Genomic DNA, 52,955 nt, shown 5'->3' with positions numbered 1-52,955 from the left:
AATACTTTACCAATCGGAAATTTCACTCTGTCAATCTCGGTAACCGGCCCTGTGTCAAGAGCCTCTACAAGTATGCGAAACTACCAGGAATAACCAATCAAGGCTTTGTCAGTCTGAGGATAAAGATTCAAAACCAACCAACAATGAATAAAACAGCCTACAAATGTTCTAAAAATATTTTATGTGGGTGCATTGGGCGATCCAATTGAAAGTGATCGTAATAGATTTATTGACTATGAAGAGCTGGCCAAACAATGAAGCTTCACTCATATAAAAATCATCCTAAAATAGGGTACAACCTTGGCTAAATTTTTCGAGGCAAACTAATCTGATTAACAAACTTTTCAAATCAGAACGACAGAGACGTTTTCAACGTTCTCCTTGTTTCTCTTTTTTGTTCATGTTTGGAGAGAGGGCGACGTGTAAATTATGAGATGCTGATATGTTGCATCAGTGAAACGTCTGTTCACGTTTGAATACCTTTAATGAGACTAGATTCAATGAATAACGCATCTGTTTGCAATGCTTTAGAAAAAACTTTTTTCACTGACGTGTGCGCAACAAGAGATATTCATGGATACCAAATATTGACCCAAATAAAAAAAGAGTTATGAAAGTATAGACGTTAAAGAAATTAAATTTCTTTTGTTGAAAGTTTTTTTGAAGTTTAGTAATTTTTTTCATCGTCAAGTCGTTCAAGATTTGCCAAATCTGTGTCTTTAAAGTGAAGAAAATAAAAAAGACGAAAGGAAGTCTAAAACTATTATTTCTTTTACCCGTTTTAGGGTAAAAGAAATTTATTGAGAAATTTATAAAAAAAATTTATAGAGAAGGTGTACAGAAATAAAGTATCAATGCATGGCAAAGTTAGAAATTTCTATGGGATCTAGTGTCCCTTTGAAAACAATGTGCAGACGTTGCATCACCCAAAGGCGTGACGTCATCTATTTGTCCAAATTGATGACTAATCAAAATTCGATTAATCATAAGTTAATCAAACTACTTATTTTAAAAAATAAAATAAAAATACAGATGTTATGTATTGCATACTAGTAGACAATAGACATATAGTTTTTGAATCTATCATGGTTTAAATAATTTTGATAGAAAGGCTTTCGTATATCAATTCAATAGAACTAGAGTGCAGGCGTCAACTAACTTCCGTTTCATTTGATGGTAATATAATTAGCTTTACACAAGTTGGTTTTATATACCATAAGTTTTTATATGTTTTTCTAAACGTAGTCAAATTCAAGAAAAAAAGTTTAGCGACATTTTCCAGCAGTTGACTTTATTGTAAGCCCTTATCGGTCATGCTCTTTTAAACAAGGTGGCATTATAAACATTTAATCTATGTACATCATGTAAGCATTAGTGTTACGTGATATTATAGCAAAGTTTTCAAACTAATTTTGATAACCATGAAAGTCAACACTCATGCCGTTGCCTTTCATGGGACGTCAGTACTTGAGGTTCGCATCATGTCAAAATTTTCAGTCATTTCCTCCTTCAAGAGCTAATTCAAGCAAATTTAAACAAATGCAAACGTAGAGAATTGCTTCAAAACAGGGGTGGTTAACTTTTCAAATCTACGGGTCACGTCCCATATTTGCAATAAACCAAATGATATATAAAAATAATAATAATTATAAAATCATCAGCTGTTAAAACCATTATTAATTTAGAAGCGTACATTGAATATTTGATCTCAATGTGCGTTTGAATCTTGTTAATCTTTTTGGTAAGTATTACCAATGGTATTACTGACAGATTTTTAGAGAGCCACTGGCGATATTGCTGAAAAATTACAAAAAAAAAAAAACATTTTAGGTTTTCGATTGAATTGCTGTTCATCAGCAGAACTCACATGTAAGTTAATGGGCAATAAATAGTGAAAGGATTTTATTCGTACAATCTGACAACAAAAGGTCGTTGACTCGGTTTGCAGAAGAAAAACCGTCACGATTGCAATGCGTTGAAACATTTTGCAGTCTCTTTAAAGAGTTTTGTATCCCACCAATTTATCAGTTTGTGTGTGGGGCTAAGGTTCACGTGCGTGGGTGGTATACGACTCTTCCTAATAAATGGCTTTTGGTAAGATTTTGAAACAGGATAAAGTTAGAGTTTACAAGGGACGTCAAAAGTATTTAGGTCTTTTAAAACGAAGTTTTCTTCTTTTTAGCTGATGAAAGATGTTTCAAAAAAATTTATGCACTTAATTTTCGTTTAATCAACAGAGGTGGATTTTTGGAAAGAGCTTATATGTCAGCATACGAAACTTCTTAAAGTAGTTGCTCCTTTTTCACCACTTTCAGCATAGTCTAAGTTGTATGCTTTCAAAGTTAAAGCAAATATTTACACATTTGATGTAATAGTTAACTTATTTAAAAAGTCGGTTAGTTTCTGCACTTAGGTAAATTTTAAAACTGGCTATTTCGCAATAGCCGATCATATAGAAGAGTAAAGGTTTACTTGTCGCAAATTAGCTAAGTTTATGGTAACTCACTTTCTTCAGTTCTGAAAGAGGATCCGCTTTTTAAGTGGTCTTGAACGGTGGTTCCTTATCCTTCATTTTTTGCAAAGTTTTGATTTAGTTTGATAACACGATACGGATAGAAGACAAAAAAACACTTTAAAAAGTGAGAAACAGCAAACCAGAAATATGAGTTTTAATCGCGAAAAAAAAAGTTTTTATATTTTATGACAACATTGGCTACTTTGTTGATTCGTCTGTCTAACAACTACTTTGATTGTAAAACCGATCAGGCATATCTGTTCCACAAACAATATGCCTTAATTTATCTAACGTCTGCTTGTAAACATATGAAAGCCAGCTTGAATTCTTGATTTATTTTATCGTAGGTCGAATAGTGAAGCAACTTGAAATAGTAAGGAGGGAAAAAGAGTTAAGTTGCTGTATATTAGTGTAGTGCTGATATTTTGCGGCAGGCGTGGCAATAAACCACATTAAAAAACTTTTTTTTTCCATCATTGATTTTTAGAAATGATTGAAGGAAAATATGGTGGAAAGAAAGAGATGCAGGGGAAGAAGTAGATGAATTTGTGGAGATGATGTAAAACAGTGGGCTGACTTGTCAAGCATCGGAAAAACAAAAAGAATAACGGAAGCACGTAACGTGTAAAAGCAGTTTACAGCCAACCTTCGACTCGGAGACGACACATGAGTATGATGATGATGATTTTTAGAAAGAATCAACCTCAAACAAAATTTTCTGCAAGCGCAGCAGCCTTTTTCAACGTACCATACAGCAGTTGCCGCGTACATGATCCACGGATATTATTGCAGATACATCTCATGGAACAAAGTTTCTCGTAGTGCCAGACTCTTCGCTTAGTGAATCCACGACTGCGATTGGTGAATTTACTCTCAACGAGAAAGCAAACAGTAAAATGTTAAAATGTAGTAAAACATGACAATAACATGTTTTCCCCTTTTTTCTGCAAGGTCTGTTTTCACCACTTCGGCTATAGGTCTAAATAAATTTTTTAAATTCCTTGTTTGTGTTTTTTTTTGTGTGATTTATGTGTTATCTTATAAACGGTTTATGTGCGATTTACGATTTATGTGCGAATCTTTTAAACCGGAACTACTGTGCATCCTTGTAAACTGTAAAGGTTGTCTCTTTTTTGAAAATTGAATGAGGCTGTTAGAAAATTTAAAATTGAATGATAGTTTAGCTTAATTTGCACCAGTAGCCAATAACATCTCATATTATTATCTCTTTTTGTTGATAGATCTGTTCGCAAATAGAATACTTTTTGAATTTTAAATAACTCAACACTATAGAAAGTGTTTGTTATTGAAAAGTGAAAGCCATAAGAAACAAACCATGGCTTGGCATATTATTGAAAAGTTATTGGAACAAGTTGCAGAGCATTCTACATTGGTTGGAAAATTCTGGGTGACCTTCTTCTTTGTCTTGAGATTCTTAATGGTGGTTTCAATCGCCGACACTGTGTTTGGAGATGAGCAAGGAGCATTTGTATGCAATACACTGACGCCTGGTTGCCAAAATGTTTGTTTTAATGATTTCAGTCCAATTTCGTTGATTAGACTGTGGGCCTTGCAGGTGAGTAAAATTTTCGATCCAAAAACACACAAGTAATGTTTTCAAGAATCAAGAAAATTGCTTTTTTCTCTGGTAAAGAGTTTGTTAATTTCTTTCCACGGTTTCTTTTTAATTTGATAATGTTTGTTTAAAAATTGAAAATCAACAACAATAAACTTCTAATTTACTTTTGAAAAGTAATTTTGTTTACAATTGTCCATTGCCATAGCTCAGTAGGATGAGAGTCTAACCTTGTGAATGAAAGAATCTGCAGGATCAAGCAATACCCAAACAGGAAAATTCATCATTTTTACATTGATTCAACGTTTGCAGACGTTAATTAATTCACAGTCAACAACATTTCAACAAACGGAAACTTCACTATGTTGATCTCAATATGGTCTGCATCACTGGTTAATAAAAGTCTCTAGAAATATGCAAAATGCCAGTAGCTTTTCTTAGCCGGGAAAGGAAGATTCCAACAATCAGTGAATCAACTTAACCAATGATCCCTTTAAATATTAAGATAAAATTCTGCTTTTAATTTATAGCTTAACATAAATCAAAAGTCCTGTGGCGTTATATAAGTGTAAACACTTAAAAATTTATAACAAAATAAGCATTCGTTTTGTTTTTTCAGATTCTTTGTGTGTCATTGCCCAGTGTCATTTTCATCGTCTACACTGCGCATAAGTTAACAAAAATTAGCCAAGCAAAAAAGCTTAGACAGGATGAACTAGATAAAAAAAAGAAGCAACTCGAACAAGCCAAGAAACTAAAAGAAGAAGCAAGAAAAAAATCCGCGTTAGAGCGAAAAAAGCGGGCACAAGAAGGGGGCCCACCAGGTCGGAACAATTTTTTTTTATAAAATTGTAACAGAAAATACAATGGGAGTATGCAAAAAGCGGAAATTCTTTTGTTGTATACAAACATATATGTTCGGTGGATAAAGGTTTGAATTCGGATGAGAAGCCAAAAAAGCAATGTCACTATCCAACTTTAGGCTTGTTATCATGTGTTTTTACCATGTCACAGTCACATTCTTTCGATAGGTTATGAACTTACGTCCTTTCAAGAATTGGGCAATAGGCAGGCTCCCCAAAGGCACTTGACCAAACAACTGACACTCCAAGGAAATAAAATAAACTTGAATCATGTCAAAACAGTGGGAAGTTTCCGAAACAAAATGGCAGTTACTATTTAAATTTTAACGTTTGCTCACTGATAAATTTCCACATTTAATTTCGGCAATATTCTACCGGGGAAAATCAAATTAAAAAGTATTTCCAATGGAGTTTTTATCATAAAACCTAATTTACTTAATGCTGAAAAACTTTAAATTCTCAATTGATGTGTCAGCACTTTTAAGTTGCTTTTTGAGATAAACACATCTTCGATTGTTTTATCCAGGCTTATCCCGGTGAGTGAAGCTTTAGATCACGTAGAAGGCAAGAAAGTCAATCTTTCTGTCCACCTTCAGACTTGCCGTTTAGTGTCTTGCCAAAAACACAGACGCGTTCTCTTGAGCTTTCGTTCTCTTGAGCTTTGACGAACCGAGGTTCTTTCGAGCGTCGTACAAGGGCTCTCACCACTCGGCCATGCGGTCGCGGTATCTTTGATAAATAAATGAAAAAATCTAATTCATGCACAGTTACTGAAGGGTTTTACCTTTAATTTTTAATTAACATTTACATTAATATTATTAATATTTTCACAGAGTACAATGATGTGGAGGATGGCGCAGTTACTGAAGTCAAGGTACGTAGATTGACAAATGACAATAAATCGGTCTATTCACAATTGATAAGCATAAAGGTGTACAAATTAACATTACAACTATTTTTAAAAGCCTTAATGTCTCTTGATCACTATTTGTATGAGGTCAAGATATGTTTACACAGTTCAAACAAACTTCATTATTTTACTTTCATTAAAAAAAGCTTTGTTTTTACGGGATGTTTTCTTTGGAGTTGATTGAGAAGTAGACGCAATTACATGCAAAGTCTATCTATTTCATGGGACTGGCATTGTTTATACGACCAAAAAAGCATTGATTGCAAGCACTAAGGCAGGGGTGGGAAATCTGTTGCCCACGGGTCGCACATGCGGCCTCCGAGATTATTTGAGCTGGGTTAAAGTTTAATTTTATTACTATAACATGAATTCTTTTAACACTAAACCACCACTTCTTAAAAACTGAAACAATTAAATGTTTAATGACCTTTTGCTAACTCAACTTTATGATATGATCGATAAACTTACCTAAATTTTTCCATGTTATGTTCAAGAATTGTGCCAGACTGCCAGTGACGTTGCAACTGCGTTTGCATAAATAGTCGTTTGACGTATGAGTGAGGCGAGGGTTGATTGTAAAATATCTCAATGACGCCTGAAAAAGAAAGACTTGTCATGAAAGTACAGGAAAACACTGGATAATTTTTTTTAAGTACTAGCCTGACAGTGATCAACCTGCATGACTTGTTTGTGTTTTAAACGCACAGCACGTTGGAAAAATATACCAAAACATTTCAGTCATGCGATAGGAAGATTCCTTCATGCTTGTCTGAAATCATTATTAAAGCTGTTGTGACAGAAAAAGATTAATGCTCTGAAAATGATTAAAAATTAACATTTTAAAATGGAGATTGCAAAACCTCCTGCTTGGAAAGAGTGGCTTAAACAAAAGGTGTTGCCAGATGTTAAAATATCCACTGAACTTGTTGTTCTTGGGTAGCTCAATAGTGAACCAATGCTTGTCAAATTTATTAAAACGTTTACGAAACTACACAACCCAATATAAAGCGACCTTTTATAAACACATAATATTGGATTCGAAAAGAGTATGTTGGATCTGTCTATTAATAAAACAAAATGTTTTGTTTAAACCAAATTAAAATAAACAACTTTTCATCGTGTAATTGTAAAGTACAAAATCTTGTGTTCCCGACGATATTATTCCATAATTCTTTCGCCCCACGGTACCACATAGATTCCCAGCGTTCATAGGGGTGGTCCAAGGAGTAATTTTGGGCTCGGGCCCGGGATACTTTTGAGGTTCCCGTAACCTTTCCAAAACGTCCTGGAACAAAGAAACCGCTGCTTATTTTTTGGATGCAGTGGGTTTTCTTGACGTGTCTTGATTTAAGACCCGAGGATCTCATTGTTAATAGGCCTAAATTATCCTCTCAACGGCCATGGGTTCCCCACTCCTGCACAGAGGTACTTGCCATTTACCTGCAGTATTTTTCATGTATTATTTTACTTTTAAAATGACAAAGGTATGCTCTAGTAGGCCTACCTTCAAATCAATTTAAATCGAAGTGAAATCAAAATATTATGAACTTACGGATTAAGGGGTCTTTATATAGTACCATATGGTGTGTTGGCAGGGCCGTTGACAGAATTTCTCGGGCCCGGTACCAGTTTATTTTCGGGCCCCCTTCATCGAAAATGTTATGAATATAAAGGTTGTGTACAAACTTTTATTGATGTTAAGTAACAATTAAACACTGTTTAACAAATCTTGTTTTATCTATTGTTTAACAAAAACGGTTGTTTAACAAATCTTGCGTAATCTTAAAATTTCCCGAACCGCAAAACTTACTATCTCTACCTAGCGGTTGCTTTTTTAAACTTTTATTTGTCACATGGCGCTAGAGTATTACTTCCTGATTCCACTGATGTTTCACTAGTCATTCTAGGCTCACCAGAAGAGAATGTTAGTTTTACAGCAAAGTTAGTGCAGACGGTCAGAAAGTTTTCACTTTGATTTGGGAGAGGTTTTCGGGCCTAGGTCAAACATTTGCTGATTGCTGCAATCTGAAAAGCGGTTTTGGTCTAATTTTAGAGCAGAAATAGGGATAGCAATCTTCTTATCTGTGCCCATTTCAGTTTTTGACTTTAAACAAGTATTAGCCTGTTTGTTTTGAAATTCGTGTTTCGGGTTATTTCACTAAATATTCGTGGTTAAGGAAACCACTATACTACTAGACTAAATTCTCGTTCTACTGTTTGGTGGCAGAAGTGGCCATTTTACCATCAGAGAGCTGAAGTGGGCCCAGTACCCAGAAGGGGGCCCGGTACTTTACCATCTGACGGCTGAAGTGGCTGTTTTAACCTTTGATGGCAATTCCTTTAGATCTGATTTATTAAGATCTTGATAATGTTTGAAGTCGTGGGAAATCTTTTAAATCCAGGCCCCTTAATTATTCCGGGCCCAGGTTCAAAAGTACCACCTAGACACCCATTTCAACGCCCCTGTGTGTTGGGAAAGCGTTACAACCATCACATTGAGTTAGATTTTGAAGACCAATGCCAGAATTGACGTTATATGGTGGAAGAATGTGAAGAAAAACAAGACAACGGCATCGTGTAATATTTGAACAGGCTCCTTTGTTAATTTCATGCCAGTAGCTTAACTTTTCATTAGTATGGTACGTTACTTTCCAGACAGCAAAATCTGTCATTTTTACTTTGATTCAACGTCTACAGACGTCTGCAGATGTTGAATCAATGTGAAAATGATGAATTTTGCTACTCCTAGTCCATATGTCCATATAGTGACTACGATCACACATTTTATTCCTCTGCTGATAATTTTGTACGTAACGTTAAGGAGAGCAAGGCCGAAGCAAAGAAAGAAGATGACGACAAAGTCGTGGCGACCAAACTAGACTCAGACACACCATCCAGGCTCATGATTGCTTACGTTGCACAGGTGAGACGGTAAATAAGCTCACATTTTTGTTAAACAAAGGCTTGAAGTTTGTTCTGGACAAACTGCGCTAACAATTTCACTTCATTTCGTCAGGTTACGAGAGAAAAGCAAACACGGTTGGGTTATGCACATAGCTGAATGCAGAATGTTGTAAATCTGCAAGCAAGTTTTTCGCTGATCTATTCAATCATCTTGTTCTTTCGTTTGGCTGCAATTTACTGCGTAGGCTACGCTTCATTTTATCAACGTTTGGTGAAAAAAATCTTTTGGAGAAACTGTCAAAAGTGACTATTTATTTTTTGAATGAAATGCGTAATTCTGTCTCTGCTTTAACGCAGTGGTATGTGGCTGGCAAAACTTTGTAACCCAGGCAGATGCATTGTTATTATAACAAGGTATATCATAGATTCAATACACTGTTACACGAAAAACTTGTCTCACAAATGAAAACATGTTGACACGAAATATATCCCCACTGCCTTTTTGTAGGCTCTTTGGTAGGCTACAACTAAAATAAAAATAGTGAAAACAACCTTTTTTCCAAACAACATTTACTTCAAAAACAAAAAAATTTGACCCGGTTTTGTTTAGTTCCAACATTTAACCTTTAAAAAAAACGAAACGCACGAAATCTTGGAACACAGAAAGCGCTGTAGTGCTATTAAATATACGCGACTTTGTGCGGTGTCCTTAGGAAGTGATTTGGGGTTGCTGGGGGGCGTGTTGAAACAAACTATTTTGCTTAAGCTTTTATGTTCTATTAGACCTTTGTTATGTTGTGGCAATGTTTCTTAACCTATGAGTTCTCAAGTCACGTGCTAATCTTTTTTTCAAAAACCGCTTTTGTCCACAACGATTGAGGTACAACTATAAATTTACTGTCAAGATAATTGCATTATATGAATATCCGGAGTATCACTTCAAATCTATTTTCTTGCAGGTATTATTCAGACTAGCCATGGAAATTATATTTATGTATGTACAATATCACATCTATGTCTATAAATTTTGGGTCCCTGAACTTTTCAAATGTGCAAGATGGCCTTGCCCCAATGCAGTGGATTGCTTTGTGTCCAGGCCTAAAGAAAAGACAGTCATGCTCTGGGTAATGTTCGGTAAGTACAAAGACTAAAATATGCTTTCCAAGGTTTATAAAAAAAAGTTTGGGTTTTTGTAGCATGAGGTTCACCTCCATTATGTCTTACCTCGATTCCCTGAGTACTACGTGACCTTCAAGTAGGTGAAAAAATGTGACCTACTCAATTTTACTCGCGCTGACGAGAGGTTGATGTTATGTCATCGTAGCGCCAGAAAAGTTAAAAAAATACATCTTTTACCGTGGTATAAGTTTTGTGTTTTCTATAGTCGGAGATTGCCGTTATCAGTTGGAGATGAACGTTTAGACTTTTGTGATAGCAGGTTAGCAGCTTAGTCGTTGCAAAAAAAATTTAACGGAACAGAAAATACAGATTTTTACTATTTGACCATTAAAACAGTGAACGGGTGGACACTATTATTTCAAAATCTCCAAAAAAATACCACGCGTTGTTTCAATATTTTACTGCAATGCAGCAATTGTCTTTAAAATCCTAACTTTTCGATTACCACGAAACGAATCCACAAATACTGAGAGCCGCTTGCTTTGAGAAACGAATCCACAAACACTGAGAGCCGCTTGCTTTGAGAAATCCACTGAGTTTATCTTTAGAAAAATATTGAAGCAAAACGCAGCAAATATGACATCAAAGTGGAAGAATGAAATACTTTCATTTGTCAACTCCTTTTGCGTCTAAATCAACAAAATGTTTTTAAATCAATGTAGATGCGCATGTCAAGTCTAAGTAACTTTTTCTTCCCACGCAACTGTACAAACATTTACCACTCGTATTTAAACTTTCAAAAACTTAGAATTATTGTTACACATAAATTTAAACCATAGGATTCATTAAACAAATACGGTACTAAAAATTGCTATGGTGATTTGCCTTGTAAAGGAATATCTTCAATCTCTAATCTAAGTTAATAAGTAACAAAAACCGAGTTGGTTGGTTGCTTGGTTTTGGATCTTTACTCTTGTACTAAGAAAGCCTCTGGTAGGTTATTTCTGGCAGTTTCGTATACTTTTAGACGCTTTAAACCGCTGGCGCAGGTTCGGATACCTAGATTAACAGAGTGAAGTTTCCGTTTGTTTTTGAAGTGTTGTTGTCCGTGAATTATTCCATCCACAAGGTGCCGCTGAATGGAGAACAGTCCTTGAAATGCGTTGCATAAAGCGCACACCTCGAGAGCCAATCTCAGAACCGCTTGATCTTGCGGTTTCTTCGAGCACAAAGTCGAGCGTTTAACCATAGCAGATCTATCGGTATAGACTACTGACCTATCGGTATGGACTATTGACCTATCGGGGTTGACTACTGAGCTATCGCAGCGGACCACTGAGGTATCGGGGCGGAATATTAAATTATCTGGGCGGACTACTGAGCTATCGGAGCAGTCCAGATGATGTTTGTGTCTTTACCTATGATGTTGTTGTTAACCACAGGCACCGGCTTGATCATGATTGTTCTCAATGTCATTGAGCTCTACCACTTGGGAATGAAGAAGATCTGGGACGCGTGGAAGGCAAGAGGACAAGACATCACTAAGGAGTACAAGCTGACAAACAACATGCCTTCATTCGGAGGTCACGGAGGAGGAAGACATTACGGAGGCAGGTATCAAAGAGGATATCCACAAGCGGTTGGGATCAGAGTGGGATACGCAAGAAGTAGCTTGTCAGGAGAAGGAGGAAATGATATTGACGGAGACAGATTTATTTAAGTATGTATACGACGGAGCACTGGAATTAACGTTATAAGAAAAAATATTTTTTTTTCATATTAGATGTACGTATTCTGACGTCCGTTTATACTTCTTTGAATTAAATTTATGACTATACAACTACGTTTAGCTTTTCAACATTTCGTTACTGTGCATATCATCAACTGGTTAACTTGATAATAATTTGTCAAAGTGTCTTTTTATGCCAATTTTTACAGCACACCTGCAAGTCATATAAACTGAAGATAACCGCTTTCCGCCACCTAGCGGGCAACGTATATCTTGTTTGCTTCATCAAAATATTTTTGAAAAAAAATGTTGAGGGTTTCGAAAGCGTTGAAACCAAAATCAATCCGTTTTTCACGAGCTTCCCATGTTGCTTCAATGCTTCATTTTTTTTTATAATATCACTGATACAAAAAACACCATACAGAAATACGAAAATGTCTAAAAAAATTAAATTATGTATACGTTTTATAATACATACATAAGTTAGTTCATCCTAGTGGGAGAGCTGCGTACATCAGTTGTAGTTTAAATCTTTTCCATCAGTTCGCATACATCAGTTCTAAACTATTTTTTCAAACAAAGCGTTCAAAACGCCGTTTATACAATACGCCTTGTGATAAAGCTGCAATTTTAGTGAAACTTTATTTGAATCTTCTTTAATTTTACTCACTCAAAAAAGTAATTTGTAATTTAAAAAAAAATCTTGATAGTCTGTCCAATAAAACTGTGCAATTGTGCATAGATGTTGTATGAACGTTTCTTTAACAACAAAGTATCAACAAATACTAATATCATGGTAAATTTAGCCTGCACAATATTTTGGAAAAATAATATAAAAGTAGGCCTACATAATTCATAACAGGACACATTAATTATTGTTGTTCTTACATCTGTTTTATGTTTTGTTGATCATGTAAGTATCGTGTTTATCAGACTCTCTGGAGTAGCCTAACAGATATCTGTGTTTTATCGTGCGTTTTTAGATTCATCTTAAATTGTTCTGCACACAGTCTAGGCAACTTAAGCACGGATTTGAACAAATTCAGCGAGTTTTTGAACAAAGTTTATGCTAACACCCAGTAGTGTCTGCATTGACCTGTAACTACTATAATTAATTGGCTGTAATTTTTTGCACTGTAAATTATGTGGCGTTTGAATAATTTATAGCATTTCGACTTGTTTGATTACAACAGTTTGTAGATTTCGTTTTCGAGCTGCAAAATATTCTTGACCGTCGCAAGCCTACGTATGCTCAATGCAAAGATGTATTTGATATCACTCCACTGGCCGGTACCTGCACAGGTTGACATTTATTGACCAAGAGTGTAGCCGTTAAGAGACAACTTTGTCAAAATAAATTTTAGTCATTTTTTAATTTTTTAACGTAAATGCCTTCAGATATCCTCTAAAGATATTGTAGATTTTTAGCCTACTTTTGTTGCAACATCTCAGCCTGAAAATCAGTCTTTTTTAGACAATGCAAAAAAGACTGATTTTCACGCTGGCATCCTCAGCGACTTACAAACAGTAGTTGCAAGATTGAATTGTTAAACAACCTAAGTTTTTCTGTGTTGCATTTAGGGTAATATTTCTAAAAAACAATAATGGTTTCTGCATTCAAACTTCTATTTGAATAAGCTTGACTGAACATGATCTAGCATTCCAGCTGATTGAAGTCGATTGAAAATAAATTCGTTTGTATTAGTTTTTGCAGTTTTTCAATTTGCAATGCTGGTAGTACATCTTGTTTTAATTTAACTTAAACAGTGAAATATAAGTTAAAATCGTTTGCTCTGAAATACGATTCGTAAACTATCGAAAAAGTACACCATATTGCTTTACAGCAAAGCTTAAACATTAAAAAGACACCATCCAAGATAGAAAATTCTGTTATTTTTACGTCTGCAGACGTTGAATCAACGTCAAAACGACGGAATTTGCTGTCTGCAAAAGTGCGTTATGATCTTGCACTTGGGTTTGAACAATACAGTTGCTTGCATGCACCTGCCAATGTAGGCTGTTCAATCCTCAAGCGTTTCTAGTGTTAATTTGGTTAACTATTGTACATTACGTCCTTTTGCTTTTTTTAAAAAGTAATTTTGCACATTGAATTGTCACGATCAAAATCTTAAACGTTCTACGTTGATTCGATTTACTTTGCAATTAAATTGCCTGATGCTTTTGTGTGTCACCTGGGAGGAGGGGTTACCAGGAGGTAACCCTTCTTGGATTGTCTTAGATTAGCTGTTTTTAAATAATGGAATAAAGTCAATCAACAATCAAAATTTTTGTTTTTTGTCGAAAATGCAGATTGGTTTCTTTTTCCTGCAAAAAAATTACAGCGTTTTGCTTTTAGCAGAAATTGCATCATTCATCAGTTACTTTGAGGTTGTTTAAATATCAAGTGACGGTATTTTTGTCATTTTCTTCATCTTCCCAACACAATGTCCTTCGCAAACCACTAAAAGAGTCATGTGATGTATAAAGAGCCCCCGCCAAGCATCAGTCACCGCTTTGGTTACTTAGTCAGTGCTTCCACTTTTACAAAGCTAGATTATCACTTACATTACCACATTTGTCCTCAGATTACCACATTTTTTACTGTGATTTTCTTCCCGAATTTAACCGTATTTCGACTTACTTTTACATTAACAAAGTGGCTATTTTTACCCACTTGTTGCCATGGTTACAATCAGGTGTTGCCAGAGTTAGGATTAAAGTTAGGAAGGGTTAAACTTAGGAACAAGGTTAGGGTTTTGATCTTTATCCAGAACTAAAAAAAAATTCCGGAGGTGGTATACAAGTCCCCCCCCCCCCCCCTTGGTAACTCATGACAAAGACAGGACTCGACCAAACATATAGGGTGAAACTACTTTACCTTTGCTTTACTGTTCACACACTTCAATCTACATGTTTTGGTCAATTCCTTTTTGTCATGAGTTACCAGAGGGGGGGGGAGGGACTTGTATACCAGCTCCAAAATTCCAAAATGCAAGTTTTTGTTTTCAACAGCTTTAAACTTTTCTCAAATTACGACAGAATTCCTTATCTGGCAATGCTACTATTTGGCTATATTTACACTATATAGTGTAAAATAAGGTCTAAAACAACTAGCCTATTCAGTTTATTAACAGTACCGGTTATTAACAGTTATAAAAACGTCCGAAATAAGCAAGCAAAGTACTGTGCTTGACACCGCAGCTAGAATCTGAAAGACATCTTGACTATGAATATGATCGCATGGTCACCCTATGTTCAAAGTCAAAAGTCAGGACGCATTCCAAATCCAAAAACAGTGGAACATGCTAGTCACATGCTATTATAAGTAGTTTTTTGCATATTTGTTCGATTTCGGAAGACAACAGTTCAAATGCTCTTATTTATTGAAAGTATTTTATGACAAATGTTCAAAATTTATAATTTCTACATTTTGGCAACATTTCCACACAAAATTTCCATATTACCACTAAATTACCACAAATTTTTCATTACCACATTTTTACCACAAGCATGATAAAAATTCCACAATTGTGGTAATTACCACAAAAGTGGAAGCGCTGTACTTAGTACACAATAACACATTGATGTAAAATTAACGCGAACCATTTTCCTTCTTGATAAACGATCAGCAAACAAAATACTGCAGCTTTCTTGATTACCTAAAACCCGTTCTGACGTCACGCAGAATGCAAAGGGTAGACGAATTGATGAAAAACTATCAACTGTGTTGTAAAAGTAGCCTTTGTGGTATCGCAATCATATGATTTGATCCCCATTGTAAATTACAACTACAACACAAAACCTGTTGGAGCGTGGCCTACGATATAGGCCACGGTTGGAGGTACCCTTGCGAAGTGAGGAGTAATCGCGAATCAGAGACTTCGGTTTATTTTGGCATATCATTGAGTATCTTGAAATGACACAGCTCTGTGCTTTGAAGCGGTGTCAAACTGACGCCCTCTCGAACGACGTGAAGCGATCTCACCACTCCAACGACGCATTAACTTTCATATCACATCATACAATTATTGTTTATTTTTTTGACCACGTGTCTAGGATCACGTGACCTGGATTCAGTCTTCCTGAATCTAATCACGATATTTCATGACAGCTTGAAGATAAACTTGAAGATTAGCTTCCGTCGACTTGATCTAAATTTTTAACCACCAAAATTTATATCAATAAGATAACCACAGTTTCGTTTGATTATTTTATTGATAACGTCACACGATAGTATCATAGAAGAATTCAATACCCACAAACAGTACAATCTAGTTGCGAACAGTCAAGTATAACCACGCTGTATCAATCGACATTGTGAAACCATAAAGCAAGATAAGATGTAGAGCAGCAGATACGCTGTAGTTTGACTGCACACTTTGTTTAAAACGGCGCAAAAAGTCAAAACGAGTGCAGCTGTAGACATGTTTTCAATTTGACTGATGTGAAACTTACATAACTAAGCCTAGAAGCGAATAAGTCATCTTTTTTAAAAATAAATAACGAGTGTCTTAATTCTCTCTGACGACCACAGTAACGAGTAGAAGCAGCATACAAATGCAAGAAATAAAATCGTATTTGTACACGAGATGGTTGCTGAGCTGTCTTGCCTAATGCTCTTTTTTGAAACGATATGAGTCCAAAGTTGTCGTGACCACTAAAAAGTTTGAATACACAAAGATTTAAATAGCCCACGTAAAAAACCAACTGATTTGTTCATTTTCGATGCTCAAATCAATGCGAAATCTAAAAGCAGAGTCATCTTTGATGGCTCAATCAATTTTCATTTCACTGCGCACTAACTGCAAAAGTAGACCATTAATGCTTTGATAAGATGCAGCACAGCGAAGTCGATTCTAAAAGTCGACTTTTCTGCTGTTTCGTTGAAAATGCGAAAACACATTTTCGGTAGTCGGTATGCTACAACAATAACAAACGGCTTACGAAAAAAATCAAGTCGTGTTTAAACTATGCTGTATATACAGACGTACTATATTAATGGCGTACTTGAAGAATAAAACACAGAAAAATAAAACATCAACTACAAAATGCACGATCAATGTTTTCACAGGTTCTTACAAATGCCTAGCGTCAGCTTAATTTTTTTAGAGCACTTCCCTAAAAAAAGGCTGAAAGACCTTAGAATATAGAATAATTTCGAAGGAAGACCAGCAGGTAAATACCACGGCTTTTCTTCAAAGTTTCAATATTGTAGTTTTGATTGAAAATTACATGGAAGAAATAAACTCTTTCAAAAGCTAACAAGCTGCAAATAATTAGTCTTCCTGCGCTTGCCCGTGTATCTTCAGTTGACCTAAAAATGTTTGCGATAATCCATTAGCAATGTAACTATAATACGCTTTTTATGTCAATTTCTTTGGAAGATTTTTATCATAATTAGACTCGTTCTAACGTTACGTTTTCTCGTAGAGAAAATTAAAAAAATTAATTGGTACAACACCCCATACAACAACTTAACCGTTTTTGACATTGACTACGTCTGCAGACGTTGAGTTAATGTAATGATGTAAATGTAATACATGTAAAAAAAATGTTAAAAGTAAATAATGGTTTAGTTGCTGTCTGGGATGCAATAGAAGAAGTTAGCATACGTTAGTCACCTGCTCTTGAGTTTGTTGGTAGGCCTTCCATATCCATTCGGTCGCAGCAGCTGTCATTGCGTTGCTGTTGCTTTCCTTCAAAGCAGGATCTGCGGTCTTGTCGTCTGAAGTGGCTGTGAAAGAACATGGTTGAGAATTTTAGAATCAAGATTTTTTGAGAACACACACGCGTTTAGGCATAAAGATACAAAGAGTAGTTGCAACTATTACAGAACGTACAAAAAATATTATTGTTGTTACCAGGGTATGGTTTTAGCCAGAACTGAATATAGAAGTCCAATTAATATAAAAAGGGACTGATTTTCTTACCAGAAGGTTTAAAAATTTGGCATTGATGCATATTTCTGTGTCAAATTTGAAACGTTGTACCGAAACGAATCCAGACAAGCAATTTATTGAATCAAAACTAAATTGAGCAAGCCAGACTCACCAGGCATCGGAGAACTGGCTACAAGGTTGTTAGGCATCAGTAGTCTCACAGCAGCATTATTAAAGTTCATCATCTGGTTGCCCTGGAGACGGGCATCGGCGGCAGCTTTTGCTCCCATCAGGCCGGATGCGAGTGCCGCATATTGCTGGAAAAGAAAAGAAAATTTAATTGTTACTTTTGAAAACAAAACAGTCCACGTGGCCATCACGTGATACGTGAGACCATCACGCTAACAAGAGTGTCAGCGTCCCAGGCAGCAAGCTTGATATTTTTACATTGTTTTGGCATCTGCTACGTTAAAGAAACGTAAAAATGGCACATTATCTAGATAGGTTGATCTAAATCTTACAGCTAAACAGATAAATAAAAACATAAGAAATTTGTTGTGCTTTCACCTGATAGATTGCGGTTTGGTCAGGAACCGCAGGAATTTGAGAAGACAATCGTGGTCTCAGAGGAGGATTTGCGATGTTAGCCACTGATGTGTTTTGCATCCATGGGGATATAAGAGGATTATCCATCGAGATGCGGCGACCTCTTCTTGATCCTCCAGCACCCCAAACGTGGGTTCCCATGTGAACCTAAAGATTTAAAATATTACAAAAAGTCTTAACAAACTTTACATGTTTAGTGAGCAATATAGTGGTCATTCTAACCAAACAATAGTTGCATTTTCTTACACTAAATAGGAAATACTCAAAGACATACATTGAAGACAATATTTAAGGTAAATTTACCTTCAGATTTCCTTTGGTGGTGAATGCTCTTCCACAGACACTGCAAGCGAAGGGCTTCTCTCCTGTATGCGTTCGGTTGTGTATCTTGAAACAAAAGGTTAAAGTTATAGAAAATTCCAGAAGGATTATGATCTTCTACGACAACAGAACCGTAAGATGACAGTCTATTCAAAATAGCGTTGAAGCTATGTAAAAATACGACATATAGTTGTTACGTAATTGTAAACACTTCAGTTAATAGGTAGTGGCAATTTTACTTCCTTGGGGACTTTTTATTGAAAAAAAAACAAACAAAAAAAACAGCAGACTACAATACCAAGGCTGGCTGCTTTCTAGTGGCCTCCCAGTGTAGTATAAAACAACTGTTTACTCTAAAGTAGACGAAACCCAGATCCGGCTTTTACTGTAGACTGGCAGTAAATCTTAAATAAAGCAGAAGTTAACTAGTAGCAGCAACTTACTTGTAGCGAACTAGCTGATGAGAACTGCTTCTGGCAAATGTGGCACCAGTGCCGAGGATAGCTTCTTTTCGCAGGAGGAGCGGATTGTGATGCCTCTAGGGAGCGCTAGAGTGAAAACAAAACCGATCAGTCTTAAATTAATAAATTTTGTTTATTAAATAAGCGTCTGGATGTCTGAACAACATACGGTAGTTGGTGCTTGAAGGAAGGAAAAAAGTTGGAAGTTGGAAGCAGAAATTGTATATTTTTATATGGCTGAACAACGTCCGTTATTTACCTTTCCTGGATAAGCTTCGTTCGTCAAGGATGGTGAGTTGGAAGGACTGCTTGGATTAGAGTTACCTGAAACAAACAACACTGCAATTCATTGAATATCATGAGTCAATTAAAATGATTTATTTATCTATTACAAAAACGTTCAAAACTAAATGTCATTTTCTAAAAGAATCCCTTCACACTATGCCTCTATACACGATTCAACATGTTTCGTCAACAGATTACGAATTGTTTCTCGGCAGCCGATTTGTAGCAAGAATTGACAGCGATAGACAAGTGTTTCGCCTATGAGGCTGGGCTCATCAGTATCGCACCGCATTCTTGCCACAAGGGTATTCGACCGCCGCTTTACCAGTCAGTTTAACTCTTATCTTTGTTGGAAGAAAAGAGCCAACAAAACCAGCAGGCGCCAGGGGAGGACATTGTGAAGAAAGGAGCGTTCTTCCCGGCTATCAGCACAAGGCTGAGCAGTGATCACTCACTAGTGCAGCGAGCAGTTTCTTCACAAGATTACGAATTACGTAAATTCCAACGAAGAATACCTTGGGTTGGGCTGAAAACCGGCTCCAGCATGTCGTCATCCACATCGGTGATGTCATGAGTCAAAAGGTGCTGTTTGAGGTTTCCCTTGGTTGTGAAACGTCGGTCACAAACACGGCAAACGAAGGGCCGCTCTTTGGTGTGGCTCCGAAGATGGATCTGCATAAAAATGTCCAAGGTGATGACAAACGACGAAATCTTTTTGTTGGTCATTTTATTTTTGATGAAAAAAATCTTTTTTTTTATTTCAGCAAATTTGAAGCTGAAACCAAATGCTCATTCCAATGGCGAAGCCTACATTATCCCATAACTCAACAATGACAGTTGACAAGAAAGTATTCGCAACACCAACCTCCAGTGCACTTTGACACGTGAACGGTTTGGTGCAAATCTCGCATGCTGTCGTCATTTTTCTCGCACGCGCTTCTTCTTTCACTGACGTCATGTGAGCATTGAGCGAAGACAATCCATCTGGCCGCAAGATGGGGCTAAAAAGCAAAATAATGGTAAATGCAACGCCGTTTGATTTTTGCGAACATACAGTAAGTTTGATGAATCAGTCAATGATGAAAGAGTTTTTTAAATCCCAACACTTTGAAACGCTAAAATGTGGCATCTGTCAACCTAGATTATGTTTTCTTACCCATTGGAGGCTAAGCTTGCGAGCGCGCTCAGTGATGAACTTGTGGTGGATGCAGGGGAAGATACATCCATGGAGGTCACCAGAAAAGAGGACACGGGACTGTTTCTTTTTGTTCCAACGGTGGAGGAGCTTGAGTTGGACCCTGGTCGGCTCAAATCTAATGCCGCGTTGTCTGATCGTTTTTCCACTTCGTCTTCTTTTTCAAATGCTGATCTCTCCCGAGATACGGCTTGAAAGTTCAGTAAATAGGGATTCTTTTCAGCTGTCATATTTTGTTGTGAATAAACAGGGTTATTTTTTTCTGAGAGCCTGGTCGATTCTTCCACAGTTTCCTCCATTTCTTGGGGTGATTTACTCTTCCCAGGTGTGCTTTCCTCAAACACGTCGTCATTTTCTGCGGATCGTGGATCAGTTTTAACTTCAGCATCTTGAAAATCTTTATCAAAAGTCGACAAGTTTGGTTGAAAACCGCCTCCCATCATACTCAGAATTCTGTAGTCAACTCTTGAACCATTGCTAGTCATTATTTGAGCAGCTGAAAATAAAAGTCGTTTAAATTGAATTTTGCTGTCACATTATTTCGGAAAATTAGCCTTTCACGTAATAAATATTTTCAATGTGGTTTTGTGATCAAATGTTACGACTTAAACGTATTCATTCCGATGCGGATAGATTTACACTCACCATCACCGAATAACAGAATAGTTTAAACAACTAACCTTGCTGCTGTCGGCTTTGCATCAAAATATGCATTCGCATATGTTGTTGCATTGATTCTTGGTTTGGGAAATGGTACAAGCACACTGGGCATTGCAGTGAAGCTCCCCGGGTGGAGCTGTTATTTTCAGGGGGATTGTTCCTTAGTTGCTGCCTGTGCACACTGCTGTAGTGCGTCCGCAAGTTTCCTCTAGTTGTAAAGGCACGTGAGCAAAGATCGCACTTGTATGGTCGTTCTCCTGCAATTTTGTAATGCACATAAAAATTAAAATCGATTTTAAAGAAACAATCCTTGATTTCCAATAAATTAAATTTCATGAACTTTTAACCTCTTCTGACACATGAAGAATGCTCTGTGATTGCCCAGTTAGCCGGAAATATAACAATTAACCTTTCTTCACATCGCAAGTACAGAAAATAATTTACACTTTTCTACAATAGTTATTAACAATTTCATCAGTTAAATATTACTTGTAAATGCCAGACATACGACGCCATTTTGTTGGAGTTGGTAAAATGGTGAGAAATTTTTCTTAAAAGAAATCATCAGTTACATAACACCACAAGAATTTATGTCCAAACAATGTTATCAAAAGAAAAAAAGATGCTTAAATTCCGGGTTTGCTTACCTGTATGGGTTCTGTAGTGAAGTTTCAGGGCACTTTGACAGCTCAAAATGCGATGACATATGTGGCATTCATTCTTGTCCAAGTCCTTGCTTCTATCAATTTGCTCAACAAGCTGCTGAAGCTTGGTGGTCTCAGAAGACGAAGTGATTGGCTTCCCATTGGCACCGACATTCCTCATAGCGGAGAACTCTTCCCAAGACTTTCGGGATGTTGGTAACATTGATGAGGAGGAGATCACATTTGGCAAAGAACTTTTAATTGTATTAGTTTGTTCTTCATTCAAAGCACGATTTGAAAAAGATCCACCAGACGCGGGAGTTGGAGCTTTCTTGTCGTCTTCAGAGACTTCTTTACGCCTCGAGCCATTAGTATCATCTTCCACGAACGATTGATTTGAGCGGTCGTCTGCCAACACAGCTTCGTTAGTGTTATCGTCGTCTTGATGGGATGGATTTATTTTTCGCGGTCCGTCTACTGATTGAAACGGAATCGGAAGCTCCGCTTGAGTTCGGTGTGAGCTCGGAAGACTGGGTCGGCCATCCATAGCATCAGTTCCGGTGGGCTTGCTATCTTCCTCATCCGGCAAGATGGACATCCCGTACGGAATTCCGGAACTTGTTGGTACGTTGTCAAGGTCTTCCGGTACGGGATAAGCGTTCATTTCAATGTTAGGGTATTTATCTTTGTGGCGCACGAAATGCACCTTGAGGTTTCCCTTTGTGGAAAAGCGATTGCCACAAATATTGCATTTGAATGGTCGTTCACCCGTATGTGACCGAAGATGGATTTGAAGCGCGCTGTCGCTACCAAAAATCTTTTGACAAAATCGGCATGCGTGTTTCATGAAACCATCAGTTGCATTTCCCTCCAAACTATTCTGTGGCAAGCTGGAAAACAAATCGACCCCGTTCGGTCGACTGCCTGATGGTTTTTGAAGCTTTGTTAACGACGAAAGTGGATTATAAGGTTCATGACTGTTTTCCCCTTCGCTAGTAACTTTTCCTGTTCCATTGCTATTTTCCGATGGGCCAGATTCAAGTTTTCGCTCTCTCATGCCATTTAACATCTCAAACGTTTGTGGGAATTCTGATGAACTTCCTGCACTCAACTGAAGTCCCATAGCGGCTGCCATAGATGGTAAAATTCCACCTTCTGATGGTCTGAGACTTCCAGAGCCAGCAACGGATGAGGAAAGTAAATGGGGCATATTTTGAAGCTGAAATCCATTAAGTCCTTGGGATTGGAACATACCTGAGAGAACTTTCTGTGCTTGAGGATTTGAAGCTAGCAATGTCAACTGAACATGCAAATAATTTAACATTTGTACTTGGTAGGCCTGCTGTTGTTGAAGCATTCGCATTTGGTCTCTAATATCGCTTAACTCTTTGTTTTTCTCAGGCGCAACTTTTGCGAGTTTTGCATTGAAGATGAACTGCTGAGAGCTGCATATTCCATTCATCATGCTTCCTTCGTTCCTGTTTTCCTTTTCATCGTCTGGTGATGTTTGCATCCCTTGAGCCTCGTTTGGATCAGAGGACTCCACTTCGTTCTTAACAAATCTGGGGTCAAAATTCTCTTTCACAGACACACAATCTGAAAGTCATAGAAAGAAGATTTACCAAGAAAGCGTTTACGTTTTGTGAAATGTATACTTAATTTTAAGCTTGTAATAATACAGGAGAAAGATGTTAATTTCTTGTATGCGTCATGTGGAAAAAAATCATATTTATCTTTTATGATTTATGCTCGGATTAGCAAATTTGCGGTCTAATGCCTATGCCAGGTTTTCTAGTAAACGATATTACTTCTTTAAACAAAAAAATATTGTGATTTGCTTGATGTTTATGGACCCAAAGCATCACCACAATGAAAATATTCAGACCTATTGTCATAAACCCAGACACGAGGCATTCAGAAAAACCGAAGAATAACCTTTTAACTTAGAGTTAAAATATTGACAAATAATTACTACTCTTACCGGGGTCATCCTTTCCTTGCTCGTCTTCAAGCAACAAATCTTCACGTTTATTTGAAACCGGGCTTTTGACGTCATCACAAGGTGACGTCATGTTGACAGAACTGACGTCATGTTCTTGAGCAGCTGCATCAGCATCCTTGATTTCGTCTTCTGAAAATTGTAAAAAAATATTTCGTTTGACTTTTCCTTATAGTGCTGCGTGCATGCTGACTGGTACACATAACTCTACTGGGAACTTCATCAAAGAAACTGCGTTCGTTTCCAAGTTGAAAGTTCAAAATGTCTGAAAGCTTTATTAACCATGGATTTCACAGTGTATGGTAAAAGCATGTACACCAACAACACAAGGTTTTGCTCTGAACACAAATAACTTGCCTCCGCTGCCAGTTGATTGATGACTTTCTTGACTGCTCGCTTCAAACTTTCCACAGCTCAGCTTTTCGGCTTCGTTGTCCATCGGTTCCTCTGCAACAAGTCAAAACTTGAGTGATTTGAAATCATCTACACTTGAGGTTTTGTCGCTTTTCAAGCAATCGAGAATGAAGCTCCAAAGCCACAAGATAGAAAATGAAAAAAAAAATGGGAAAGAGAAAAGAGATGGCTTGAAAGATTGCAACTGTTCTGATTCAGAACAGCAGATTTTGAGAATTTATTTATGTTCTAATTTCATGCGTAGATGTTTGTTTGAAAAATTAACGACTTTTTGTTGAATATTTTAGAGAGCTAGTAAGAAGACGCCTCTGCGGCTAGAGCGTAGCGTACGCACACCCGTTGCAGCTCTAACTCGCATGTCATGTATAAAAATGGACTGTAAGAACATGTCTAAACCTAAACAATGGAAGACTGGAACAAAACATTTATAACGGTTTGCGGAAAAATATATCAAGCTTCATCGTTTCAACGCAGTCAAATGCTTGATAAACGTATTAAAAAAGGAAACTTTTAGAAATTTGTTTCGTTATTGTGTTTGCAAAATACAAAGCAAGTCGTAAACTTTTAAAGTGATTATGGCACATAAAAGTTTAATGACGGACAATGTAATGAATTTGAAATGTAATAGAGAATCTGAAATCACTTTCTGAAAGAAAAAACTAATTCTATCACCACCCCGTATATGTCCAGCAGTATGGAGGGTCTTCTTTCTATCCCTGCGGCAATTTAAGAGTATCCATTAGTTATGACATTTTTACGGACTGCATTTCGTTCTTGTATTAGAAGTCTCATAATTAATTCACAAAAACATGACTTCTATTACATAAAATAAAAGCAATATGCAATTATTATAAATTATAAGAGAAAGAAAATCTATTTTAGAAAGTGCTGTTCCAACGTATTAGACTCACTACTCATATTACATCAACAAATCTGCTACTAAAGTAATAACAAGAGCAAATCAAAGCCGCGCGCCATTTTCAATTTCATAAATACGCTGCCGCCATATTAGCAACATTAAAACACGAACGATTACACGTACGTAACAGCTCAGGCTAGAAAGATTACAGGTTCGGTTTAGAGATGTATTTCCAGTCAAGTGACGCTATAACGATGCTGAACTACGTGCTTTATTGAATTAACGCCTCACGACAGTGCAAAGTGCCTGTCATAGCAAGTTGAAGAAAAAGACAAGTTGTGTGGTTGCACATGCAAGACCATAGCAACTACTGTATGCCGCAAAATTGTCACAAAGATTATGGACAACTGGTATGCAAACGAAAATCTTCTGATTGTAAATTTTATAAATGTTCTTTTATTGGTTGTTGGTGAAAATCCCCCTCCGGAAAAAATCCACCCAGGCAAATATCCCCCGTAAAAGTATCCCCCACAAAGTAGTTTCAATTTCTTTGAGGGAAAATATTTAGCCCGTCAGTTTTTTTGCTTATAGTTTATCGTCAGCTATTTTAGGCAATATTTATTAGAGCGTCTTTTTTTTGCGTGAGGGGGTATTTTCTTGAGGACTTTTACCGGGGAAATATTTATCTATATTCGTTTTTGTTTGATGGTTATGAAATATACAATGAATTGTATTTAGTTGTCAATGATAAAGGGACTGAATTTGCTGTTTGGTTCAAACAAGCTCCAATTAGTTTGACAATTTTAAAAGATTTGGTCTTCAAAACTTGTCTTCAACAAGACAGAAAAATTGCAGTTATGGGTATTCAAACTTCTGGGGTTCAATATAGCAACCGATGGTGATCATTGCAGAACAAAATAATTGCTTACGTAACCGAGCAAGTGAGTAGTGACCATTTCTACAAGAATAGGAAAATACAATGCCTCTATATTGTCAAAAAATTTTACGATAACTTTTAAAATCGTTAATTAGCAATTGTTAAAATTTACTCTTTGTCTTCGCGATGGCCAGTTCAGTGTTCAACTAGCTAAAAAAAGTCAAAAAATACCATTTTGTTCATCTCTTTACATGTGACGACCGATGACAAAAAGTACAAAACGGTGGTTATGTGTCGGATGATTAGCAAATTTGAGGAGCCATCCATCATATAGTGTTGGCTATTTCGTCATTCATTACCTACAGCCAAATGCACTCTCCCATGAACGGGTGATTACATCTGCTGGTCAACAGGTAACTCAATAGCAGTGCCGAAAGAGCACTGCACATTGCCTGTAGGTTTAACTCATCAAATTTAAACATAATTACACATAGATTAGCCTTCGCTTATTTTGCTTTAATTCATTTAAGTTTTTAATCTTTTTTTGGGGAGGAAAAACTTTCCTTTCATGTGAGCAGTAATCTCAAAAGGAATTTCAGTTGCGAAACCTCATTTGCGTGAAATATTGGATTACATCTGCGACACATATGCGACGGGGAAACGTGTCTAGAAGCATTCAATTACATCCGACGCCATAAATTAAAACGTTGACATATTTTCCCCTGAATGCCTTTTCTAAAACAGAAATTCACCTTGTATATCGTGATGTTCCCAACCGGATAATTTAATAACGATCACCACAGTGAATGTAGGAAGAAATGCATAAATATTATTTATTTCGGCTTGTTTTCGAGGTCAGGAAAAAATCAAATTGCTCCAACTAATAATTGAATTGTCATTATCATAATTATAAAATAACTTTCAAGTTACATAAAATTATTATTTGCGCCACTCCAACATAGGCGTTTTCGCGTGATGTTATGTAATTTTCCAAATATGCTATAATATTACAAGACAAAACAATGGTCTTAGCCAGCAATTAACCAGGATGTGATTACCATTTCACAAATAAGTCGATATGTTGTGAATTTTGTAAACTTTACAAAAGATCCATTAATATTTGTGAAATGAAAATCAACAGTGAATGTCAACTTTTGCCCTTTTGATTCCCCTGCCAAGTAATAACTCGGTTTACTAAATTTGACGTGGTTCAATGGTTGATTACTATGTTTTACTACTAAAATAGACCTAGTGATTCTAGGCGTAAAACATAGCAAAAAGGGCAAAACATCAGAAATAAATTCGCCATTGTGCAACGCATAATTTTGATTTCTGAATTGAGTTGTTCTCGCACTAAAAATTTTTGGTTTAAATGCATAGTTATAATTATAATGTTGGCCGGATGGGTGACATTAAATGAAACAAACAAGATAATATGTTTACATTTTTCCTGAAGACATTTTTTAAACACAACATCATTGTAAATTGACCACAACATGTGATGCAAATTCAGCTATCTGTCAATTGTCCTTGTACAGATGAATTTTTTTTGCTGGATTGCAATTTGAAAATGGTGCTCAACCATCAATAGGCTGCTGGTGACTCGATTTTGATATCGCAGCTACTTTTTAAAAGCAAAAAGATGACAAACAATTTTTGAATTATTTTTCTGCAAAGGATCAGCTTTAGTTTAATGTGTATAATGGCTTCCTGGTGATTTAACTCCTGGATAAATAACAATTATCAAACAAAACAGCAATTTGAAAGACACGTTTTATTACAAGCAGAATTTCATCTGGCTATCATGTGAAGTTACATTTTAATTAACATTCTAAATAATTGGTTTGTGTTAATTGAAAAGAATAGATATTTAGCTAGCATTATTTTTCTTGTCACTGCAAAATACAGCCTCGTTTATTCCACATCGTTTTGTTATTACGTTTTGTTGAAACTCAAAACTAAATATTTGTCACCAAACAAAAGTCATATATTGCGAGGCGTAAAGTTACACTTGTGAAACCGTCTGACACCGCTTGGCTAATATTTGTGCCATAATATCTATACAGCCAAAACGGCGAGATTTTTTTTCAGATGATGCAAATAAAGACAAACCGTGCACTGGAAACAAAACGACAATTGTTCACCGTTTAATCATTGTAATCAACTATTACTCTAACGACCGCTCCAGTTAGCATTTTTGGAAATATTGTAGGGTTTTTTTCACAGCTAAAGAGATGTATGCTTATTTCAAGATGTCATGCTATTAAAAGCCAAACAAAAAGTTATACCAACAGTTGCAGTACGATTAGATTACAATATACCAACTTGTTTGTCAATAAATGCCGCTGAGTGGCGCCACTAACAATTTGGAACCATGACATCACTAAGTACGGTAGGCCCCCCAAAAAGTACGGTGGGCCCACAAACTTTGCTTTTTAACAAACAAGATTCCGGAGTTTGGAAAGGTTCAGAACCACTGGCTTTTAGATGTAATTTTATTGTCTAAACATTTTTAAGTTTACGGCAGACACCATACCAACGATTGCATACTGCAAATTTCATGTCTGTTTTTCTGACATTGTCTCGCTTTTTGTCATGACATCTTTTGAAATGTCTTTTTTTTAAAGATTTTTTTACACCTACCGAACTAGAGGGCAATGTCTAATTGTCTATTGAAAATTGTTGTACCATGTTAACACGCCCAGATAAAAAAAAATATCATGATCTTTAGATTCGAAACCATGCAGAATTACCTTTTATTCACCTGTTTGTTGTTCATACCATGCCAATGGTATAATTTGATGCATAGGTCGTATAGATTTACATTGGGATTTCTGCTTGGCTGCATGTGAATTTTTGATGAACAAATGAAAGAGATGAAACCCCAACCGTATTTAGTAATTATGTAGTTGCGAGTGTAGACTTCTTGATGCTATCTTTACAATCTGACAGTTTCCATTGTTAAGAAGATTGTTTTTAAGCGTCAGAACTTGGTTCAAAGGTCAGTTAGGAATACACTGCAATATCATTTTTCATGAAAAAATTCATCAAAAAAGTTTTTTTTAACAAAGTCTGATGAAGAGAGGTTCTATTCACATAAAACTAACGTAATGTCTGACTGTTTTTTATAGCCGTTTAAAAATTATCTTGGTTTTCCCATAGCTTCGTATTTTGCCTTATTCGTCATAAATATGTAGTCACTTCAGTCATAATTAATAGACCGTGGCAGGAGACGCATTATCGTTTTGCTTGCAAAACAGCGCGCAAACGACTGTGACGTATCCTCAGGTGTTTTTTCGTATATGATTTCGTAATAATCTGATTGTCCAATTTCTGTCAAACAAGATCCTTACACTCAACAAATGTTAAGTCCGAAAAAAATCGTAAAGCAATCCTTTCGGCAAACATTGAACATCCACTGACCAAGGCCTTTGAAAGCCGCCCAGCAGAATCGTATAAATATGCAGAGCAAATTGTTCTATCAAAAAAGATGTTAACAACAAAAACAAATTTATGGATGAAAGATATGCTTTTGTAGGATCATAACCAGGGGATTTGTGCAGTTATGCGTAGCAAGCCACACAAGACGTAAGCAGAATTTTTTTTGGCTTCTTGTATAACTTTAAACCAGCGTTGATCTTACGTCAGCAGACGTTGAGGGATCATTACTTTTTAAGTCTTCCATTTTTCAAGATCATCTCTAAAACCGATAAGATCAACGGACATATTATAATTCCGCAAGCTTGTTGGGGCTTTGCAGAAACCAATAGCTTGATAGATGGGAATGACAGTTTAAACGAGAAGCCTTGTAACCCATAATTTGAAAGAAAGATAAAAACCGTAATACTTTCAATAAGTGCCAATAACATACTTCACAAGAAAACAACCTGCAAAATCTTTTTGAAATAGTGCTCTTCTGATCATTACGTAACTTTAACATGGGCCATCATTGCGCCAATTTTGGAAAGCACTTTATTAAAATGGATGATAATATTGCTGAGCAAAAATCCTCAACAACAATTATGATCAAAATAAAAAAGGACGATTGCTTTCAAACGTCGATATTTTGAACTATGATGCAGCAGCCTTCTGTCCTGGTTGTTCAAATTTCAGATATGTTCATTGTTATAGCCACTAAAAGTTGCACAACAAATCAACTAAAGAATCCCTTTCAAAAACAAGAAATTTTTCTTCCCCATATAGGCCTAAGTTGACGAAAAAGCCATTGAATATCTTAATTTAGTATTGTTGTCCAAGATTCTAACACGCAGCACAAGAAGTTTAGAAAAGTTTTCTTCGTTAATACTGAACTGTTGTAACTACAAAGCACTCCACATTCAGTCAAAGGTCTGCGCTGAACAAGTTGAAAATACATAGTTTTTGTGGTTAAAATGAGGTTATTTCAAGGCCCTTTGATATAGACAATAATTACCGAAGATTGATTATGCTTTTGCCGAACATTTTGAACTTAAATGCTTAGCATGTGAAAATCAGTCAACTGTAACGGTTAGGTCATGACCACGCATTTTGAAACAATTTCACTGGAAACCAGCAAAAGAGGTTCTCCACTAAACGCTTATGTGAAATTTTCCCATGTTGTTTTGGACGTCATCGATTTACAAATTGATTTGATGCAAGCATCAAATCCCAATCGATCCAAGAACCTCAAAGGGATGCAGTGATGCAGAGAGAAATTTGTCGTATTTTGAGGTTAAGAAAGTTATGAAGATGGGCTAAACCTTAAGATGTGTTGCGACCAATACTTTAGTCCCATAAATGGAAATCTCGAAAGCTCTAAGATATTCATTGATATCATCATCTCCCTGCAAGTCTACCTGATTGCACACCCCTGGAAAGATTAGGCCTACTCTATGTCAAACTCGCACGTTGAAAAAGTTTGTACAAAACGTCAAAGAAACGGATAAACATAATATTTTGATATTTTTTGAGATCATGAAGACTACATCTACCACTACTAGGAATTAGCAAAAAAGTTACAATCTTTGCCTGTCTGTTAAAAGTGTCGATGATGTATTGGAGTTAGACTAATGCCTTTGAAGTACCAGGCTATTGCTTACATTTAAATTATTTCAGTTTCAAAATTTGACGTTAAAGAGTATCTGTCTTGTGGGATATGTAAACAAGAGCTCTCTACAAGAAATATCAAAGCAAGCGTCAATTAAACAGAGATCACAGAAAGCGCAGGTGTGATGCTTGAAGCAAAATATTGAATAATGAGTTGATTTCAAAGTCAAAGAATTGATTTTTGTATTTGAACAATCGCATATGAGTCTTGTTGAAAAAGTAACTCGGTTCTTATGAACAACCAAACAACGCTGTCTTCATGCTACGGTGCGGCTAGTTAAATCTTTGAAGTTAGACGGAAACAGTGAAAATCTGTGACAAAACAACCTCTCAAACATCTTGTCGATCATCTATTTCCCACTTAAATTAATGTTTTTTGTTCTTTATGATCGACAAAGCCTCTTCTTGGAAAGTAAGAGGCATTAGGTGAAATATTTGCCCAGCTGATTTTTGACGTTAAAAATTGACTGTAGCATTCTTCAATAATTGGCACTAATTTCCTTTGAAAATAATATAAGCACTGGTAACTGGTGGTAAGTATTTATACAAGTGTCGCACAAGGAGCTGTCGACAAAATACAATATATTTGGATTATAGCGAAAATTTGAAGTGGAGAAATGTCGTTTGTTTTCAAGACAAATCTGTGTTCGAAAAAAATCGATCTTTAAACATTTCGTTACGTGTTTCCACGTGAAATTTTGTAAAAAAAATGTTGGCATTTGAACGATATTTCTTAGATATGATAAAAAATCAAGATTTGCAAAAAAAAATGTTTTTAGCTGCAGCTTAAAGAAATGCTTTGCGGAAACTCGAATAATATAATAATCATCCAATTAGCAAGAGCACTTCACTTTCCCAAGTATCATCAAAAGGCGAAAAAAGCAAACCTAAAGAAATAATAAAAAGCTTATTGGCATAATGAAAGTGCTTGGGGCATAAAGGCGAAGTACCTGCTTGGCAAATTGTTTCCATGTCTTAGCATAAGTTTGTTAACAATGAAAAATACCGAGAACAATCACTTGTTTAAAGTCATAGAATTTTGCTACTTCGACGTAAAATCACGATATTTGAACAACAATAACACTTCAGACTTTTCAGTTATTGTGCAAATAATGTTTCAGCTGGTAAATTCTCTCTTGTCAATTAACGGATAACTTGTGGACAGACTTCAAGGACTTTTAATGCTTTGAAAATTGGCAACACGAAAGTGGACGTAAAAATCATTTTCGATGCTGAGTAAACAATCCTTAGATTTTAAAAGAAGAAATCAATGTTATTTTGCATTAGTGTATAGAAAGCCCATAAACTTACAAAAGATTATTGATTGGTATCTTTCTAAATCAAAGGAAGGTAATTAAACCCTCAAATTTTTCACATGTAACTAAAGACTGCTTTTATCGCAGTGCAGAATACGATGATGAGGAATTACAGCTCTAATAAGTGTGGTAAATATGTGCGCTGCTTCATGTCTATATTTCATCATTTGCATTAATTACTCAAAGAGATTTTGGTCCACAAAATATGGAGTTAAAAGATTAGTACGCATATTTCTTTTGAGACTTTAAAATTACAAGCAAGCAAGGTCTAATATATTTTCTGGCTCCTTTAATGAAAAAGACCTCTTAGTGCATCACAGAAAAAATCATCAGTTCAATACTAAAGCTAAACAGAGAAAACAAGCGCTTAGTCATAGCCAACTAATTAGAAAACTTAACTGAACTTTCAACAAACTTAGCAAACCAAGTAGAGATATACAGCAAACGGCTTCAAAAAAGCGAACTTTCATCATAATCGAAAATATTATTGTGACAGATTGCTAACACCATTACGTTTATCAGTCGTTTGATTATATGAAGGTGTTTTATCTCAATAAAGTGGCATTAAAACACCTCTCGAACAAGATAATTTTCATTCCATTGCGCCTTTTAAGTCGGGAAACAAACAAATTAAACTGATTTGGATACATACGGAGAGGAAAGGCAGAGATAGCGAATGCCAGGAAAATTGATGTTATCATATCTTGCCTTTCTTTTATATAAATTACTGATTAAATTCGGGGCAGGAGTTTTTTCCGTCTTTCGTCGAGAAAACTATCGACTTGGCCTCATTTTTTTATCAGTAACATGTTACATCTTGTTTAAGCCCACCCAGTGCCCTTAATGGGAAGATAGGCCGTTTGTTTTGTCATAAACGTCATAGAAATATGGCGCACTATGGATCAGTGGTCTGTGCATTGTTATCGTTCGCTTGTTTATGACGTCAGTTGCGATAAGACAGTCAAAAAATGTTTAAAAATAGTTTGCTTTGAAAGAATGGTATTTTGTACTTTACAGCAGGATTACATCAACACGAGCAACTTTCACCGAAAAATCCTAACCAGCCTGAAAAACTGTGACAAGAAATATTCTATTCGCACCATTATGTTTAAAACATCAAGTGGGAAAAAATGCATCTTGAGAAAAAACAGTCCAGTTTCAACTGAGATATCATTTTGATCGATTACCAGTTTAAAGGTAACCCTGATGTTCAGGGTCGATTTTTGTCAATCTTATTTCGCTTGCGATAAGACAAAGACATAAAGAAACAACAGACGATGATAGCGAACATAACTTTGTCACGTGACAATTGATGATTGTGCTAGCATATTGAAAGCAGCATTTCTGATGTAACAAATTCCAGGGTTAGAGGCCCTATTTGATGGTCACCAGATTTTTTTTTCATTCGATCAAACGTTGGTAAACTGATGCACTTTGTATTTCAAAATGCAGATGTTTTATTGAATGTGGAAATGAGTTTGTGTTTGGTTTTTCACTTCCACAAAATGGGTTTTTATCGCAACCTGTCAAGGCACCTTATCAGTTTTTCTTTGCTAAACGTGCATAATTCAACAAGACACAATGTATGTAAATCTGATCAAAACTAATGTTAAAAACTGTTAACTATTTAATCACAAGTGTTTTTCGTGTTTTTCTGAGAATTGCAACCTAGGATATCCGGCTATTACAAGATGTTAAAAAAGCCATAACTACCCTTCATGTCTAACGTTTCGTCACTCAGAACGATCGACTTCATCACCTGCTATCTACCGTATGCAAATTTATAGCCTTTAGTACAGGGGCGGGCAACCTTTTAACACAATGGCCAGTTAGGAAAATGTAATGCTTACAGGAGGGCCGCACATCAAATAAACACTAATTCATATTTTCAGCAATGGAGTTTATCTTATTGAAATTTTGTACAAGAATGTCATGCTTCTGCAGTGAATTCAATTCAAGCTGGATTTCTACAGGCGCAAAACTTATTTCACAGACTGTACAGGGGAGTGAAAAGACGGTCATATCACTTCTTAAGCTTCGAAGTTATGTAATCGAGATGAAAATGGCCTTAATTTAAATAGCCTTATTTGGAGAAAAATAACTGGAAGAAGATAAAGGGCCGCATAAAAAATGGAAAAGGGCCGCATGCGGCCAGCACGTTGCCCACCCCTGCTTTAGTATATTGTGGGAATATAGCCCGCAGACAAACGTAAAACATGAATTTAAATCGGTGTTGGATATGTAAAACACTTTGGAAGGAAGCCGAATATTTGATGTCGTAATCAGGAACTCAACTAATTCAACAATTTGGCAGCAAGGCTGCTAAAAATACAATAAGATAAAGAAAACGCGTGATAATAGGCATCGCTATAAAGAGCTCGGTTTGTTGGTATTTCTTTAATATGCACTGAGATTGTTTTCTGTTTTCGTCACGGTATGGTGGAGCAAGATTAACAATTTGTTAAAACAAGTAAAACTCAATGAAGCGTATCACATTCCGTGTCATGATAATGGCCATTAAAGTTTTCTTTTCATAGCCAATTTCAACGTTTTTGTTTTTCACAGAATACATAAAGAAGCAATGCAATACCAATAACAGCTTTTCGAAATGCTTTACCTTGTTCAACGAGGCAAACTTTAGGAAAAGATTACTAAACTCTAATGCGTTTAATTTTATGCCTTAAACCAACGGGATAAGCGTACAGTTCCATAGAAAAGTATTATTGATGGTAGTAATTGGCTCGGTTAGTGTATGAACGCTTACAACAAAACTAATAATACAGTTGGAGCCAATTTATTCTGTTGTTGTTTTATGGAATTTGGACAACCACTGTAGTCTGTAGAAATACGAAACAACCAGTTTGTTTGTGAAGTTTTAACCACATTCATCTGGAGAAGCTGGATTCCATTTTGGAATTTTTACATTATCTCATCGCTTTCAAGCTGCCTTTATTTGCATTGCTTTAATGTTTTGCTGCAAAAATTGAGTAGACGCAGAGAGTTGGATTTCGTTTATTGGGCATATGATTTACGAGTTTGAATTTATGGATGAGGTTTCAAGAGCATGAAACCAAGCATTGTGACGATATTTATGGTGACATTTTGTTTTCAAAGAAAATTTGCAAAGTTTGTTTGATAAATTCTTATTATCAAATTGTTTTAGTATTTCAAAAATCAAAAGTAGTTATTTTTAAGCCAGCTTGCAACACTGGAGAATCCTGATAAAGTATTTCTAACCTGGTTTGTTGATGGAGTATTGCAAGTGGGTTCGCTTTTTTTTAATTTCTTGCACGAACTCGAGTTGTTGCTACATCAGAGACAGTCGATTGTGAAAATGTAAAATATGCACCCAAAACTTAATCAAATGAAATCATCTGCTTGGCAGGAATGTGGGATAAAATGTGATTTGAAAAAGGTAAAATCTCTACAAATCGAAAGCACCAGAGACAAGAGAAGCAGAGGAAAAACTAAACATTAATAGATCTTTGCATCCTAACTTTTTCGTAGGTTGCCCTAATTTCCTCAGAATGAAAGCAGCTTTATTGTATTGAGCTCTGTTTGTGGTATATACAGGTTTCATGACTTTTCGCCCCATATTCTTAGTTTAATTGCAATTGATGATGCATTTCTACCTTAAAGTTTTCTTTAATAGAAATATCGATCAGACGATTAAAAAGATATGAGCAAGCAGTAAGGATCATTATCACTTTGTTTGACTGTTGATATCAGCAACAACGTTTGTCGAGGCAACTCAAGATTATTGCAAGACATCACAACTTAATAAAAGTTCCATCAGCTATGTATTTGTTCACAGAAAAATAACAATGCACGATAGCAAACAAAAAACAATCCATAAAAATCATGATAAGCGTTAGTTGAACTCTATTGTTACCCGATCATCCTGATGGAGACAGTAAAAGCGCTCAATTTGCAGGTTTTTGTCTTCTTTCAAAAGTGTAAGAAGTAACTGTTGGTTTTCGCGTGTATTTTACACTTTATTTACTTGAATCATTACTCTTAAAAAGATAACTGCTCCCATTGCGCGTCATGGCAAGACGGAAAAACATCAAAATATCTGATTTGTCTCTATTTTTGTGCAAAGTATGATGTAGCGACATCAAGCGGACAAAAGTTGTATTTCAAATGAAAAGGTGAATTTTGATGGTTCCACAATAACCCTGATGGTATCACTTTTCAACGAAAAATGAGATTTCTTTAAAAATGTAGCCAAGTTCCAATGCGCATCTCTCCGTTAATCTTACCTCAATAACGAACTACGATAACGGTAATAGCTTAATTCAATTACGATTTTCAGATAAAAGTCAGAAAACACAGGTGAATCATAAAAGAATATGCTTCAGCCTTTAAAAAATTCCAACTCACACAAATCATGATTACAATGACGCACTTCCATTCGCCACACTGTCATGCCTGATTGGATGCAATTGAAATTTCGATAAACAAACGCTTTGGTGCAGTCGGTTTGTTGTTAATGATATATTACTTCTTCCATGACTCTCTCAGCTTCTTTGATTATGTCACATAAAAACATCTCGAACTAGACACTTGACAGATCGTATGACCACAGACCGTGACAAGTTCATAACCACAGGATTAGGGATGCTGAAAAAGTTGCTTACTCAAATTGCTTACCCCAGATATGTTTCGCAAATGAGCGCAAACTGAGCATGATAAAGGTTCATAAAAATTTTAATTTTGTAACATTGGAAACACGCACTGTTTGCAAAAAGAATTCATCGTGAAGCAGTTGGTGCGGCCAAGTTTTCTAAGCTTTCTATTTAACTTTAGGCCTATATCAAAAAAGAAATAAGATCTGTCTAATTCGTTGTTTAACGTACGATATAAAACAGAAAAAATACGAGAGCACTTAGAAAGTATAAAAATTCAAAATCTAAAAAGTTATGACAATGATAAACTTTGTTTCTAGTACTAGTTGCAACGTTCATCTGACAAAATTGAAAGTAAAAGTAACAACAAACAAGATGGTTTATTGCTTCACTGACGTTTCGCGCATCATGACAATGCACATCCTCAGAACGAATAACATACAAAATAAAATTTCACAAGGTTATATACTGGTATACTTCAATCGCACTGCAGTATATAACCTAGTGAAATTTTATTTTGTATGTTATTCGTTCTGAGGATGCGCATTGTCATGATGCGCGAAACGTCAGTGAAGCAATAAACCATCTTGTTTGTTGTTACTTTTACTTTCAATGTCATCAGATGAACGTTGCAACTAGTGCTAGAAACGATAATTGTCCTGATGAACACCCAAACTTTTCAGTATTCAATGTTAAACTTACCAGAACTTCACATAAGCTTAGAAACTTTTTCTTGGCTGCTGCTTATTGTCGAATACTTCTAAATTTGTTAAATAAAACCAAAAAAATCTACAGGTTTACAAAAAGAAGAAAATATGAAATTTCCTTATGCATCTTCGCGTTTAACAAAAAAATCATCGTATGCTTACACCTTTTCAAACCTTGCCAATAACTTCTCAAATCACATTCGATGCGTCATAATCAAAGAGTCGTGCATATATAATAAAGCACATATATCATAATTTTCATAACAGCAGTCACTGCTGGAGACTTGATGCAGTGCTACACGAACGAAAATCGCTGTTCTACCAGCTGGCCTCAAATCTTTTCATGCAACTGCACATCCATCTATGCATAAGCCAGTATAAACCAAATGATAAACATGATCTTTGTCGGATATTATACGATTTCCTAGCATTATAAAGTAAGCACGTGTTGTTGGTCCACAATCTGCTATCCATGTAGAAATTATATACGACATTTCCTAAAGCTCAACGCATTAATGGCTGACTTGATGACGTGCAGTATGAGATGTGAATTGCTTGCAAACGACAATTAGTGATAAGTATAATTATTTTTCGTTTGTCTATTCTGCGGTAGCTACCATTTAGAACTTGTACGTGTCTCTCCACTGCTGTGTTTAATTATTGAAATTTTCAATTAAATTTCATTGAACATTTAACCTAAATCGATGCTGCAGTCACTAGTGTTCGATCTCGTTTATATTGTTTCAGCAAAAGAAAGGAGAATCTGATGAAATTTCCACTATTTCTACACAGAAAGAATCACAGTGGTTCAACGACTCACCGGGCGAAGTCCAAGCACTTTATACACAGTTAATCGCCTACCTTGAGAAGATAACAAAACTTCGCAGTTAATGAACACACATCTGGCACAAACAACTTTTGTTATCACTTCAAAAGTCATCTGCAGTCCCCAATTATCACTACAGCTTTTGATACGTCATTGACATAGATATTTATGCATGTGATTTATAATCCAATTTAGAGGAGGCAGTATAATTAAGTCAAGAATCTTGAAACGAATTTTGGAATCTCCAAGCAATAAAACAACAGTGATAAAGCTCTCACATAAACGTTTGGTGTTTATCTTTGAAGAAATCTCGCATAAATACTCTAAGTCAATAAGTCTTATTTCAACAAGAGCAAAACTTGATTAAAGTCTGAAAGTTTAGTCCGAAAACCAGAAATCCATTGAATAAACACACAAACAAAGCTTAACAACATACAACGATGTCATAAACTAGAACGTGTTTGCATGGCAAAATAACAAGAGCCAGTTAAATTTGAAACGACCTTTTAACCAAACTGTAAAATAAATAACGCACGATACAACCCTCACGAAGATCTGGTGTACTAATAGTTGATAAAAAGCAGTTGACTAGAAAAAATTATTTGCTGACCACTGGTTGCTTATTACTCGACACGGTCCAATTCAAAAATTTTTCAATTGCAAGAAAAGCTTGCTGTCAAACGCATACGTGGAAATGTTTTTGAGTAAGCACATTCAGTTCTATAACAGGAACTATACTTTGGTAGTACATTTCAGTGGTAAAGCACGCGGGTTTAGTTATCCGATTACCAGTCTATTAAAATCTAATTGCGCTAAGCGCATTAGAAGCCCACAGTGGCAAGCGTAACTCATAGCAGAAGAAAAGCAACCCATATCACCGAGACATAAGTAAAAAGTTATACCAGGTAGCGATTTTCACCTTTTGCATTCAACATCTGTAGACGTTAAATCAATGTAAATAGGACGCATTTTCCTGGCTGAGTTATGTCTCGCCACAACCGGGAAACAGTCACCAATCAACAAAGATGGCTTACGACTAGGTATTCATTACAACTACGATAACGGTTATACTCCATTAATGAATTACCAAGATTAAATTTCATTGAGAGACTTCGACTGAGCGATTGATAACTTCATCGGTGCCGATCTTTTCCATGGTTGACGCCCATTCGCCATGTAATTTTATACCCATGACACATTTCTCGCCCTCTTCAAAAGTTTACTTTTACGATTCGTGATAATCTTCCAGTGTGAAAATCATACAATACATTCATGGCCCAGTTAGCTTTTTTGTGTCATATTTTCAATTACTTGCTCGTGAATGACGTTAGATCAACGTCATGATGGGCAAGGTTGCAGTCCACGCCTTGTCTCTTTTAAATTTAACCAATCAAAGAGATTTATGTCAGCATGATGTCACCGAGGTATAACGTGGTCTCACAAATTAACCTTGTTTGTCTTGAATGGAAGCGTATTTGTTTTTACTTGGAGGAACAAAGAAAATCAATCGGGTAAAAAGCTCGGTAGCAATTATTAGATAACCAGAATTTGGAAAACATAGCAGAAGTCAATTGATAGAAGAGATATGAAAAATCCCAGGCGTGCTGTGTTACATCTGTCAATGGGAACCCATGGTTCCAGTTTCACAAAATAAAACCAATGCGAAATGATGACAGTGGTTTTGTAAAGTGAACACACCAATTCTATCTCTTGTTATTGACATCAACAGCGTACGAAACGCGTACTGTATATATGTATTTTTATTATCTTTTTGTAAGGTTCGGCAAAAGTCCAGCTTAAGAGCATAAACAGCTATTGATATTACAAAATGAAAAACAAATTTAAAATATTCAAATATCTCCTTATTATCTTCAGGCCTTCTTACATAATTCATAAGTTGTGCAGCCTAGTAAAAACAAGTCTAAACAAAGAAATTTACAAGATGAAGGAATGAATATGAAGATAAAACTATAATTTCCTAATTGTGCTAAATGCTATACGCAGCAGGCCACGTAATTGCTGTTATGACGTCATGTCGCATATGGTACCTGCTCGTAAACCGTCTCTTCCAGAATACTTTATGAGTCCTTTTCAAAAGTCTAACTTTGAGTTTTCACTGCATTAAAAAGGTATAATGCATCATAAACGGCCGCGTTAATTAATAAAACTTCATCTAATCAAAAATTAGTTTTAACTTTCGATTAGAAGCGCCGGCAGATGACAACTTTTGGTACTTTTCAAAATTAAACTTTCTTGCTGACATTTAAATATATTTGATATTTTTTGGAGGTTTAAAAGTTCAATCACTTTAAAAAGAGAGCACGAGCAGAAAATCTCTTTACATTCGTGTGAAATTGTGTTTGGAGACTTTGGCAACTCGTCAATTTGGGTTTGTTAAAAATTATACCAGTTATTAATAAGGCGTAATAACAGTACTCCTGTCTAGCAAAAATAAATAATAACACGGACACACTGCAGCAGAACAATATCGGGATTTTAAAGGATTTAAGATATGCATTCTTGACTTTTTCTTGAGTTTCAACGTTTCTTAGCGTTTTTTCAATGTTTTTTTCGGAAAGGTGTTATCCTGGGAAATATAAAATGATATTTTTATATTAAAAATAAATAAAGAAACTTAAAGCCGGAAGATGTTCAATTAGGTTATTTATAATGACGGTCAACTTTGTTTTCCTGTTTATTGAGACGTGAAGAAAATATGAAAATGAATCAATTGATCCATTTGACTTTATAAAATGGTCTGTCAAAACCAGTCCAATTTCAATCTCCATCAATTTAACGAGACACGATCAGTTTTTACAAGATTTGGTTGTTTCTATCTTTTGCATTTTTGTTAAGCAAAGAAAAAATAACGTCAGGGGGTTATAATTCAATAGTCTGAAGATTTACGCAAATTGCAAAGATGAAATTCGGTGTAAAATGACATCTTAGTATTGGCCATATGAATTAAAAGATAAAAAGGGATGTTAAACCCTCGTTAAGCTGCTTGGCTCTTCTCACGGGGGACCTTACCAGCACCAGGAGCCGCATGAATCATTTAACGAATTATAAATAATAATTCATAAAAAGCACGCAAGACAGTCCAAATTATGGAGCGACGTTTAAATCAATTGTGACATGAAATGAGAAAAACAAGATGAAAAATAAGCAGAGAAAATGGAAAGAAATAGCACATGCTCGAAGCCACGTCTTCTCCGTTGGCTAATTTCTCCTGCGTTTGACAAGTGAACATGATTATTACGAAATTTTAATTGAATGAATGTCAAAACTTATAAATTACCCCCAATAATGCCACCAAAGGACAGATACAATAAACGGATGCGGCGTTGCCGCTGCCATAATACAATATTCTCTTTATATTGCCTTAAGCATTAAAATTTAAAGAGTTATTGAATATGACCGCATCGCTGTATCCCTACCTATTCTACACTGGTTTCAAAAACGGTTCACTTTGCAAGAAATTCAGGCGACCTTTCAAATTAGCATCAAAACAATACAAGTGTTGCCAAACAACAAAATCCTAAAATAGAATCCAGAATCGGCAAATGCCTCGTTCCATTCAGTGCTTGTAAGTAGAAATTGGCCCAACAATTCAAAATATCTAGAAAGAAGTGTTGGGATGAAAAAAATCATAAACTTGCACAAAACATTTGTTGTTATCACATTCCAATGCCTTGAAGATAATCCCCTTTCACAGTTGTTAAACATACAGAGGTAAAACGCAGAGCACAAGTAAAACTAAAATCTCAACATGAAAGAGAAAGTTTTGAAAGAAAAACACATGTGAAAAAAATATTAGACCTACACAAAAATAATTTAATAGCGTACATTGGAAACTGACCGTTTACAGTAAGTACGCAAAAAGTTTATCTCTTGTTAAGACTAAAAGTTCTCTTTTGAAACTAAGAGTTCTCTAATGAGACTATTTTTTAACCTCCGAACCTATCGCACCTACTCGGAGCGTGCTACGCCAGGCCTCCACACAATACCAATCTTTGGGTTAAAACTGAGTCTCAGAACTAGCTCGGCCTCCAAACTCTTAAAGAATTTTAGAAGTGCTGATGCAACATAGAAAACAGGTGGTTGTTGAGCAGGCCCACTACAGATATTTTGTTTGCATTTGATATCAGAAACGATGCAGACATAAAAACCGCTTTGACATGATTTTATTTTTTCGAGATATTAGCCAATACGTTTTTGCGAAATAAATAAAGGAATATGGAAAATAAATTTATTCAGGTTTAGAAACGTCAAAATTAAAAGCTAATTTTTAATTTGATTCTATTCTGCATGTAAACACCAGTGTCCTAAACCTGAGGCATATGACCCATGTTAAGAAACACTGCTTCAGATATGTGGCAGTTCTCATAATAAAAGTATCAACTATTTTTTCTGCTAAACACTTCAAAATATTTTCTATGTAACTTCATTTCTAGCACTCTGCTTGATTTGATAATTTCATAGCTTTTAAAAATGTTTTTTTTTAAACCTTATTATTTAATTCAAAAAGTCATTGGAATCCCAACACATTTTACTAAGCATAATCATTTGCAGTATATCAGAAAGAAATATAATTTTTAGTAAAGTATATTAATATAAGAATTTGTTTGCGAGCTGTTACTGAGATAAAATATTTTTAAAACCTCGTTTACTTCTAAATATTACAAATTTGTATATTACCTTGGCAACTCTCTTCAGCTGTTTCGCCATTTTCACTTCTTGCAATATCAGTAGAATGAAGTTGTTGTATCATATTCATCTCTTCTCTTATGACATTGACTGACGATGAATCTCTTGAAGTATCGTCTTCATCCATTTGCATCGTGTTCAACTGGACACGATCGGACATCGGTTGATCGTTTGTCTGGCCAGCCGGAAAGGGGAACGAATTTTCTGCTAAAGCCGATTTCTTTCCCGGCGAAAGTGCGCCTGTTGGAGCGCTCACATTTCCTTCCATCGCAAACAATTCTAAGAGCTGATTGTGCTGTGTACTTTGTTTGTGAGACGAATCGCGCTGCATTATACCTTTGTTTGATTCAGCGCCTGGTTCCTCTGTAAGAAAACGTTCACTATCTGGTAGCACCTCGCCAATGTTTGTGAGTCTTTCGATCACTTTCCCATTTGGACCCGGAGCGTCGTGGACATGCTGCGGGTTTGCCTGCTTTCTGCGTGACATTCTGCGGTCAATATATTGTGCGTCAAGTTTACTTATTTACAAGTCAGCGCCTAAGAGTGTTCCGACATTGTCTGAAATAAATAAGAAAAAGTGTCAAAAATGACTCAAGCCTTTTCTCTATATCACTCAAATGAATTGACAATCATCTTTCAAGCTTTTAATTTGTGACAAGTCCAACAACAATCTTAATGTTAGTTAGCATGACATCAAATAACGTAAATTGACGTCACGTAATTGCAAATGCTTGGAATGAAGCACGACAATGAAAGAAGAATTGCCAAGAGAAAAAGTTGTGGAAAACAATTGGAAAAAAGTTTTGGAATAATCTGCCCGGAGACATTTGCTAGCAAATTAATATTCAAAACCTATATCTTGCTACAGTATAATTTTAACAAGTCAACCTCAAATCGAAAAACAAGTATTTTTTGCTTGTTTTTACTCAACCGTGAATGACTACTTTTCTCACAGAGCTGTTTTTGCTGCAAGACGTTTTCGCTAACCAGACCACTGAAAACAAAATTATCTCTCCAACAAATTAACCAGTCGTTCGCTGTGCATAACTGTTTACGATGTTAATGAAGCTTTTCAAAAGAAAAAAAAGCTATTTCACCCTTCTTCAAAGACTCTTCACAATAATCAGTCATGAAGTTATAATCAGTCAACTAAATTAAAAACAAGGTCGCTGCAATTCGTTTTCTTTGTGCATTTCAGTCATTTCTTTTATGACGCCGAAGGCACGATGAAAAGCAGCGCTAATCAAAGTTGACACCAATATGCAATATGTGATTGCTATTGTGCTTTTCACACCTTTTCAAATGCAATACGCAACAGTTTTGCATCCATTGTATAACTGGGGATGTTATTTCAACGTCAAAAACAAAGAAACTTACCGATTATAAACTGTGGTTTTGTACCCTCTCCGTAAAGCAGCAGATTTAACAAACTAATAGATGAACAACGTTTTGTTTAAATAGATGTCAAGTTATTGTAAAAAAAAACAAGAAAAACATGCTAATAACGGTGTGTGCGTGCACGATTACCCTTGCTAAGAGCGATCAGAAGTTAGAACTAGTGTGCGCACTGGTCTAAGCTGCCCTATCGATTTTGATAAAGTAACAGAATTCATTGCAATGAGACAAACATGCCCATTGTTCAGAAAAAGGTCTTTCTTTTATTAAAGAATGATCAGTTTAGTAATGTCATTGCAATATAGCCTAAATACGAGGGTCTTGAAACACAATACATCACTCACATTATGCTTGTCTTTCAGACCATATCTGGATTTATTCGAATGGGTAACTTAATCTTTAACAATCATGAGTCGATTTATCACGCATAAATTTTCTCAATATAGAGGCAAAAAACTGATTCACCAAAGAATTTTGTTGTCCAAAAACTATACACAGGGTCAAGATGATGAAATGTAATAATGCTTCGACTAAAGATCGTAAATAATTTAAAGTTTAGAAGATTTTGCCATTCAGCGGCGTTGATTCGTGAAAATCAACCTTTTTTCAAAATCCGCCCTGCATGAATCTTTCCTAGCAATTTTTTTTCTTTTCTTATTTTCAGATTTTATTACAAAAACTCTGCTCTGCTTTGTCTTTCTGTTTGTTACTGTAACTTTTTTAGGTTACTGGCAAGAACTGCGTTTTAGTTACGCAAGCAAACAAACTTTGTAAATGCTGCCCTCATTAATACAATGAAGCACTAGGGTTTGCGCAGCTTTTATCAAACTATACGGCAGTTTCAGCTAATTACATACAGATACATAAGACTTTAATACGCCTTTTCGCTGTCTGTATATTTATGTAGCATTTAAAATCGATTCAAATTACTTGACTACCAGTTTACTGAGACTTTTTGTACTTTTCAAGCAGATTGTAGCTTAAACATAATAACTGGTGCAATAACTCTTTCATGCTCTTGGACTCAGTTAAGCTAGTCTAATGATAACAGAATTAACTTTAAAGCGATTTTTTTTCGTTTGCATACATTAGCCTTCGCTTATTGTGACTGTTTAAAATTTTTATCACCATATTTTAGTTCTGCAAAAGTCAACAACTTGTTTTATATTAACTGGCTTTTTTCGTCAATGCACCACATATATTGCGAAGACAGGCAATTTGCCGCAGAAAAGACGAAATGCTTTAATTCTAATTTACATGAAAAATCAATCGGAATCTTTTTATCTGCAGCATTTCGTCACTGAAGTTGTTTTCATATCAAAAGCTAAAGAAACTTAAATAAACGAATTTTCATCACTGCAGTCTTAATTTTATTAGTTTGTAAAAATTGCTGTTGCTGTAATAAAAGGATTTAAATAATTGCTTTTCTTTCAGGCGAAATTAAAGTGTTGCTTGGGCGAAGTGGAAGAATATGCATGGCATATATCAGGCAATATATCTTTCAGACTTGAAAATGTAAATAAATTCTTAAAGTTTAATCATGGGGAAAATTTGGTCGTTTAAAATCGTCCAATAGGAAAATCAAATGGCCTGGAATTGTCTTCAGTCGCTAAGGATGTTATGACTTAAGTTTGGCGTTGGCGTCTTTATGAGTCTGTTCTCCGCTTTGACACGATCAATGGCCTTTATTAATTTTTATGACATTTTTCAGCGAGTGCTGAAGTGTTAAGTACATTTGTTAGTTGCAAAAACTTGTCAACAGCTTTCGATAAGAGCTTCTCAGCAATTCCTAAATTCTAGTCTTGCTGGTGTATTTGCATTTTACAGATTCCAACTCCTGGATGACCCGTTCACGGATACGTCTCATAAACACAGTTATTTTTCTGTCCCTTTACATCAAATTATTGCAAAATGTTAATTTATGTTTTCTTTGCTTACGCAACATTTGTATTTCTATGTTTATTGTTTTGTTTGTTTCTTTTAAAAAAAAAAAGAGTTTTGTGGAAAGGAAGTGCAGTAAATCATATATTTCATCACTTCTTTGTTAAACGTTCAGTGGAATAAAATGAGCTGCTATAATGTAATATATCATTTCTAAGATAGAATGATTTACATAATATGCCAAGAAACCATAACTTAACATCTGCTTTCGATTTTACGTTTAAATTCGCAAAAACAATGCAAAAACCACTTGTGAAACAAACCGGATCATTTTCCGCTTCTATTTTTCCGCATATTCTTGTCTCTCGTTAAAATTCGATAAAAATTTAACGATCTTATTTCAAAAGCAGTTATGATATTTTAGTAATATCATGTGGGGAGTGGGCATGTAGGCCGTTGAACCCGCTTTAATGGCAAGTGAGCTATTTGATATTTTACTTTTATGATTGTTACGGCTTAGCATATATCTACGAAACGATAACTCGTAGTCGTTTATTTCGAAAATTATCAATAAATACCGCTTTTATTATAACTGTCAATATTTTCATACACTAATAGCGTTTAAATGTTCGCCAGACGTTTTAGCTGCTATATACCGTACTGTACTCATCTGTACGCTTTTCTAGCTGTTTATTGACCTAGCTTGCGTGATAATAAGAATTTGTTGTATATTTGAACAAACTGTTTGTCATAAAAGTGGTAGTTTCTGTCCTGAACACACATACCAAAAACTTATTTGCGTGTAAAATTTTTAATAACACACATAAAGTACCGCAGCAATATGTACACATTGTACAGGATAATAATCATGCAAGGTTTTTAACTATTATCATCACTTTATTAGGCTTTTGTGTGTCGTGCCACTTTGATACAGCAGCTGATATTTTGCAGTAAAAAATGCTCTTTTCCACAAACAGGCCTTTAAAGATACGCGAAAAATACCATTTTACAAATTTAGTAGCAAATATCGAACTCTTGAGCAATTAGAAGTTGTTCAGATGATAACGCATGCTGTAGCCTATGTTCATGAAAATGCTGTAAACTTTAACTCCGTTAAGTTTCCATTTTTATTAGAAATACATTTGCAACAGTTGTTGCATTTGTCAATGGAGGTGAAAATGCAATGAAAAAAATTGGTCACATAATGTAAGTTTTATATTGAGATAACGAAAAACGAACGAAACTCTCACTTCAGCAGAAACGACCTTTCTTCAAGAATGTCTACATCGATTTGTGATGATACCTTTTGATGTATAATATCTGTTAAGCTAAGAAGGCATGCATGAAGTCCGCCCCGTTAGCTCAGTGGTTACGCGCCCGGCTCAAGATCACGCGACGCTGGTTCGACTCTCGGGGTATGCGCCAGTCCGAGGATAAAGATTTAAAACCAAACCAACCATGATAGGCAAACGAACGTTTCCATCTCATGATAATGCCAACATTAAGTTTACTTTGTGCAAATGCAACCATACACAATTATAGATGTAACACAAGAGATGTTATATGTAGCCTATCCCTGCAATACTGTTCAATTATTTTATTGCAGTTGAGTGCCTTTCACGTGATCTATCTAACTTTAAGTCACCCGACCAGCAGTTCTTGCATTTGTGAGAGAGTCGCTGTGCGGAGGGCTTTGTGCTAATAAAAGCTAGATACATAATTATATATTACAAGAGACAGCTTAACAATATGGTCATGAAATACGTTGCTGCTCCCATTTTGGTACACTGTTAATTTCCTTTCCAAAACATACTCTCGTGCTCTCGAGCGGTGTCGAACCGGCAGCCTTTCAAGTGTTCGCTTACTAATCGACCCTTCAGTCAACAATACAATGAGGCTGTGATTTTCAACCCGGGATCAGTGAACAAATTTTCTGGGTCTGCACAAAATTCTTTAGTTTTAGAGCAAAAGTTGAGTCTCTTATTCTTCTCTGTAGTTATTTCGTTGACTGGTAAACAGCAATGTCCATCAGCGGTTCGTAGGCTACAAGGCATGTGTAAAAATGTCTAATAATAACTTTCTGATGCCGATTTTCCTTAAACTTTGTTTTGTGACTTTTAATCTTTTTTTCAAACTTGATTGGGGTCTTCCATTATTTCAAGGGAGCAGAATGGGTCTACCGTAAGCCTTTCAGCCCTAATTTGTTTCAAGCAATCGTTTGATGAACTCTTTGAAATAAATTATGTTTACATGGGTAAATTTTGACAAGTAAAATAGAATTAAAACAGAATAGTGTTAGGTTTCAGGGTGATGCGTGTAATGAAAAGCACGAAAACTTCATTTTATACTATTGGCCAATGCTGATGGTAACGAAACGTTTACACATAACATAAAACAAAAAGAATATTGCGTAAAAGGCATAACCCCATAAACGCAATGCGCTTCAATAAAACAAAATTTACGAGCCCCGTTAGAGCGATAATCATTCTTTATGGCATCTCTGTGCATTTTGAGTCGCTGTAATATACTCTAATATACAATGACGAAAATGAAAATTTCTTTGAAATATTTATTGCTATCAAACACAATGATCAATACTCCGACCTCACAAACGAAACGACAGGAGGATTTTTGTGTTGACGATTTTCTAGCCAACCGTAGTTGTCTTTCTTACATCGTTTTAACGTTTCGCAAGGTTGAAATGACAAAACCAAAGCATTTGATGATGCTAACAAACGTCCTTTTTAGTGATAATCATTTCGAAAGTGCTTTCGTTTTGCTTTGTTTCAAAGTATGTCTCTCATTCAAAGATTTTGTTCCGAATTATTCAAATAAAATCCGTTTCAAAGATCCCTAAAATATATTCCATAATTTGGAAACGTGTGAATAATTTAAAATTCCTTTATGCCTGGTATTGAAAATACGAAACATCAATAGTTTTTTTTAAGTAGTATGGTCCACCCTAATGATAAAGCCAGTGGTCAAACGGGCCGTCCGCCTCATCGGACCAACGTAGATTGGTCAAAATTTTTCTGTGCGACACTCCATGTCTAATAAGACCAAACGAATAACCTGGCTGTAACTAAGCTAAGCTTGAAGGTCCTATTGCGGCTTGGTTGCGACGTAGTCTAATCAAGTAGGTTACTGTTGTGTTGGCTGAAGTAACAATACCTAAACGTGAAGTCAATCACAGAGATGGTACAAAAGGTACAATGTAACATAACATGGCATGACATTTCTATTTGAACAATGATGATGATTACGAAGGAGAAAGCATTTAAACCTGCAATTTGTTTCTGTCGTTCATTGCAGAGACGATCCAGATGCACTTGACAAGGAGAAGAAAATCATTATGTGACATGGATGCTGTTTGCAGAAGACAAACTTGGCTACCTCTTTTGTACACTATTACATGGCTTGTTTTTTTATAAGCAGAACTAAAAAGTTTTTTCAGGTTCAATACGAAAAAATTGCAAATTTTAACGAGGATTAAAGTACCAAGAAAAATTCTTGTGACAAATATTTTTATGAAAATGTCTTTCTAATGCTCTTTGTTTATCATATTTTGTTCGAAGTGGTCCTTGTTTAACTTACGTTGTCGTTCTATGTTTATCCTACATAATATCGATTAATAGTCAAGAAGCTTTGTTAGAATTTAATAACTTTCCATATAATGTATTATATTATTCAAGTAAAAGCATGTAGAAATGCTGATGGCATTCGTGACTTGCTCCTATGCCAGATGTTGCAAAAGCTCATTTCCATTTATTCTTTTTATCATAAATATTAAAACTATAGTCTACAATTCAAGTATCATTTAATGTCGTCCGTTATGATAATTAGGCTTTTAAATATCTCAAACAAATAAAAAAAAGCTATCGCATGGATTTTATAACTTTGATGTTAGAAAGCCGTAACGAGAAATACATGACCAAGAGCATGAATATTGAGCCAGTAGTTCCACGAAACTAGATTTAGGAATAATTTGTAGTGTTGTTTTTTAAGATTTCGCTCTTTGAAAGTGCTAAGAAGCAGCATTGTGACGTAACTATCCAATAATCAAATCAAGTAATTTTTTTGTTTTTCTTTATGTGACGTCATCTTGCGGCTTAAACAAACATCTGCTATAAAATGTTTCCCATTTCAAAACATATCAAAATTCTTAAATAAAATATTTTGATTGATTTGACATTTCTGGAAATCGAAACAACGTAAATAGAATCAGGACAAACGATGTGGAAATCAATTAATCTTGGCTAGAAATTCAGCCGGTTTTTTACGTTGATTCAACGTCTGAAAAGGTTGCGTCAATGTAAAAAGGGATTGGTTTGCTTGCTGATATTTTTGGTACCTCAGATAGTTAAAAGCAAGAGTCATAATTAATATTTATAATCTGATGTTAATAAACAGTTGCAGCACCTGTTTTTATTTATACTTCCAAAACTAACAAAAATACTTTCAGCGATAAATCTTCAATTTTCTCATTCGCATCGAAAGAAGGTCTTGATACGTTTAAAAAACATCACGTTTCTATTGCTTATGAGTTATCATTTACACGTACATCATAAAAGTCAGAATATAGACAGTGTTTGGTAAGGCATACGTTTGTCGCCAACGGGTCTCAATCTATGACCGCAATCGCATACATAAATGTTATGTGCTATCATCAATTTATAAACAGTTTGATACGAAAAGCAAATATTTAGTTCAATACGTTTCATTTTCATACACATTTTGACCACTTATGACGTGAAAAAGTGATTTTGTTTACTTTTTTCTTGGTATTTCGCTTATATATTTCGAAAGTTTGAAAAAATACGTCACTATCAACACCATGGCTGTCATAAATGATTAGAAGCGCTCATTGGCTTCGAATAACCTCAGCTTTGAAATGTTGAAACAAACGTCTTTAGAGAAAAAAAAGGAAATTTTACATGTGTTTTACGAAGAAGAATAAACCAATGCTAAAGTTAGATGATGCTTCTTCAAATGATGCTTCTTCAAAAATCTTCAAAGATCAAGATATTTTCCAAGGTTTGACCTGTCACTGGGCTATATTAATGCTATGCAGTTGAATGTACAACACCAAAATATTCTTTTCTATATTTTTTTGCCTGACACCTGCCGTTCATTTTTAAAAATTGTTTTGCTATTTGCATAGTAAAAATTTATTTGTCCCAAAAAGGCAAAAGACGTTTCTCAAGGATAACGCGTTGAATAGAACTATGACAAATTAGATTGTTTAATGGCTGTCTGAAGATATCATCTCCATGTGGCCATGATTGTTTAAAAAGAAAACTTTACCCAAGTTTTGCATAACCGTACGTTAAAACGAATAGCTTTCTATTGAAAGTTGGCATAGCCTACTTCTAAGTGCATGGATGTATATAGCCTACCGCAGACTGCAGAAATAAGCAAGATTTCAAATCTCCGTTGGAAAGGTGTTGTCGCAAAATATGTGTAACAGTAAATATTTTTAAATGTGTAGTTTTTATAGCGTTACTTTGATTAATTCATTGTGTATGCAAAAAGAGAAAAATTTTGAAACTCAAAAGGTTTTTCATCAACTGATAGAAGATTATTGGATTTGCTCTGATCTTTGAACCTGGGCGGCTCGGGAAAATTTAATTTCAATTTTTCCGAATTTACAAAATTGTACATTTCTTTGCAAGAGATTTCAGATCAAATTGCGGATCGACCACTTTCTTGAAATGAAATTACGTATGAAAGGAAATCGCTGAAGGTCATTGGTTTATGTTTATTTGATGTTGTGTATCAAAGTTGCTACGAAAACGGAAGCTTTTTCGACCTCAACATGGCGTTTTCACAATAAACAAAAGGATTTAACAGAAAATCTCGATTTTGGAAGAAAATTAGTAGCATTTCAATTTCTAAAAGTTAATTTCGTGAGAGCTTTTAAAATGCAGGTAATGAAAGCCAAATATATAGAATTAATGTTTCAGTCAACGTTCTGTCAAGCCTTGTATCCTATTTTGTTTACGAAATGATGGGAGTTAAAAAAATCGAGCCTGAAAAGAAAAAGATGCAAAAAATAATACTTAATAAAACATTGACAGAAGATTAGCTTCATCACGTATTAAATTGGAAGGAATGATGGAATTTTTTTATTTGTAATTCAATTGACTTGAAAATTTAACAGGACAGAGCAACAATTGATAATTATAAAAACACCGGTTGGCGAATTTTATTCTTTTTCTATTGATTGACAAAAACAGATTTATAATTTTTAAATTTGTATTGAAATTCCTCGTGTTATAGATGCCGAAAAGTGACATTAATTATTCACACCCCTATGCGTCTTCTGGTATTAATCAAAAATTAAAAATGTGTAAATAAAATAAGATTTACATTCGAAATAGACGACAAAATAAGCACAAAGGTCACTTCATTCGACGCTGTAAACCTGTGCTTAAAAGCACTCAAAGTCTGGTTGCTGGCTTAAATGAAAAAAAAATTGAAAATAATTTTAGCAAAATACATTGTTGATTAATTAGCCATGAAATTGAAAGAAGGTTTTGTATGACGTGGCATGTCGAATAAACTCTAAAAAATTATCAAGTCTTCGAATATTTT

General features: G+C 35.5%; 2 protein-coding genes across 2 annotated transcripts; one reads left to right on the top strand and one right to left on the bottom strand.

Moving 5' to 3' along the window:
• Nucleotides 1–3,760: 3,760 nt before the first annotated feature.
• On the top strand, nucleotides 3,761–13,807 carry LOC145780827 (gap junction beta-6 protein-like). The gene is made up of 6 exons (XM_082592471.1): nucleotides 3,761–4,091; nucleotides 4,711–4,915; nucleotides 5,788–5,828; nucleotides 8,686–8,787; nucleotides 9,728–9,902; nucleotides 11,330–13,807. Exons 1-6 carry the CDS (start codon nucleotides 3,852–3,854, stop codon nucleotides 11,605–11,607), a joined length of 1,041 nt encoding a protein of 346 aa, XP_082448597.1. The 5' UTR covers nucleotides 3,761–3,851; the 3' UTR covers nucleotides 11,608–13,807.
• Nucleotides 13,808–15,807: 2,000 nt separating this feature from the next.
• LOC145780597 (sal-like protein 1) lies at nucleotides 15,808–43,572 on the bottom strand. Its single transcript, XM_082592222.1, has 15 exons — nucleotides 43,077–43,572; nucleotides 24,024–24,113; nucleotides 23,649–23,798; nucleotides 21,671–23,263; nucleotides 21,044–21,280; nucleotides 20,325–20,859; nucleotides 20,034–20,169; nucleotides 19,684–19,840; nucleotides 19,143–19,207; nucleotides 18,866–18,970; nucleotides 18,405–18,488; nucleotides 18,063–18,248; nucleotides 17,668–17,812; nucleotides 17,238–17,350; nucleotides 15,808–16,930 (listed from the first exon to the last, which is right to left on the bottom strand). Exons 1-15 carry the CDS (start codon nucleotides 43,570–43,572, stop codon nucleotides 16,922–16,924), a joined length of 4,101 nt encoding a protein of 1,366 aa, XP_082448348.1. The 3' UTR covers nucleotides 15,808–16,921.
• Between the last annotated feature and the right edge of the window lie 9,383 nt (nucleotides 43,573–52,955).

Source organism: Aplidium turbinatum, chromosome 12 (genome assembly GCF_918807975.1).
Source record: "Aplidium turbinatum chromosome 12, kaAplTurb1.1, whole genome shotgun sequence".
Classification (NCBI taxonomy): domain Eukaryota; kingdom Metazoa; phylum Chordata; class Ascidiacea; order Aplousobranchia; family Polyclinidae; genus Aplidium; species Aplidium turbinatum.
The sequence above is the reverse complement of the archived record's forward strand: the minus strand, read 5'-3'. Positions and strand labels throughout refer to the sequence as shown.

Bases quoted from the DNA above. Each gene is read 5' to 3' on its own strand.
- LOC145780597 (XM_082592222.1), bottom strand. From the start codon at position 43,572: ATGTCACGCAGAAAGCAGGCAAACCCGCAGCATGTCCACGACGCTCCG. The intron at 18,489-18,865 runs GTAAGTTGCTGC...TTTTGTTTCAAG, and splicing joins CATCAGCTAGTTCGCTACAA to ATACACAACCGAACGCATAC. The intron at 18,249-18,404 runs GTAAATTTACCT...TTAAATCTTTAG, and splicing joins CCACCAAAGGAAATCTGAAG to GTTCACATGGGAACCCACGT.
- LOC145780827 (XM_082592471.1), top strand. From the start codon at position 3,852: ATGGCTTGGCATATTATTGAAAAGTTATTGGAACAAGTTGCAGAGCAT. The intron at 8,788-9,727 runs GTGAGACGGTAA...ATTTTCTTGCAG, and splicing joins TGATTGCTTACGTTGCACAG to GTATTATTCAGACTAGCCAT. The intron at 9,903-11,329 runs GTAAGTACAAAG...TGTTAACCACAG, and splicing joins CATGCTCTGGGTAATGTTCG to GCACCGGCTTGATCATGATT.